The sequence below is a fragment of the Nannobrachium achirus genome (genome assembly GCF_963921795.1).
Source record: "Nannobrachium achirus genome assembly, chromosome: 16".
Classification (NCBI taxonomy): Eukaryota; Metazoa; Chordata; class Actinopteri; order Myctophiformes; family Myctophidae; genus Nannobrachium; species Nannobrachium achirus.
In genome coordinates, this window is record NC_137823.1 from 39,135,735 (window position 1) to 39,207,823 (window position 72,089).

The following is a 72,089-nucleotide window of genomic DNA, read 5'->3' on the forward strand; positions in this document are numbered from 1 at the left end:
ACATTAGAGATTACAGATGATCACATGCAGATGATTAAGGTCTACAGCAGTGGTTCTAAAAAGTGGGGTCTGGGGATCCCCTGCTAAATAGTTAATATAGTGTCACAATCATTTTAACCTGTTCAAAATATAGCAGATCCACTATTCTTTTTAACTATTTTTTGGAAAAATCGTGAAAGTTTGGACAAATAAAGTGATAGGCCTAATCTTTAACTAAAATCTTTGTTTTTGGGGGGTCCCTGGCTCAAACTATTTTTGAGGGCGTCTGCTTTGGTTTTAGGGGTCCTTGACATGAACAAGATTGAGCACCTCTGCCTTACAGTTACAGCAGGTGCACGGTGAAATTGAATAACCATTCTTCATGCATTTTTGTTAGTCCAGGACCAGTGTTGTTGGGATAAATGTTGGTATCTTTTCAGATGTGTGGGTTAGGAAGGTAGGTGCGTGCGCGCTTGTGCATGCGCCATATGCTATCAATACTGATCAAAAGGCTTTGTTTTCAACCTTTTTGACACTGCACTTTTTATTCGATTATTTGTTTATTCAATATTGATATATGCGTATTAAAGCTATAGAAGTGTATAAACCATGAACAAGCAGCTCTATACAAATGCATGTAGGTGTAGGCCCCATTATAATTTATGATAATAGTTGCATGCATGGCTATTGCATGCATGGAGAGAGGGGCGATTTGTCAGCCCAAATTGAGGGCTTTCTATTGACGCATAAATCGGGCCTAATTCCTAACAAATTGCGAGACCTTCCCTTATCGGTTGCATCACAAACCGTGACGCTAAACTGGTTTAAAGATTGGTTTTAAACAGCACCGATTGTCCATTGTTCCAATACTTATCTGAAAGACAGAGCTATACTAACCCCAGGGACAATGTAATCTCTTTTCCCTGTGACCCTTTAGTTAGGTGATAATGAAACGCAATTTAGCGCCTGCAATGCCCTGCAATGTAAACTGATCGTATCAAAACTATCTTTTATTGATCTTTTGTTTGCGATTCGTCCTGTTATATATGTCATGTTATGTCTTCACTTGAATGGGCCTGGCCCCTGAGTATGAAATAAAGTTTAAAATGGAATAGAACCCTAGAAATTAAATTACACAATAAATGTATGGTAATTAACCAAATGGAGTAACGGGCCCTTACACGTGCATATTAAAATAAAAGTATATATAACTAATTAGAACCAATGTTTTACTACATTTGACCATGTTCTCACAGCACTCGTTTTTACTTCGTTTGGCATGCGTACTGTATATACGGCCTATATGCATATTTGACTGAAAATAACGAAAACAAAAACGTGTCAGATATTAGAAAATACATCGAAATAACATTTTATTTTATATAAAGAAAGACTGTATCTGTTACACACAAGCTTGCCTACAACATTTAAGACATCTGGACACATTTCACAAATGTCTTTATTCCCTCATGGGTGAATGTTTCGTTTGGAAAAGATAAGCGAGGCCTGAAAGGAAGCCTTATCAAAAAAGAAAAAAGAGGGGAAAAAAACGCCACCGATTTCCGTGATGGAACGTCATCATTTAGTCACTGAATATAAAATCCACAACTGTACAAATGCTGTTGTTGTTTTTTCATTGTAGATAATTTCCCTTTTATTTTTATTCCGTTCCACTATGCCATGCATGTGGAATTATATTTATCTCACGAGGAGTTCATTATTGGTCTGGAATACACTCCTTGGTAGTAGGCCGAAACGTCCGTGGACGCCATGCCGTCAAACCCCGACTTGTGCGTGACTGAGCCCACGGACAGGTGCGGCCCGGGCACCGTGGAGCCGTACCCGTAGCCCATCATCACCTGTTCGTACGTTTTCAGGTCCATTTTGTTGTGGTGGTTCTGTTGCTCCAGCGACATGAGGTTGTTGATGGAGAAGGGGTGGTTGAACGGGTAGTGGGGGTTCTGGTGGTGGTGATGGTGGAAGTGGGCCTCCGACGTGGGACCGCCGCCGGGGACCACCAGCGGGTGGTGATAGTGGCCGTGGCGGGAGTGGAGGTGTTGTTGGACGGGAGAAGAGGAGGACGTCGGCTCGGTAGAACCACCGCCACCGCCACCGCTACCGCCAACAACAGCTCGCTTGGTGTTCTTAACCGCAGACGACGGCGTGGTGGAATGCGGAGATTCGGCGGTGCCTGTGCAGCTGTCCGAGCCGGTAACGGAGACGCCCCCGCCGGGCAACCCCCCGGTTTCGCCCGCCGGTGTTGGCGGCGCGACCGGCGGCGGTTTGCCCGACGAGGTCGCCTCCTCCCCGGCGCCGCCGTCCTCCACTTTCTTCTCGCACTTGAAGCGCTTCTGCCGCCGCAGGTAGCAGCCGTTCTCGAACATGTTGCCCGAGTCCGGGTGCAGCGTCCAGTAGGAGCCCTTGCCCGGCTTGTCCGGCGACCGCGACACCTTGATGAAGCAGTCGTTGAAGGACAGCGAGTGGCGGATGGAGTTCTGCCAGCGCTGCTGGTTCTGCCGGTAGAAGGGGAACAGGTCCTGGATCCACTGGTAGATCTCGTTGAGGGTCAGCATCTTGGACGGCACCTGCTCGATGGCCATGGTGATCAGGGAGATGTAGGAGTAGGGCGGCTTGGCGTGCGTGTAGCTCCGCCGGTACGTCTTGCTGGGCTCCCTCGACCTGAGATGGGAAAAGTATACTCATTTGTTACTCGAGTATATCAATGCTGCTTTAGAAATACTCTGAGTAAAAGTCTGGAATTCAAAATGTACTTAGTAAAAGTACAAAATTATTGGTATCAAAATGTAGGCCACTTAAAAAATACCGAAAGCAGTAGGCATAGGCTAATCTCGTTATGCAGAATGTCCTATTTGAAGTTTTCAAATACAAATACTATTTTAAATAGCAGATCTACAAGCTCACAATGTGCATTGCAATGCATTGTGAGTGAGCTTGTAGATCTGCTATTTCTGGTTAATGTAGGCTATGTTGTTTTGTAATAGGCCTAATAATCGAAATCTACTGGTTTCAAATAAATGTAGTGGAGTAAAAGTTTGGCCTACAATATTTGGATTCGAGATGTAGGCCTAGTGGAGTAGAAATAAAAGTATTGGAAATTGGAAATACTCCAGTAGGCCTAAAGTATAGGCCTACAAACCCTTTCCTGTCCCTATACTCAAGTACAGCACTTAATTAAGTAGGCCTAATGTACTTTAGTTACTTTCCACCACTGACCTGAGGGGCGACTGTCCGTGGTGGTACACCGGGCTCATCATGTTGGGGTAGGAGGAGGGCTGTGAGCCCATGATGGGGCTCAGGCTGGGCGGGTTGACGGCCCCCATGCACCCGGCCATCCCCGCTCCCATGCCGGCGTGGGGGTGGTGGTGCAGCGGCCCGCCGGGGCCGCCGGGGGTCGGCGACAGGCTCAAGCCCGACACGGAGTGGCTGACAGCCGGGTTGACGTAGGAGGCCATGTTCATGGAGCCAGGCGCCATGTAGGAGGACATGGAGCTCATGTTGCCCACGGAGGAATAGCACTGATGAGGAGGAGACAGAGACGGAGATATGATTAGGCTGTATGTTGTTGCTCGGGCATGAAAGCTGTTTTTAAATACATTTTGTAAATGCCCTAAATCAGTGTTTCTCAAACTTTCAAATGTTAAGGTCTCCACTTTAACGGGTCCATTTGTTTTCATGTTGTAGCCTACACTGTCGGAGTGTATGGGTCAATTTAGGAATTTAGAAATCCACTTTGAGAACTGGTGCCCATCACTGGACCCATTTTCCTATATACATTCCTACATTTGTTTTTTAATTATTATTATTTCAAAACATTTAAAAAAAAAAGAAAAAAGAAAAAAAAAAACATTCTTTCCATTCCAATTGAGCTGGGCTGTTTTCACTATTTAGATTTTTTTGTTTTTAAATTCTAAAAAGGAGAGTTTAGAGATTCAAGGTTTCCACACGACAACAACGATATCAGAGAGCTTTGTGATTGGACAATTGGCCAAATATTGTCAGCGTTTTCTTTTCTTTCTTCTTACTTTATTGTCAAGTAACCCTGATTTTTTAAATGCCATAAATTACAATTATCACAAATATCGAAAATAGACAGTATAATTATGCATCTTGATCACCGAGCGACACGGTAGGCCCTACAATGAAGTGAATATATAACATAGGGCTTGTGGTTTAAGCCATTATCTAAACAATCTGCAGGCTTATTAAATATTTGACTTGTCAAATGCTCAGTGCGTGCAGCAGACACATATCTAATTCCTAAATACAAATAAGGCAAATAAATTAATACATGTTACATTGGCCTATAACGTCTGTATAACGAACATATAGGCCTACATGTGCAAAACAGAGTATAGCCTAAATGTGACATTGTGTAGAGAATGACCATGGAATTGTGCACCCAACCTATACTGAAAATGATACATAACATGGTGATTTATAGGTCTATTTCAATAATGCATATAGGCCTAATTGTAGGCCAATAAAAAAAAATTCAACATGCTATTTATTGCTATAATGCCAATTTTTTCTCATAAACAATATGGACTTCAAAGTCGTATTTCGTATCATTACAGAAACTAAAATGGTAGGCTTATATATAATTATATATAATCTGAATTGATCATTTCTTCCATTTGCCAAATCGAGATATTTATTTTAAAAAGAAAAGAAAAAAGACTATACAACATAGAATAGAATAAACACCACCAATGTTTGTTCTTTCATGATGCATGCACTATAGTCAATATTTGATCTCCCTGCAAGTTAATATTAACTCAGGGCTAATATTGAGTTGGAATAGCACATGGGATGATAATCCTCCTATATGTTATACGGACCTCGGCTTCGCCGTAGTAGCTGCTTCCCCAGTCCGAATGATGCGTCTCCGGGTGACCTCCTTCCATTTTGACGGAACTCAACATCGTAGAATAAGGATAAGGTCCCCCAAAAAAGTTGTGACTCCTATAAGTTCCTCTTGCTTGCACGCCTGAACGAACGCGCTCCTATGGATGGATGGTGTTGAACCAGTAGAGGTGGCTTACATTATGTAGCCTACTGTAGCCAGCGTTGTCTGTCTGTGTGGCTGAGAGAGAGAGAGAGAGAGAGAGAGAGAGAGAGAGAGAGAGAGAGAGAGAGAGAGAGAGCGCGCACGCACGAACACCGAGGACTCTCTCTCTCTCTCTCTCTCTCTCTCTCTCTCTCTCTCTCTCTCTCACTCTCTCTCTGCGCGCGTGTCCACTTTGAATATAATCACACCTTGTTGTTGCCCCCCTCTCCGTTAACACCTTGTGATTGATAGATTTTCAGGTCATCGATCAAATAGAGAGAGCCCCCCCCCCCCCTTGTCGAATCAAGTGTTTGTTGAAAAGGGACAATGCTGGGGGTGAATCATGTGCACACAGCATTTTAATGATTTCTTTTAGCACCTCAGCATTTAACGCTTTAGTAATAATTTAGCACATATGACCTAAAGAAACAAGGCAGCACTCAACTGATCTATCTCCTGAATATCTATTAGGATTTTAAAGAGATAATTAATGTGCTTATTTGGATGTAAAGCAGAGTAGTCTCCTATGCAGGTGGAAATATGTTTAGAAGTGTTACGATTCAAAAAATAAATAAATAAATACAATAGTGCAACATTTGTATTTGTTATAGTCCTATATGCTTTTGTGTGATATATCTATATCAAGTATAGAGCACTGGTTTTCAAGCAATGGTCCCCTACGGGGGTTCCAGGTGGTCCCCAGCTAAACGATGCTATATAGGACCCTTTAGAATAGATCTTAAACTACTTAAATTATTGTCAAACACCTGCATTACTTTGAGAACCATTGCTGTAATGGAACAGTGAACCTTTCAACTATACTGTATATATTTGTACAAGAGGGTCCATGGGGTCCATCATCGATTGGATGGTTCAGTGAGGGGCCAGGTGTAGGACAATAACACAAATTTAGAACCTGGAGTCTGTCTGCATGGGGAATAAGTAAATAATACTTTATTTACTTCTTTAATAAAGTATAGAATTATTATGAGTTTGTCCCCTGTTCTCTAGTTAGTAAGCTAGCTAGCCTATATTCTGGAAGATCATTCTTAGATTTTTCTGATTAGTTAGTTTCCTTCATTAACTCAGCAGTAAATGTAATAGTAGTAGTAAATAACAGTAATAGTAATAGTAATAGAAATACAAATAATAATTAACAATTAACGATGAATAACTAATAACTAATAACTAATAACTAATAATGATAATGATATAAGGCCTCAGCATTCATAAAAATGTATATGAAAAAGAGGTTCGCCTTAAAATTGGTTGATGACAAAGATTTTAATTTTAGATGAGAGTTGTGAGATAGTTACACAGAGGCTGCGGGAAACATAATTTATTTACGGTATAGTTACATTTCAGATTACGGTAGGCCTATTACAAAATGTTTTATTTTATACATCAGCTTAATATTGAGTAGCCATACTTTTCCTTCGGTTCTAGTGAGTATGTCGATGCCAATACTTTTGAACTTTTAGGCCTACTCAAGTAACATTTTGAATACAGGTGTTTTAGTATATTGATACTTTTACTTGTGAGTGCGAAGGACTAAATTAATATGTATTTGGCCACGGACCCCCATCTGAAAATATTTAGAGACATGCAGGGATCCCCAAGATTTGTGTTGTTAACATGTTAATTATATATATATATATATATATATATATATATGTTACAGTATGTTCAAGAAACCAGTAAAAGTTGTCAAGGAGCACTCGTTTTGACGTTCACCACACACTAATCACCACCAGATGGCGACGTCAGCCACTGGATAAGAGAGTTACGTCACGCTTTGAACTCGCCGCAGACCGGAAGTGTTTACTCTTTATTTACTAGCCTAGCCTAGCCTAGCCTAGCCTAGCCTAGCCTAGCCATTAGCTCCATTGTAGTCACTTGGACAGGGCGTTTAACGTGCGCTTGCCCAGGCCTTACGGCCTGGGCATAAATATAACGATTGCATTCACCACGGCTTCGTAACTCGCGCGGCGCTCCGCCGGCCGCGCGGCCCTGGCCCGCTCTTCGCGGCCACTCGCGCCTGCGGCGCTCGGGGGCGAAGAGCAGGACCAAGGTCCGCTGGCCTTCGCGCCGCTTGGGGCTTCGTGGACCCAGGGGGGCCTCGTAACTCGTTTGGGCTTCGTGGATACAGGGGGGCTTCGGTAGCCGCTCGCAGTGTCGTGGACAATAGAGCGGCGCACCGCCTGGAGTACGTTGTATTGGCGACCGCTTGCTCCGCCCCGTGCCGCACCACGAGTGCTCCGCGTCTCGAATGTGCTGTTTCTCTAATATACTATGACATATATATATATATTCCACAGTTTCATATTCCAAATTTCTTTTTTGTAATAGTAGATGTACAAGCTCACAACACATCTCATTGCTTTGATGAGTTGTGACTTGTGAGCTTGTAGATCGTAGATTTCTTTATACAGATTTTGGGAGATGAGACCCCCATGGTTTAAAGGGGAATACCACTCATTTCAACATTGAACTATATGTGAGCAGGTTGGTGCCTTGGTTTCCTCTTAGCCTAGTAAACGACCAACTTACGTTCTCCAGGAGGAAATGAAATGGTTTCTGGAAGAGGGCGGGTACGAGGCTAGTTTCCTCTGCCATCGGTGTATGAATGTGTGTGTGAATGAGTGAATATAATGCACAATCTCTGTAAAGTGCCTTGGATAAAGGTGCTATATAAAAGCACCATTTACCTTATAGTTGTGTGGAAAAAAATAAGATAAAAAGTTCTGTGTTGCCTAGAGCTGTATTGATTGTGGGGTCATGTGATCATGAAAGTGTACTCTTGGCTTGCAGAGTACACCTAGATGTAGATGTAGACGTGTAGATGCCAGGGGACACTGTGGGTGTTCCTCCCTACGCGTCATCAACGCCCACATCCTAGGTGGGGTTGGCGATAGGGCCTTCCTGTTTGGAATTTGCATGTTCTCCCCGTGTCTCCTAGGGTTGATACCCTCACAAGAACATGCAGTAATCCCGGCCTCCCCCTGGCCAGCCGGGGCGCCTGATGGAGAGGGAAAGAACTGGTTGGAATAACGTGTTCCTTCCACGTGCTACGTCCATCCCAGGGAAATCCCCCCTGTCAGGTGAAAAGAAACAACTTGGACTAACCATGCATTGAAGGAAGCATGGGGTTTGTCCGTTGTTTTCCCAGGCGCGGCAGAGGGAGAGCAGAGCAATTACACAGGCAATTGGCACTGGGTGAAAATGGGTTACAAAATCGTGGGATAAAAATTATAAAAAAATAATAACCAGTCATTATACTTAAGTGAATATCTCTGTATGATTGCATGCACTGCCAACACCCCACCAACACCCCCCACAAAGGTTTAACACAATTGGAACTGGAACAATGGACGCGCACGCACGTGCACATGCACGCACGCACGCACGCACGCACGCACGCACACACACAAAGCTTGGTCACCCCAGCTGTGTGTGTCTAAGGTGAGCAAACACTGTCACGTATTAGTTAGACTTGTAAGGTCCTTGAAGTGAATGGATCTTTATTGTGTGTGTGTGGGGGGAGTGTAGGTGGTCCTAGTAACACGTTGCATGGACTAGGTATTTAAGGGGGGCAGGTGGCACTGACACTTTAACCACTTGAACCCACTAGACCTAAGGTAGGGCAAGTGATTTTCTTTGGCTAAAGTAAGTGTTAAATAGCTATATATTCTGACAGTACTCATTGCTATATGGAGTGTTTGTTCAGGAGTCTTTATTCAATTCAATTCAATCAGACTCAGGTACAAAATACTAGAAACAACCTGATCTTGAATAGTTTTCATGAATTCAAACCCTACTCCAACCTTTTTTTTATTGCCAATATTATGTCTCATGGACACACAAAAGTAGGTGTGGCCTATTTTATGGCCAAGGAGTCATATTAACTGAAAACGAATGGTTGGAATGGATTCAGCAGCCCAAAAATACCCAAATTACACACCTCATACGTTCATATTGGCAATTTTTTATTTTTCCCCCTTTTATCCCAGGCCCTCTGGATACCCAATAACTTTGATTGGCTCCCACAAAGTATGTCAAGGGAGTTGGGTTTGACAAGTTCAGAGGTGAATCAGGTGATAGTAGACACCTTTATGAACACATTTGTGAAGAAAGCTAGTGATTAGATTTAGTTCCCAGATTGGTCTAGCAATAGGCTAACTTTCCCTAACTATAGGCGGGTAATGCATAAAGCTTGTTGCTCTGCATTTTGTGCCAGTACTCCAGCAGCTGCCTGGGATAAACCTCATGGACCGTGACCATGTTGCTGTACCTGGAGCTGGAGTAGGAGTAGGACCATCCCCAGTGGTTGAACAGCCCGTTGGGTGACGGCGTGGGCTCGATCCCTAGCCTGCAGGCAGACTCCCGCGGACACTTCCTCAAAACGCAGGAGGCGACTGCTCAGAGATGCTCGGTACAGCTTCGTTGCCATGTCCCCGAACACATAACCCGGCCCTGACAAGTAGGTGGGGTACACTTTGCCTGGGTACTCTTCTCGGGGCATGTACCACTTGTTCCTTTTGTCTCGGATTGGCCTTGTGCCGCTGTTGATAAAGCCTGTAATGTGGTTTGTCTTGAGTTCCAGCTCAGGTCTCAGCAGCTTGTGGATGAGGTAATCGGTGTTGACAAGCACATCACTGTCAGCTTTCACGACATAGCTGGCCCGTGGGCAATGCACGGCCACCCAGTTCATCCCCATCACTGTCTTTATAGCAAACTTGTGATAAGTATCGGAAAAGTTCTGCTGAAGGATATCGTGGTGCATAAGGCTCTCGGACTCCAGGGTCTTCTGCTGTTGGCGTCCCAGCTCGCCCTTCTTCACCCCCAACAGGAAGAGCCGGATCACTCCTAGGCCTGGAGCCACGTCCTCGTTTCCCCACGTCTGCCGTATGGCATTCCGTGCCTCTAGTCTACATCATGAGCCTCGGTGGGTATCAGAAACACGAGGAACGGTGGTGGCTTTCCCTCTGGGCATTTGTTTGGCTAATGATGTAGGGGTTAGGGGACCAGGAGTTAGCACACCCCCGGGTGACCCCTGGCCCTGGTTTACCCCTGGGTGGCCGCTCTCTCCACTTGGGTTGTCTTTCTCTTCACCTGGGGTGTCTTTCTCTTCATCTGGGTTGTCTTTCTCTTCACCTGGGTTGACATTCTCTCTCCTCAAGGCCTTGTGGCTCAGAAATCCCAGAATCCCCAGGAACAAGAGGAGACACAGCAATCCAGCGATGATCTTATAGTAGTGGCATCTCTTCCGCTGCATGGCATCTGGTGGCTGCTGCCACTGGGACTGCAGTCAGGTTGGATGAGGGCTTCAAGCAGTCAAACTTGACGTATGGATCTGAATAACCTTGTACAGAGAAAACATTATAAGCCCTTGGTTTGAAACCATGTGACTTACATAGAAAATGATCCCCCTCCCCCCCTCATTTTCAAACGATATGGAGAAGATGTCTCACGCATATGTGTGATTGTGAGAAGATGTCTCACGCATATGTGTGATTGTGGCCCAACACCTCGTTCTGAGTGTGACACTACACTGCCTCGAGAAAAGCAGGTGTATGTCTGTTTGCCAACAGTGGTTCTCAACCTGTGGGAGATGATTAGCTTGTTTCTGTCGCAAAATCTGGCAACGCTGAACGCTTGCCAGCTTTTTTAAATCAGTCTAGTCTAGTATGTCCCTTTCAAGCATCCGTACTGCGGAAATACACCACGCTATCATGCTGTTGGCAAGTTCAAAACAACGGAATGGTTCTCTATAAATAATAAATGAAATATTTGTTCATTGTTTTGTTGCGTTTGTTGTGAACTGAACGGAAGGTAGGTTAAACGTTTAAAGAGCACGTTGTTTACCTCTGTGTGTGACTGCAGCTGTGTGTGCGCTGAGCTTTAAGCTTACATTATATGACCTTGTATTCTGACCCATTCTGAAGTTATTTTCAGTGTTTCTGCAATAATAAAATAATAGTGATAGTAATAATTATAATATTACACTTTACATACATGAATGCTTTTCAAAGTGCGTTACAATCAAATTAAAAAGATACATTTTAACATTGTGTAAGCCCCTTCTGTTTCTCAACAGATCTGGATATTTTAATCTCATCGCATTATTGTTAACAAAACCGATGGTTCTCAAATCGGGGTCCGGGTAGGGGACCCCCAGATTTCTCTCAGGGGGACCCCAGGACTATTATTATTTAATCAATTGGAAGTTAGCCCATGCAGCATAGCCATAGAATGAATGGCTGTGAATATGTGATATTACATACATTTCCATTTGTATAGCCTACTGTCAGAGTTAAGGGAAGACCTTGAAATGTAAAAGTTAGAGAACCACTGATGTTGAGCACTAGCCGCAAATTGCAACACTAGATTTTTTTTATAATCGGATGAATCTAGGGTTGCAATACCTCCCATAGGGATCCAATGCATGAAAACAGTTTTTTGCTAACTGCTTGTATTAAACGACTTCAAACTCACCAATATTGTAGCTCTATGGAAAGCTTGGAATTTACTCTTGCTAACTGCAAAGTGTTTGTTTCCGAAAAATCCACAGTATAATTGTTATGATTTATTTTCTGTCAAGAAATCCGAGCAGACATGGTTTATTTTCTAAGTGGTGAACTTCGGAAGCGCTCGTCTTCTATTTACGCAGCGTCCCGCTGCCTCCTGCATAATGTGACATTCAGAACCAGGTGGTCACAGGACCGCTGAGCGATTTTCCACGAGCGCTTCCAAACTCCAGGACTTATAAAAAAATATCACCTGAACCAAATTTCTTGGATAGAAAGTAGCTCCTAACATGTCTACTGTGGATTTTTCGGAAACAAACACTTTGCAGTTAGCAAGAGTAAATTCCAAGCTTTCCATAGAGCTACAATATTGGTGAGTTTGAAGTCGTTTAATACAATCAGTTAGCAAAAAACTGTTTTCATGCATTGGATCCCTATGGGAGGTATTGCAACCCTAGATTCATCCGATTATAAAAAAAATCTAGAGTTGCAATTTGCGGCTAGTTGAGCACTTGGTTGGTTATAATACATTTGACTTGACTTGATGTGTGTGTGTTTGTGTTCTCCTTCAGATGCCTCCCAAACCACTGGAGCCCTTGGCCAAGAAGCTGTTTAAAGGAGTGATTGTTGTGGAGCTGCTGGGGGTGTTTGGAGCCTACGGTCTGTTCCACATGATGAACACCAGTCGAGGTAGAACGTTACAATCTTTAACTAGAACTGCACTCTGTCGAGGTGCCAACTTGTTCCTTATGCACAAGTAAGGACTGCGCGCCAGCAGAGCGCACCTCTCATGGCGCGCTCTGACATCACAACTGGCGTCATCAGAAATGCTAGGGGGTCCGGGGTCCTCAGTTACTACAGGGGGTCCTCCAAATATTTGTGTGATAGAAAGACAAAAAGAAAATCTCTTCTTTAGCCAGATTCTTAACTAGATTCTGAGGACATTAGCCAAAAATAGCCGATCTACAAGCTCACAACGCCTCACGCTGCGAGGCGTTGTGAGCTTGTAGATCGTCTATTTTTGGCAAAGAGGTTTGGTGTAGAGGGGGAAAAAGAGCAGACTAAGTACAGAGTGAAAGGTCAAGTTTATTAAGTATTGACGGAAACTGAAAACACAAATTGACATGAATCCAAACACCGTCAATGTGTTTTTTTTTCTGATGATTGTGCTGGCAAACAATGAAACTATATATAATCTATGAGAAGGTTGTGGGGGTCCCTGCTTCATCTCTCTCTCAACTAAGGGGTCCTTGAGCTGAAAACGTTGAAGACCCCTGGCTTAAACAAAGAAGGACACCGACATACATACCTAGCCGATCGCCGTACTTGTCTTGCACGCTCTGCTTGCGCAAGTAACTAGAAAGATGCAATTGGAAATTGCAAGTGTGGTTGCCTTGACGCTAATTTCTCAAATTAATTTCGGCTTACCATTTGAATTTTCCCCATTCTAGTCAATGGGGAAAATGTATTCACTAATAAAGTATGACCATATGGACTATGATGTCAGACATCTACATATTTGGGAAGTTACATTTTTAAAGTCAATGGGGAAAATGTATTCACCAATTTATATAAATTAAACTCTTAGCAAAATGCACGCATGCGAGTCCCGATGAAGCTGGTCAATTTGACATATGGCCCAAGTGCGTGTTACCAAAAATCTGGGAGGAGTAGCGCGGCAAAACATTGTTTACTAGATGATGGAAGATGAAGTAACTAGTAGTAATTATCATTTTCAAATAATTGTAGTGGTGTAAAAAGTACAATATTTGCTTGAGATGTAATGGAGTAAAAGTATTGATAGTTGGAAGTAATTCGAATATATACATTGGAACCAACATGTCATGACTCAGACCTCCCTTTGGTCCGACCACCTAAACCTAACCTTAACCTCAGTAAAACCAACGCTGGTGAGTAGCTAACCTGCCGACGCCAAGTCGGACTATGGAGAGGTCGGAGTCATGAGCAGTCCCTGTTAAAATCTTAAAAGGATCCCAAGCCTAACTTTAATAGGCCTCATTGATAACACATGTACTGTACACTGAGAGCTGCCACTGTCTCCTTCTGCCACAGATTTCAGGAGCACCATGAACAGAAGGTTCCCATCCATTCTAGAAGGTGGGAAACATACATGCAGTTCTCCCCCTCATGTTTTTGTATTGTGTATACGTAATAATCAGTTTAAATCGCTTATGAAAAACAATAGTCGGGAAAAGAAAGATTTCACTTTGAGGACAAATAATGGAACATTATTATATTTTTACTTAGAACCTGCTTAAAAAGCCTTTCACATTCCTACTGGGGATTCAAACCTGGGTCCCTCTGCGCAAGTGCTGACATTAGAGCACATTCTGGGGAGAAATCTGATTTATTGACCTTCAGGCAGTACCACCTGTTGACCAGTAGAGGTCCCACCAGACTGCAGGATCTTCAAGTTCCTCATTAGAAGAGCAGAGACACCAAATACAATCACAGCAGTTTTCTTGTGATAGTTATATTGTATTACCATACAGATTGATCAAAATAACATTTTATTCAGACAAAATGCTAAGTAGTATAGCTTTAACTACGTATCCATTATTAATCTGACAAACGGAACATACACTTTAAATACACGCATGTATCAATGATGGTTGTGTTAACCATTTTAACCCTATACAATTCGTTGTACAATGAATAGTGGAAATAGACTATCTACAAGCTCAGAGTTGTAAGCTTGTAGATCTGATATTTTCAAAAGAAAAATAGAAAAAACATTTGGCTATTATAAACATGCCCAAAACAGGGACGCAAATTCTTTTGAAAGTGAAAAAGAATCTTGTGTCACAGAACAAATGTCCCCTAACCGTCCACTGTCTCTCCTCCAGTGTACTACAAGTCCAACGAGTGGGCGGGGGTCATCGGGGTCCGGGAGAGTGACTACGAGACGTGGGCCGCCAAAAAGGACTGAAGAAGAAGAGCGGTCGACGTGTGGGGACGAATGACGACAGCGAAACAAACGTGAAAATCTCCCCATATTTTATTTTTTCTTCTTGAAAGTCCTTCCTTTGGCCTTGGCCTTGCCAAACGTGGTGGTCATCTTCCTCTTGTTGAAGGAGGCTTTTTTGCGCCGCAGGGTCTTGACGTCTCTGCCGCGGACCCAGTCGTCCCTCTGAGCCTCCCACTTCAGCTGCTTCACCCCTGCGGGAAAGAATCAACAACAAGACATGTTGGAGAGTTGAGGTCGAGGTTTTCGCAAAAGGTTTTCAAACCTTTTTGTATTTGGCTGCAGAACCCCATCTTTGTATTCCCCAGAAGCAAAGATTTTAGTTATATGTTCGCTTAAAATATAGCAGATCTACAAGCTCATAGCATGTCACTTTGTGTCACGCTATGAGTTTGTAGATCTACTATTTTTGAATATCCAACCAATGTGTGAATATTTATTTATGAAATCCCAGTTTTAATGTCTTAAGTGGCAGTGGTTCTTGACGTTGGGGTCCAGGGACCCCTGCCCCCCCACAATGGATCTGGTTCCATTTGGGCACACTCCAGACTTATGGGGGGTCCTTGCAATAATAAATACAGTTTGAGAGCCAATGCTTTAACAAGAGGAAGGATGGACCCAGCATAATGGGTTCTCTCTGTTGAGAAGATTGTGTACCTGGCTAGCATCTAGCTCAATGAATAAAAACATTACAGCGGATTGTGTTATTTATTTTGTTATTTCTCTTCTTTCAGTAATCAGTCGTAATTAATTAATTAATGGTCAGCCAGTGACAAAACCAACAAACATGCAGAGAGAATGGTTCAAAGTGTTGGGGTCTTACCTGCTTTGTCTTTGTTGGCCATGGCGTTCATACCGGTGCTGTCAAAGCCAGCGTTCTCATCCAGCATGGAACCAAACTGGAACGAACAGGTTTCAATGTATTGATTATTGTTTTGATAGTATACTGTTTAGACTGACACTTGGTTTACCTAGTATGATCCTAATTTACTACACTGTATGTGTTTACCTTGCTTATTGTAAGTCTCTTTAGATGACATATTCTGACACCAGCAAGGCCGTGTTCAGACTGCAGGCAAATCTGATTTGTTCCTCAAATCTGATCTTTAGGACTGACTGTCCACACTGTTATCTTCTGGTTGCAGTCGGACACCATTTTTATTTTTTGTCGTAAAGTCATCAGATTGGATTTGTGTATTCTGACGGCTATTCCTGGCAAGTGACACCGTAATAACACGTTATAAGATGAAGTGAAAATCAGGCTGTGGTGTCACACAGATTTGAATCACAGTTCCAACGACCCAGGAATGTGGTTCACATCTGATTAGCACACATCTGTGTCCATATTGGTTTCTTGCTGTTCAGACTAATCAGACTGCAATCTGGATAGGCCAAAAATGTAATTTGTACTGACAGTGTGAATATACACTACAGTATATAATGTCTTCATCATAATAATCATAATAATCTTACCTCCTCAGCAGAAGCAAACATCGAGCGGTCCTCCTTCTTTGCTTTCTTCAATGTATTTTTCTTCCCTGGTTTAGAACCTAAAGTGTAGGAGGGAGTGTTACTCATCCATTAGCTACAAACGTTATATAACCCATAGTTTTACAAAGTGCTCAATACATAAATATCAGTAAATAATACAGCAATAAGCGTGTATTTAATTTAAGTTCCAACAACTGGTTCTTAACATCTTTGCAGGTATGTTTCTCTTGAGAGTGTACAAATGGAACCAAATGGACCTGATGTCCTTTGGGGAAAAAAAGATTGAGCATCACTGAACCAACCTAGTATGGATCCAGAGAAGTCCAGTTCTTCTGTCATCTTCCTCTTGGTCTTCTTTGAGCGGGACGGCAGCTCAGGTTCCAACTCCACGTCAGAGTCTGAAGGACAACGACATATATTTATATATTCTAATACTTCTATTAATGTGTGCAGAGTAGGGTTGTTCGATATGGCCAAAAAATAAAATCTCGATTATTTTCTCTGAAATCCCGATTTTTTGTTAAAAGAATAATACATTGTTTCAACTATTTTGTTTTCATTTAAAAAATGCAAGGAAATGATTTTTTTTTTCATTATTGTTTCATTTTTTGATTTTTTTTATATAGCCAAATAGCAAAATGCAATAAAACAATAAGGGTATTAATAATAATAACTTTAGTTGTGCAACAATCACATACAACTTAGCGTCCTAAGTGTTTCATTATCAATAGTGAGTGACAAAACAGCCAAAACAAGCCAGCTCTTGGAGGCTGGTGAGGCATTTTGGTAGGCATTTCGCCTACCAAAATGTAATTCCTGGCTACGCCCCTGCCCTGCACCACTCATGCACGGAGATGTTGACTGATTGTAAACGGAGGCGAAGCGCTCCGCTTCCCGACGCAAAATTAACACAGTGACAGGGACAGTAGGAGACTACAGTCAGTAGGTGGGTAACACAGAATTAATAAGCTTCTTTCAAACTACAACAAGTAAGTAAGTTTACCAGCTCAGCAGCGTTTTGTTCTGTTTGCTGCTTGAACCATCGCGAGTGAGCGCAGTGCATTGGTGAACTCTGCTCAGTCTGACGTGCGCTAAACGCGCATACAAAGAAATTACACATCAGATAGAAAGTAGTATTAATTTGGTGTCGGACCTTCTCGTCCTGCTTTAGGAGGACGGGGCTGTGTACTTTTTGCGCGTGCAAGGCTCCAATGAGTAAGAATTTCCCTAATTAAAGTGAAAATACTTTTTTCCATTTTTTTAAATCGTCCAAAGGAAAAAAACCGGGTTACGATTAAAAATCGATTAATCGAACAACCCTAGTGCAGAGGTAATACATGTGATGAATGTACAATATGAACTGGGTATAAACCAGCAGTTTGTTTTTAACAAATTACATTACATTTGATAAACCAAGTGTATAATGTACAACTCCTTACCATCAAAACCACCATCATCATCTTCATCAAGCTCTGGTACTGAGAGGAGAGAACACAAAAGCAAACAAACCAATCAGTATGCAGATTTCACATGATCCCCCTTAACTCATTAACTGCCAAAAACGTGAATCCCTTAAAAATCCCGTTGTACCACCCTGCCACGCCCGTGAATCCCGTGAATAAAAATAAAAAAATGTTTTTTTTTTTTTTTCAAATTTTTTTTTTTGGACCCCAAAAACGTTAGTAGGCATGATAGCGATCGCGAAATTGCTTGTTTAACCCCCATACAACCCCCATACAACTCAGGTAGCAGACCTCCAAGCTCACAACAGTGTAAAACATAATGGCTGCTATCTCATGAATGCCTGAACGGATTTCCATTCGGATTTTTTTGTTTGAAAGCTGTGAGCAATGTGGACACACGTGGTGCATTATCTAGGCATGGGTGTGCATGATCCGTGCACTATGAATTACATGGAAGTCTATGGAGACGAATGGCAGTTAAAGAGTACGAAGGTATTGTTAAATGGCAGCATATGAGTTAACATAATAACCAAAAACAATGCATAGTTATGTTTTCCAGGACCTTCCAAGACACTTGATCAATTCACCGCACGTAAGCAATAATGGAGTTCCCAAATCACTTCCTGGCTGTTTTCTGTGGATCTGATCTAGAAAAAGCATTTCTATGCTCTGAATGGATGGCAAGCGGAGTGGCCCAATTCACATTAATTCTTGCATAAGGCTGCCCTCTGCCGCCAGCTTGGCTAAAGTACACATATGAGCGTCCATTGTAAAAATAATTAGTTTGGAAATAATCAATAGATCATTTTCTATAACATCGCAAAGGTAAGCTGCTTTTTGCTGGCACCAGCCCCAATAGAACTGGGGCTGGGACTGGAACTGTTAAAACCACTGATCTGAACAACATCACCTCTAACTAAGAATATAGTACTAGTATCAGAGTAGAGTAGTTGATGATCCATAGTTCCATACTCCCATCATCGTCGTCGTCATCATCGCCTCCCTCGGGGTCCATGAACGTTCCTCCTCTTCCTCCAGCTCGTCTCCAAAGTCCTCCTCGTCCATGCTGCCCAGAGACACCTCCTCATCGTCCAGGTCCTCCATGTCCATGTCAGAGTCTGAGGAGTCCTCCTCCGCTCCCCTCCTGCTTCTTCCCTTTAGCAGCTCTTCACATTACTGACCACAACGTCACATAGAGAGCACGTTAACAATGTTAACTTTATAATACCATATCAAGTAAACCAGTGGTCCTCAACCTTTTCAGGCTGGGACCCCCAGAATAATCATATTTAAAACTGGGGACCCCCCCCCCCCCCCCCCCCCCCCCCCCCATCAACCTGACGAGCACTAAGAGTTGAGGCATTACATTTTGTAAAACACGGTTTCTATTGTGAAAATAGCCGATCTACATGCTCACAACGCCGTTGTTTCACGCAGTCACTGCACTCCCTGCTGCGGCGGGGAACGTGTGTGCCGAATTTGAAGCCGGTGGGGACGAACGGTTCTCCAGATACGCGGATTACATACTAAGACAGACACGCACGCAGACACGCACGCAGAGACTTCTCACATTTATAGATAGATTAAATGTAAGTGTCAGAGTTGGGAATCAGTTCTTACCCAGCAAAGTCCAGGTCATCTCCAGGTAGATCAATGAACAAGTCATCTCCTTCAGCAGAGTCTGGGTGCAAAGACAAAAGAAAGACGTGTTTATTTCACACACCCTCATAACATAAACATTGTAGTCCGTAGCATGATAGTGCTCCACTGGACAAAGTTACATGCTATGCCTTTACTTAACAGTACCCACCCAGTATTCTCTCAAACTCGTCATCATCCACCTCTTCAATGCTCTCCTCGTCATCCTCTCTCTTGGGTCGTCGCTTCTGCTTCTCCTTCTGCTGCTTAAGGAAGAACCTGCCAGAGGTCAGAGGTACAAAAGTACGATTAACACTAATGCGAGCCACTTAATATGAAGGGTTACATTTTCTTTGCTGGACCGGAGCGACATACTGTAAGTAATAATACTTTTACTGTAAATAAAGTAAGATTGACGGTGCTCACCGTCAACGGCACCATGACTTTAACCCTTTAAATGCCGGTGAGGATCGTCAACGGCAGCAGAACTGTTAAGCAAGTGTCCCTTTATTTTCGAGCAGAGCCGAAAAAGCATTTCGGCATGCTCGCAGAGCGTGCGTGATCCGTGAACCGTTGTGCACGATGGACACTGCTTTTTAATAGCAGTAAATGTGTTAACTCAGTTACTGCCAATTAAATATGCCCTCGAGTGGCATTATTGCCAGAAAATCTCCATAGACTCCCATGTAATTTATAGTGCACAGATCATGCACGCCCATGCACAGATCATGCACCATGTTTGTGCAGGCTGTTCACAGCTTTCAAACAAAAAAATCAGATTGGAAATCCGTTCAGGCATTCTTGAGATAATAGCCATTATGTTTTCTTCAGATGTAAACAAACATGGCTGCCATGTTTGAAAGATGGGGTTGTATGGGGGGTGGAACATGCAAAATCGCGATTGAAATCATGTTTACTAGATTTAATGGGGTCCAAAAAATTCTTTTCAAAAAAAAAAAAAAAGATATTAAAAAAAAAACATTTTTTTTTTGGGGTTCTTTTCTAAGTAAAAGTTGCCCAAAGTCGCTTGGCAGGGAAGTCCATAGTGAGAAAGTTGATCTAAAAGTCGTTTGGCACTGTATGAGTTAATGTCATAGTCAACCAGTAAAAGTGTCCTACCCGACACCCGGGTCTTATGTCTCAGTGGAAGAGTAGGGTGTGTGCTCTGTAATATGAAGTGTGTGTGTGTGTGTGTGTGTGTGTGGTCTCACCGGTGGAAAAAGATCTCGTCCACAGGGATCTGGCTCTCGTCTTTTGACAGAAATGCCTCACAGTTCACTGGAAATTGGAAACAGACACAGACAGCCTTTAACCACATGAACCCTAGTATCCCTATTCTGGGCATGTAATAATATGCCAAAATGTGGTGAAGACTTTCCGGTCTACAAGCTCACAACGCATCACATAGTGTGCTTGTAGATGGGAGACTTTCGGTAAAGAGAGAGATTGTTGTAGAAGGAAAAAAGAAGGGGACCGAGTACAGAGCCCTTGGGAGACTACGGTCAACAAAGTATGTGGGTTTAATTGGTTATATCTCATCAAAATGCTAAACCAGCTTTTGAATGTGATTCTAAAATTATATTTTATCACATTTTCTTGTGCATCTTTCTATATAAGAATGAGTGTGATCTCTGGTTATTTTAAATACAGCCAAGACTTGAACTGATTTTCTCATAGATTAAACACAAACAAACATCACAGCTAAAGATATTGTTGCATATTCTAACTTCAATAAATTAACTCCCTATTTCATCATACTACAGCGTCACACAAAAGCATCAAAAGTAGATCTGCAAGCTCAAAATGCAGCGTGAAGCTATGTGTTTTGAGCTTGTAGGTCTGCTTCTTTTTGCGTTTTTTGAATTTGAATCCTGAAAAGTAACAGTTTTGGACATAATGAGACGGCAGAGACGATATCACACATCTGTACACATTCACAACCAACACATGGGTAGGTCTGATGCCAGGCTCTGTGTCCATGATGCGACACAAGCAGGAGAAAAGAACTCACCTGCCAGAGAGCGCACGTTGTTCATGGTTAACTTCTGTTTGGGCTGCATCACTGTGGTGTCTGTGTTTTCTGAGGAGGTAAATGCAACAAGCTCCACTATTAACGCCACTCTCAACCCGCTGTCACAATAATAATAATAATCATCACTAGGGCTGTCACGATATGACATTTCACAAGACGATTAATTGTCTCTCAAATAATTGCGATTAACGATTGAATTGTGTTTTTGTCGTTGACAATTACATTTCTGTTTGGCTTGTAGGCTTTGAAATTGCACATGGCAGATATGATGCGTAACCTAAATATACAAAGAAATTAAGGACATATTTCGCAGCTTTACACTTTAAAAAAGAACATTGATAGTGGAAATAGCCGATCTACAAGCTCACAACGCGTCGCAATGGAGCTTGTAGATCTGCTATTTCAACTATTTTTTTAAATGATTGAACATAAACATCTTTCAACATGTAAACGATTATGACAATTATCACAAAATAATTGTGATTATGTCAAATAATTGCGATTAGACGATTATGTCATAATTGTGACAGCTCTAATCATCACTGTCCGACAGAAGCCTTGTATCTCCAAGTTTCAAATTTGTACCTTTTTTCACGAAGTAAATTCCTGCTTCATCATACTGTACAAGGCTATTATCGCACAAGACTAGTGACAATAGCAGATCTACAAGCATGTGTGCTTGTAGATCAGCTATGTTCACTATTTAAAATAATTTTTAAAATGATAAATACAAAACGAACGGTTTTGGACATCAAGGTACATGGCATACAAAATCAAGAAAAGAGATGCATGCAAATGTAAAAACAATTAAATTAATACAATTCCAAACTTGGCTTGAGATCCCTCCCAATTTATTACACACAAAAAAGAAAAAAGAAAAGAAGAAGTTGGAAGTCTAATTACGTTTTCCTTTGATTTGTTTGGGGTTCCTGAAGACAAACCGGTCCAGGAAGCGGATCAGAGTGAAATCCTGCAGTGGATCTCCAGAGTACTGGATCAGTTCTCCCTGGACAACACAAAACACACACATCCAGGTCTATGAGAACAATGTGACTGTCACCGACAAACACATTCCTTAACTTGATGGCCTGCCTTCACTGCCAAAACTACAATAGACCAGTAGATGCTGTTGTTCCATACCTGTAATATGGTCTTGGCAAACAGAGACACTGAGGGGTGGTAATGTGCTGAGAGCTGGAAGACGTGCACGTGCACGTGCACACACACACACACACACACACACACACACACACACACACACACACACACACACACACACACACACACACACACACACACACACACACACACACACACAGGAAAAACGATAAAATGTGCAGTTTCATGTGAAGAACAAGGTACAACATCACACTAGTAGATGATTTGTCATATTCAAATGAAAATATAACCAAATGATGTCAATCAGGGGTACAGCATGTTAAACTATACGTACCCGCTGTAACTCCCAGAGTGTGGCGCGGTCAGCACCACAGTACAGAGGGTTTCTGTGCAGAGGGTCGTACGTCTCCAAGTTCTTCCCTGGTAAAGAAACAATGGACACAGTAGACAATATGAGAAGATACAACAACATGTCAATGTAGAAGAGGACATGACTCATATTTCACTGCTTTCTCAGTCATATTACTAGTATCAGAATTAACTAGAGCTACTGAAACCAGTAAGACTCCCAAATCGGGAGATGTTTACACGCAGCCTCATGGTGGCACTAGAACAGGGCCATGTGCAGGTAGATGTGAAGATTTTAAGTGGCATGTATGCCTATGTGTTGAGGGAATGTGTGTGGCTAATTGCAAAGAAAAGGCATGTGGCGTTCATGATTTGCGGATTTATTTTGAAAAGGGAGCAAAAATCAAGCCTATCATGCAGGAGGGGATATGGGAAATGGGACAGATGCATGTTGATGACATGAGTTGCGAGATACTGTGTCCCGCTGTGCGTAATCTTTAGGCAACATCAGTAGGAGTAGTGTCCATTAATGTTGTCTGCAAAAAGCAACCTCATGGTGGCGCTAGAAGAGGGGCATGTGAGAAATCAGGGGCGGAGGTTGTGGTTTGCCAGCCAAGGAGTGTGTGCAAAGTTTGGCATGGATAGGGGCAACGGTGCCGGAGATAAGAGTAGGGCCAAAAGTGTGACGTGACGTGACGTGACATGACGTAGGTACAGAGGGACTGACTGTCAGACAGCCGGTGGAGGTTTTCATAGAAGACAAGTAAACTTGTAGATGCATAGCATCCTTCCAAATGACAGAAATCTTCATCCATTAACAGCACACCTACCCTCCAGGTTCTGGTGATGTACCCAGGATGCCGCGGGTCTGGGCGGTTGGGCGGTCTGTTCTGCACTCTGTCCTTCCTCCACTTTGTCGGCGTCCACAAAGCGCTCCTCTCCGTCATCGTCTTCGTCGTCAGCGGCATCTTTGAACACCTCCTCCTCGCCGTCCTACAACATAAATGAAATAATAACTAGAAAGATGCAATTCTGGGAAATTGGAAAGCGTGATTTCCTTTTTTTTTGCATGTTCCCTATCAAGTAAAAAAACAGGCATTGATGAGATATTACAGAGTTTAAAATAAGATTTTAATTAGGGCTGGGACTGATTCATTTCGATTAATTAACTGCAGAAAATGCGATTAAAACAATTAGCGCATTTTAATCGTGCTTAGTTTTGGCACCATAGAACCTTTCTCACTGGACAAGTTTCAGGCATACGGATCATACCAGTGCACCAACCAACAGTCAACAAACCCCAGTGCACGCAATGGGAGAAGTCGCCGATCAGACCGCTTATTTGTTCAGCCCAGTGGATGGGGAATTTTGATTTAAAAAACGTGTATACCAAAATGCGTTTTAACTCATTTACTGCATTTACGCATTCACTTCCTCGTTACGCCATACACGAGGCATGCAGACACGATTGCTATGGACTATGGAGGGCTGCTGGTTTCGCAGCGTCTCCTCACCTGGTTGTTGTCCTGCAGCAGGTGGCGGAGCGCCGGCTTGTTCCTCATGACCTCTGACACCAGGAAGAGGGCGCCGCAGGCGAAGGTGGCGTTCTGCTCCTGGCTGGCCTGCAGCAGCCTCTTGACGAAGGCCTTGACCCTCCTCAGCACAATGTCCGCCTTCATGGACTTGTAGAGCAGGTTGAGGAACATGCTCTGTCTGGAGCTCACGCTCAGACCCGGGTCCTGAAGCTTCCTGAACAAACCCACAGATAGGGCCGTTAGGATTATGACATTTTACATGACGATTAATTGTCACTCAGATAATTAGTGATTAACGATTTAATTGTGTTTTTGTCGTTGACAATGACATTTCTGTTTGGCTTTTAGGCTTTGATGTTGTACATGGAAATTACTGACATATTTGACAACTTTATACTTAAAAAAGAACATTGATAGTGGAAATAGCCGATCTACAAGCTCACAACGCGTCGCATCGCGTTGTGAGCTTGTAGATCTGCTATTTCCACTATTTAACATTTTTGAAAATATATGAACATGTTTCAACATGGTAACGATTATGACGCTTAAATAATTGCGATTATGTCAGATAATTGCGATTAGACAATTATGTAATAATAATTGTGACGGGCCTATCCACAGAGAGACAAAAACAACCGCTTCGGTTTTACACAATGTTTTGTGTATCACCAAACGTTATTTTTCTTTTTGTTGTGGCACGTTGTGAGAGTTAAATGTGTGCAGGAGGGTCAGTTTGGGCCATGTTGAGAACTCTAATTAAGACAATCCAGGATGGTTTATACTTATTTCAATGTACAAATATCAGAAGTAGCTGATCTACAAGCTTACAACTTGTCACAGCTTGTAGAAATAATAATACAAAATAATAATTCAACTAACTAAATGAATTGTGATTATCTCAAATAATTATGATTAGGTGATCATATTGAAATAATGACTAACAGACAACAGCAGCATACCTATAGAGGGCCACATAGTAGCGGTCTGAGATGGTCTGCTGAGAGTCCATGGCCTGGAACAGCAGCATGAGAGCCTGCACCGCCGTGTTGAAGCTGACCATGTGAACCACCTTGAACAGCGTGTCCAACTGCTCCTTCACCTACACAACAACAACAAAATGACGGAGGACGATATCACGATTGTCATTTTAGAGGTATTAAAAAGTGCTTAAATTGTCACTTTAGAAATGTGCAGATACCCTCTATATATACACTTAAACTTTATGTTGGTTTGTTTACTGTTGAGTGAGAAAACAATGTTGCACATTATCTCATTCACTGCTAGGCCCGATAGTCCCGAGAATATGCTAATGACCCTCTCTGCCAGGCCCGATAATCCAGAGAATTTCCCGTTTCTTTAAAAAATAAATGTAGTAGGCATGATAGCAATCGCGAAATTGCATGTTTAACCCCCATAGCAACCCCATCTTTCAAACATGGCAGCCATGTTTGTTTACATTTTAAGAAAACATAATGGCTGCTAGTTCACGAATGCCTGAACGGATTTCCATTCGGATTTTTTTGTTTGAGAGCTGTGAGCAATGTGCACACACGTGGTGCATGATCTAGGCATGGACATGACATGATCAGTGCACTATGAATTACATGGAAGTCTATGGAGAGGGAGGCACCTGGAACTTGGAAGGTATTTTCAAATGGCACGGTATGAGTTAAGTTCATCATCTGGGGACCCCCTAAAATAATTTGGGGACCCCTCTGGGGGTCCTGACCCACAGGTTGAGAACCACTGACTTAGACAACAACAACAACAACAGTTAATACAGCTGCTCCTTCACCTAAACCAGTGGTTCTCAACCTTTTCTGCTATTCTCACAATTTCTGCCACTAATATTTGACAATTTTGCCATTGTTTAACCAGAGGTACTAAAAAAGGTACTAAAAAAAGGTCTTAAAAGTCCTTAAATTATGACTATAAATGTGTAGACACCCCAAAAATAATTTGGGGACCCCTGGAGGTTTACCTTGTCATCCCCTGACTTGGTGTAGGGAAAGGCGCGGTTGACGCCGGTGAGCAGTGCTCCCAGCATCTTGTGGTTGATGTCCTTGTTCTTGACGCAGGCGCGGAAGAAGGTGAAGTACATGGAGAGGAGCTTGGTGGCCAGCTCCGCCTCCTCGTGGCTGAGCAGCACCTGATTAGGGATGGGACGATAAGAACATTTTATATCACGATTATTGTAACCAAAGAAATTGCGATTTACGATATTATCGCGATAACCAAACTATCCCCAACATCCATTATCCTGGGGCAGAACATTTTCCCAAAAGAATAGCAGATCTACAAGCTCACAATGCATCGATGCATTGTGAGCTTGTAGATCGGCTATTTTTTGGGAAAGAGATTTGGTAGAGAGTGGAAAGAAGACTATCAAGTACGTATGTTTTACCAATAGAGGGTTTCAATGGTACTGCATATGCAGCTTGGCAAAAAAAACGTGAATTGATCCCAGTACATGACGGAGGACGATAGCACGATAAGTTAAATCTCCACAATACACTTATCGTGAGTGATTATTATCACGATAAACGATAAGAATGATAAGAAAATATAGGCCAAAAATGCTAAAATATATAAATAATAATATTTAGTCATATAATACATTATAATAATACAATAATAATATCAGAAGTGGATGAGGAGGTGGTTGGGACCTGGTTGAGGAAGCAGATGGCGTAGTACTGGGCCTTGGGGCTGATGTTGGGCCTGAACATGAGGCGCTCCACCTCGTTGCACACCACGCCCTTCATGTTGGGGTGCTCTTTGAGCAGGGTCTCCAGGAGGTACGACGCCTTGGCCGCCGTCTGAGACTCGGGGTCCCCCACTTTGTTCACCACCTTTTCACAGGGGAAGAGATATGTTTTATTTTGTTGCTGTCGGGCAGAAACCTCCATAACGTTTCGTGTTTTCTCGTAAATTAATCCCCTACTTCAGGGTTCCCCAATAGGCGGCCCGCGGGCCGCACCAACCCCAGTAATAATGGTGGTATAAGAGCAGCAACAACACTAGTATATCGTCGTTGTCGGGTGGAAATCTCGTATCTCCAAATTTGTATGTTCTTTCGCAAATCATACAAGGCCGTCGCACAGCAGTGAAAACAGCAGATCTACAAGCACACAACGCCTCGCACCGCGAGGCGTTGTGTGCTTGTAGATCGAACGGTTTTGGACAAAGATTTTCACCCGAGAAAAGGTTTGAAAATGCCTGTATGAGCAGCTCCCTCTCCTGTTCAATGGCCTACTCTCACCTGTATGAGCAGGGCCCTCTCCTGTTCAATGGCCTACTCTCACCTGTATGAGCAGGGCCCTCTCCTGTTCAATGGCCTACTCTCACCTGTATGAGCAGGGCCCTCTCCTGTTCAATGGCCTACTCTCACCTGTATGAGCAGGGCCCTCTCCTGCTCGGGGCGGCTGCACAGCAGCCTGTGAGCGGTGACCAGGGCCTTGGCCTTGTTGGCGGCCACGGTGTCGCGGCCCACCCCGTCCAGCGCCGTCACGAACTCGGCCATGTGGCGCTTCAGCCGGTCCTCGAAGTACCAGAGGACGAGCCGCCGGTCGCGGGAGTCCCGGTTGCCGCTGGCCATCTCCTCCAGCCGGTGGAAGGGCCGCTGGGCGAAGGGCCGCAGCTTGCGGCTCTCCGGCAGCAGGTCAGACAGGAGCAGCTCCTGCAGCGTGTCCAGGGCCATCATACCTACGGTAGAGGGACGGGTGTCTGGGGTTAGGGTCCAAGTAGGAGCCGGAGCCAAGCTGACAGCTACCAGGCTGAGGCATTAGGGCTGTCGCGATTACAAAATTGAAGTTGACGATTGATTGAAATAATTGGGATTTTAGGCAGTGATCTTTGGAACATATGAATCAAAATGGAATTTCTGTTTGCCTTTTGGGCCTTGTAATCAAAAATTCCACAGCGCAGATATGACAAATACATTACAAGTAACTTAAATAGACAAAGAAATTACCGCCTTTTTTTTAATAGCGAAAATAGCTGATATACAAGCTTACAACGCGTCACAAAAAAATCTGGAATAGCAAATCTATGAGCTTACTCGTCACAAAGTCACACGTTCTAAGCTTGTAGATCTACTTTTAAAGTATTTTCAGAACAAAAATGTTTCAGCATTGGCTCTATTTCAGGTACAAATGATATACACAGCTAGTAGCAAATATAATGTACTTCAGTCAACACCAAAAAGATACTGTAGGTAAAAACATTTTATCGATTTTTTTTTACCATTATGGAACCGAAACTGGGAATAGATAAGAACCGTAATAAGATCAGCAGAATCCTCAAATGATCCTACCCATGCGCCGGCTGCCCTTCTTGGTCACCATGCCGACGAGGCTCTCCACGTGATCCAGCGTGTGCACGGGGGCGTCCTGGATCAGCACCGTCATGGCCGCCATGCGGTCGGGCAGCGTTCCGGTGGAGACCACCGACTTCATCCAGGCCGTGTTGGCGCCCTTCTGCATGTTCTTGCGGGTCTTGTACAGCTCGGCCTCGGCCTCAAACAGCTGCTGGGCCAGAGCCTTGTACTGGTTGACCACGGAGGCGTCCTGAGGTGGTGCAGAGGAGTCTGGGATCTCCGCCGTGTACTCCAAATCGTACCATTTGCCACCGGGCTTCACCAACAGGAACTGTGTCCAAGGGATTGTCAAATGTATCGATTAGCAATTGTGAACAATTATTTTACGGAAAACCTTTACGGCCAGTCCAGTGCATCACATGAGCAGGGACAACAGTTGCAGAGGAGAATGACGCTGGAGCAGCTCGGACAATAGGTGCTAGTACAAAAAATAACTAGTATTAGCTAGTAATAATGTCTGGGAATGTATCATTCATTTCTGAAACTCTTAAGCGCCATTTACAAGAGTTGGACGATGAAAACAATAGATCTGTATGCTCACAGCGCGCCTCGAAAGAGACAGAGAGAGAACCTAGTTGCATGTATATACAAGCTGTACACAACACACAAGGCCTGTGCCCATGGCATCTCGGGTCTTAAACTATGCAAAATGTCAGAACATATAAGACAGAAGCTTAGTTCTATTAATAACAATATACGGTATAATTGTACCACATTTTTGCTCACCTGTCTGGGCTGGAACTCGAACACGTTGGCGATCTGCTTGGCGTTCTTCTTGGCATTCTTCTTTGTCTTTTTGTCCTTGGCTTCTTGCGCTTGTCCTTTGTCTTTACTGGCCTCTGGCTCTTTCTTGGCCTTGGTCTTCTTGCTCTCCTTCTGTTCAGCGTCCTTGGATGATTGGCCTTCGGTCTGAGCAGTGTCCTGGGGACAGTAGGACCGTCACAGTTAGTACACAATCACCTGGTCACTGTTATTTGAGCTAATCGCAATTATTACGCATTTATCCTTCCTTAGCATCGTCTCTTTTCATCTGTATAAAACAATGTCGTCCACGTTTAAATTGGCCTCCCCTTTTGGGGCACAAGGACTTGCGACTAGTTGCATTAGTGCGGACTGGCCTTGACAAAAGAAAAACAGAAATGTAATTAAATAATGAAATCACAATTGTTTGCATGACAATGAAATCATCATCTCAAATTTCACATTAATGACGACTTGCTCTAACCTGGGAAGCTTCGTCCCCTGGTTCTTCCGGTAGGTCGGGTATGATCTGCTCTGCGGCGTACGCACGGATGCCGATCTGGGCGATGAACTTCTCCAGCTCACCGTTCTCCAGGTCGTCGATGGCTCCTTTCTTTCCTCCGTCCACGAGCTCGTTGTCCTCGTTGTCATCGTCCATAGAGGCCAACATCACGTAGTCGGCCTGTGGAAAAAGCTCTGTCATGTTTCACACATCCAACTTAAAAGTTCCCAACCTTGGATCCTCGGGTCAGGGCCCACTTAATCTTGACCCACCCGTCTGACCACCTAAAGAAAACAAAATCTCACAACTGAAAAGTCTTGTTAGTTCAAGTCCTAATCTAATCTTTGACAATCAACACTTTCTGTAATAGTACAGTTAGTAGAAGCTAGCTGCAACAGTCAGTTATGATGCATAATTTGCTAATTTACTAATAACATTACATTCACATTAACCTAAGTCCAAATAAAAAGCAGCAGTGAAAGTGACCATATTAATAACGTTGTGATAGAACTCTCTATATGGAGGTGTTGGGTTCATGTGTGTGAAATGTATATTACATACATAAAACATGTGTATAATAATAATAATTATAATAAGTGAGGTCATCGCTGTACAGTAAACGCCACACAGAACACTTTCCACTGATGACTAACAGCATTGACACTAGCCATAATAGTGTCATGAAAATGTAGGCATAATAAAGCAGACGCTCTTCAGAGCGATTTACAGAAAGCAAGTAAAACACAAGGTAATACATGATGAAATCAATGTTAATTATAGTGATATTTCGTCCACTAAGACTAGACAATTTCAGAATACTAAAATAGGACTAAAACTATCATCTGTCATCAGCAGATTATCAAAAAATAAATAATAGATAAATACTGTACATAGAAACTATCGGATGCCAGGTCTACTAATAAATGACCTGGCATCTCTGGGTCTACATGACATGCTATCCAAATTCATTTTAACCTTTGCATAATTACAATGTAATAAGAGTTATAGATTATTGTATTAATTGGTCATGTAATAATAATAAGTGATGACAGGTCATCTCTGTACAGTAAACAACAAATAGGACACATTCCACTGATGACATTAGCAATAATAATAGTGTCATTGACAGTGCGTTGTATTGTTATATGAATTGGTATTGTTAGTTTTAAAGCAGTGTTTCTCAAAGTGGATTCCAGGGACTCTGTGGGTTCCTTTATGGGGGTCTAAATTGACCCAAACAAGTCTGTAACTCTGACAGTGTACAAATGGAACCAAATGAACCCAAATGAACCCTAACGGGTTCATTTGGTTCCATTTTGTACACTGTCAGAGTCAAGGGGAGACCTTTACATTTGAAAGTTTGAGAACCACTGGTTTAAAGTGACTTACTTTCGTTCCACCCCATCTCAACACATCCTCTAGCCGCAACTCGTTGTCTTTTTTCTGCGTCGGCTCTTCTCTTTCAGCCGCTGATCCTCCACCACCAGCCTCCTCATCCTCCTCTTCCTCCTCATCCTCCTCTTCTGCAGGCCGCACTTCAAGCTCTTTAAATTTATCTTTTTTAGTCATTTTGTTAAAACCTCCTCCCTTCTGCTTCTTGTTTTTGGGAGCCATGCTAGAGAGAAAAGCAGCATGGATTGATGTGGGACGAATGACCCGGACGTGAAACACCAAACCCCCCTCAGCACTGGAACAAAATAAAAATGAAAATGAAATAGAATGACTCAGGTTATTGTAATAATATTTGAATTTTATGGTATGTTTATATTTTAAATAATTGTTACAATTTTATACATATAAATATATATATATTTACATTTTCACTGTTTTATTTCTATCACCGATTCGACGGTGTCGCGTGACGGCTGACGGGAAATAACCAATCTACAAGCCCACAACTTGTTGCGATCGCGACGCCTTGTGGGCTTGCAGATCTGCTATTTTCATCGATCGGAATCCATTTCCGTGAACGTCACCGCCCTTTTTAGCCAATCGGGGGGTTTGTTGTGCTGTACGTCACATCCTCCTCGGGGTTACTTGAAGATGACATGAAGAGGGAAAGCACACACACTATCATGTAAACCTGTCCAACACATTTCTACAGCATTTTGACTGTTTGTTTGATAGGTTGTAAATAGTATTATTAGTTTATGTAAACCAGCAGAATGAGAACTCTGCGAACTATGCACAGAGTCGCTGTTTCCCATCTTCCATTGGCATCAGGTAAGGAAGGTTACATGTGTTCTGTTGATGATACAACATGACCATTTGAAAATAGACCATTTTCTAAAGATTATATACATTTGAAAACTTCAAATTGGACATTCTGCATCTTTCAATGCTATATGAGATATATAAAGTGGTTCCTTCCTTTTAGTTTACCTTGTACCAGTGGTTTGTACTGTCGTGGAACTAAACTTCCAATACATTCTTCAATCAGTTCAATCAATCAAACGAGTACCTTTTACTTTTGGTACTTTAAGTACATTATAGATACCAATACTTTTGTACTTTTACTCAAGTACATTTTTAAATCCAGACTTTTACTTGTAATAGAGTATTTCTACATTGCAGTATTGATACTTTTTACACTACTGAATGGATACAATAAGACTATGTTGCATCCAATGCCTATACAAATACTTTATTTTACACAAGTGAGTGACATCTTCTCGCCATCTAGAGCCCAAAAATGTTCACTAAGTAAATCCTGTTTTGACTTGGTACATGAATGTTTATCTTGGCTTCATCTTATAAAGCCAATGTTGGTGTCTTTCTGCATGGAACATCATTTATGGCTCCTGCTTTGCCAGTTCATACCAAATGACAAACTATGGCAAAAGTATAAAAGCCACAGTGCACACAACTTTAAAAAATGAAGATGCTTTTAGGTGCACAGCTAATCAATAATAAAACACAGTGTCCAAAACAAATGGATCGGCAGTAAAGAAAACCTTTGGCGACCATTCTGAGGTCGCCGGATTTGACCCCGAGAGTGAGCATTCTTGTACTCTTGAGAACCACTGGCCTAATGCATATCAAACTGGGGGGTCCTTGTAATTCTAAAAGGTAGAGAATCAGTGAAATAATGACCTGTATTATATTCAGGGGTTGACACTAAGGTCTCAGAGGCACTTGCCCATCGGGCAAGTACAAGTCATGTTCTACTTGCTCAAAGGTCATGCCCACTTGCCCGAAAAGTAAATCGTCAGTTTAAAAATTATTGGTAAGATTTTAAAACGCTCAATTTAACACATATTTCTTTACTTTCTGGGTCTGTGCGATAAAAATAAGTCATACTGTACCTCAATACTTCCAAACAGTATCAACAGTAAAAACAGCACATTATAGGTAAACAGTGCTATTATTTTACATTCCACAGACCAGAAGACAGAGCGCTCTGGCCACGTTCAGGTGTTTAGACAGATATCTGGCGTTGTGTTTATAGACTGTTGTGTCCGCTCTCAAATGAGCACTTGTCCGGTCGGGCAACCTGAAAGCAAACTTCACGTGCCCGAAAGTTTTATTTACCTGCCGGGGGCAGGTGGGCAAGCCTTAGTGTCATTCCCTGTATATTCCAACATGTTTCAGTGAGATGGAGAGTGGCAGCCAGCAGACAGTGTTCCTCCAACTCCAGCTCAGAGGAGCAGCAGCAGAGACACGGTGCCTCCATGCTGAGACACCTGACCAGCAAGATAAAAGCAACCGGTCCCATTTCAGTGGCCGAGTACATGAGGGAAGTGCTCACCAACCCAGTGACGGTACTGTAACTTTAAACTGCATATGGGTGCAACAGTTAATCTAACTCAATGGTTGTTCGCTGTGAGCTTGTACATCTGCTATTTTGAATGAATAATGGATGTGGTTGAAATGATTGTGATGCTTTAAATACAGTACTTTAGCTGGGGATCCCCTGGACCCCCCCCCCCCCCCCCCCAACTTTGAGAACCAATGTTCTAGCTAATCATTGCTATGGAGTGTTTTTTTTTCTCCCCACCTCTCCAGATTTTTAGTTAACAGAAAATAAATGTTATCTTATTGATCAACAGGGTTATTATGTGCGCAACGACATGCTGGGTCCAGAGGGAGACTTCATCACATCACCAGAAATCAGTCAGATCTTTGGAGAGGTTAGTTTCTCTTTTATGATTCCATTTGAAGTTCTTCTGCCATCTTCAGCATATCACACACTTCTCCTTTTCATCTCTGCCGGGTGGAAACCCGAAAAAAATTGTTAAAAACTGTTACTTTTCAAGAGCAGATCTACAAGCTCGAAACATGTTTCGAGCATGCGGATCTGCTACTTTTGATGCTTTTGTATGACGTTGTAGTATGATCAAGTAGGGCGTTAATTTACAAAAAAAAACATGGGGATAAGAGGTTTCTGCCTGACAGAAGCGATTTGTAACTAGTACATTTGTGTAACATCAGCTGTTTACTTTTAAACTAGACAGGTACCACATAACACCAATAATGAACAGATTGTACAGTGCATGTACTGTGTTCTTCCTGTTGTCCTTGTCTGGCAGCTGCTAGGTGTTTGGTGTGTGAGTGAGTGGATGGGAGCAGGCAGCCCCAAGCAGCTGCAGCTGGTGGAGTTTGGCCCAGGGCGAGGCTCCTTGGCCAGTGACGTCCTCCGAGTACGTAGCCTCCTGTCACACACACACTCCATGGCTCAGGCTCATTACAGTGTATCCGTAATATGATGGTATCAATAACACATTTCTGTTAGCCTCTATCTTGAAAGTCAGTTCTCATCTATATAGAGTAATAATTTTAGTCATATTATGATACAGATTTTTATTCCCACCTAGTTTTTGTTATTTTGTTAGTTTTAAATAACTAAAGTAAAAGTAACCCTGGTATAAATTAAACCCGAATTCAGCCTGTGTGGTTACAGTATATTGCCAGTAGAGGGAGGTATTTCCTTGTCTGTGTGTGTTCCTGTGTGGCCAACAAATTTACTTACAGTATTTTACGAGAAAAACGATATCATAAATGTAAATACTGTATAAGGACAGGCTTTTGATAAATAGCAATTACAATTGGTACGTATACAATTATTAAATATGTCAGTAATTTCTCTGTATATTTAAGTTATTTGTCATATCTGCACCTTTTTTGGAGCGGTGAAAGCGCTCCCAATAGACAGGTATGTATGTGGCTGGCTATGTGGCTATGTGGCTGGCTATGTGGCTATGTGGCTGGCTATGTCCGTAGCCTGGCAATACCTTGAGTGGCCACACATGTTAAAGGAGGGGCGCTGTTGTGCAGGCACACACACACACACACACACACACACACACACACACACACACACACACAGTATAGCTGCTCAGATTCACCGCTCCACTTCGAACCGAGGTTTGATTTTTTTATGAAGCCTAAAAGGCCAAACAGAAACATATGTTTTTATTCCAATGCCAAAAACACAATTAATCGTCAACTCTGTGTGTGTGTGTGTGTGTGTGTGTGTGTGCGTGGGTGCGTGCATGCAGGTGTTTGGTCAGCTGCACTCGGTTCTGGGTCAGACGTCGGTGTCTGTCCACCTGGTGGAGGTCAGTCCGGTTCTGAGCCAGATCCAGGCCAGCTGTCTGACCGGGGAGCAGAACCAGGCGTCTGCCAGCGAGGACGAGCCATACTACAGACACGGTACCACCGCCACAGGCCTGCCCTGCTCCTGGTACAGAAGCCTGGAACATGTCCCACAAGGTACACTGGACTGCTGCTGCTATAGACCAGTGGTTCTCAACCTTTTACATTTCAAGGTCTCCCCTTAACTCTGACAGTTTGGGGTTCTTGTCTTCCAGGTTTCAGCATCTTTCTCGCTCACGAGTTCTTTGACGCGCTGCCAATCCACAAGTTCCAGGTCTGTTGAGAACACATTATCATATAACCATACAGTGGATATCCTGGGGTTTCCTTTCATATCCCTATTCTTGTGTACATAACAGTGGCGTATCCAGGAATTAGATTTAGTTTTTTTCCTTCAAGATCACACTTGGGTAGGCGGCCGCCTCCACGCTGGCTACGCCACTGTAACATAATGCTTTTTTATGAAAATCACCCATTAGTATCCATGGTGCAAAAGCACTACTTTCATTCATTGATAATTTGTGATGATCACTTCAAAGTGACTCGCAGTACTCAAGCACATCTTCAGAGTACTAGCAATTGCCAATTGGTGTGATAGGTGGCTAGTACTGAAATTAAATCCAGACAAATGTAAACAATTGCACATTGGGAAAATAAGTGCCAACTTGGCTAACTATAGAGATTATATTATATATTATATTGGAGATTGGGTGATCCATCAAGTAGAGGAAGAAAAGGATATAGGAGTTGTGGTTGACCATTCATTAGAATGTCAAATACACATCTCTGAAAAAGCAAACTCCATGTTGACGATAATTAGAACTTTAAAAAATGTACATAAAGAACGTACAATGTGAATTGTGAATAAGAATATCGTAATTTAAAAGAAACTAACTATTTATATTGTGTTGAGTCTGAGAGGATAGCATCCTGTGCCAGAAAAGCCTAAATTGGAATTGGTGAATTGTAAATCATCGCTAAAGGGGCTAAACTGTGGTGGCTGCGTGGTTGCGTTGCCAGCTGATACTGTGGTGTGTTTGTGGCTGTGTGCAGAGGACAGAGAGAGGCTGGAGGGAAGTGATGGTGGACATAGACCCAGAGAGACCTGGCCAGCTGAGGTTTGTCATCATCCCCAACCCCACCCTGGCCTGCACCCTCGTACAGGTGAGAAGAACCAGCTACTGATGACCTACACCAGCTTCTCAAACCTTTTCAAGTCAAGGACCCCCCCTCTCCCCCAAATTGATATGTATTTGGCCACGTATGGCCAGTGTGCTATATACTACACATATGGTATATCATTGTGATGTTAAAGTGTAGGTGATGTAACACTCTAGGTTCTCTCTCACAGCCCTGTTCAACGTGGCCTTTTATTATCATGAGTTTTATGTCATCTACAGTATATATTAACACACTATTCTCTGGCACACACACAACACATACATTCAAGCACTTAACACCTGTACAGTATTGTTATGTTACGCCCCAGGCTAGGGGTCCCTAGGTGTAATGTAACAAAAATGGACTCCCTCCTTCCCAGTCCCCAAACAGCCAGGCCACACAGGTTTGAAATCCCCCAAACTTAAGGATTTATTTACTTTAAGATAAAAGTCAAGGACTACCTCAGGGTGGGATCATAAAATCCTGATACGAAAACCTTTCCTAATAACAAGGGGTCACCCACCCCTACACACATAACTCTAACACAACACAATTCTAAAAGACAGTAGGCTGGTGCTTGGAGGCTGGTTAGGAGAAAGACCTTGGTGTGCTGTTGGCAGCCATCTTTATAGTTGAGCCCATCATCACCGGAGCCAATCACCATTCTGGTTCCACCTACTAGTTAGCCACACAGCCAGGCACCACTCAGTCACAATTCACACCACCTGGTTGTCAATCAGCCACTCACAATCAGCACCACTCAGTCACATACATCAATGAGGGGAAAAATACATGTGAACACAAAATATACCAATAATGAGTAATGACCCTATAGGGTCATAACAAGTATACACACATTCACACTGCACACATTGCACGTTTATACACACAGCACATACTGTACTGTACGCATATACACACAGCACATACTGTACTGTACACATGGTACTACATACAGTGTACACAGCACATGAAACCCATGTACACACACACACACACACACAAAACACACACAGCACATGAAACACACACACACACACACACACACACACACACACACACACACACACACACACACACACACAAAGCACAGTGCATAGAGCCAGAGGCTTACGTCATCATCACTCAGTTTAAAGTACCTGACAGCATATTTAAATCCTGCTTAATGCACTCAGTCTGAACTGTAGCTCCTCTCTCCCTCTCTCTCAAACACACACACACACACACACACGCGCGCACACACAATCCTCACAACCACTAAACTGGCTCACTCAAAGTTAGGCCTGTCACATTTATTACGTAACGCCTAATCGCAATAATTTTAGATTGTTTGAGATAATCGCAATAGTTTTGTGTGTGTGTGTGTGTGTGCGTGCGTGCGTGCGTGCGTGCGTGGAACGAAACCCCTCCAGAGACAGGACACACACACCACACCTGGCACCGGTGGGGTGGGCGGTGGGGGTCACTAATGGCCAGGACCACCAGAGGTCTATGTGACACTAGCCAGCCAGGACAGGCCAGACAGCCCGATGACTCATGCGCTGATGTGTGTGTGTGTGTGTGTGTGTGTGTGTGTGTGTGTGTGTGTGTGTGTGTGTGTGTGTGTGTGTGTGTGTGTGTGTGTGTGTGTGTGTGTGTGTGTGTGTGTGTGTGTGTGTGTGTGTGTGTGTGTGTGTGTGTGTGTGTGTGTGTGTGTGTGTGTCCAGCCAGATGAGAAGAGACAACATGTGGAAGTGTGTCCAGAAGCCGGGATTATCATCCAGCAACTGGCCAATCGAATTGCAGAAGATGGGGGCGCGGCTCTCATCGCAGACTACGGCCATGACGGAACCAAGATGGACACCTTTAGAGTACGTTGGAGCAGTTACACACTGTGTGTGTCTATGCGTGGCATTAAGATCTGAGGCCGATTCTAAAAATGTCTAAATTGACACATCACTGTCAACTGGACACCAATGAACTGCAACAGCGAAGTATCTAGCTTTTTATATCTAAGTGGGGACCCTCCTGGGGTTCCTGTCCTGACCAACAGGTTGAGAACCACTGATCTACAGTATGGTGTCTGGTGTCTGCTGTGCTCTCTCTCTCTCCCCCTCCAGGGGTTCAAAGGCCACCGGCTGCATGACGTGCTGTCCTCTCCAGGCTATGCGGACCTCACAGCTGACGTGGACTTCAGCTACCTGAGGAGGCTGGCAGGAGAGGGGGGTGTGGCCTGTCTGGGACCCGTCACTCAGACATCTTTCCTGAAGAACATGGGCATCGACACCCGGCTGCAGGTGAGTGACTGGTCACAGTGGGGTGAATTAACTAAGGTGCCTTCTACACAAAGACAATTCACTGAGTTGTTTTCAAAACGTTTGCCATGTCGTCTCAAGAAATGCGTGTGTCCACATGAAAACACTGAGAACGGCAAGACAGTCTACAGAACGCACCAAAATCACTGTAGTATATATGCCAGGCCTGTGAGTGGCACAAAAAGCACCAAAAAGAGAGAAGAAGAGAGCGACACGCTATGAGCTTGTATATCTGCAACAATGAACTGCAACAGCGAAAGTATCTAGCTTTTTATATCTAAGTGGGGACCCTCCTGGGGGTCCTGACCAACAGGTTGAGAACCACTGATCTACAGTATGGTGTCAAATGGTTAAAGCGGCTAAAATCTGAAAGGCGACACAGATGCGTTCCGGCTCTAAATGGGTCAACCCTGTGTTTTTACCTCTCACCTGGCCCAGGTTCTGTTGAGGAACTGCACCGAGCCGTCCACCAAGCAGCAGCTGATCCAGGGCTACGACATGCTGACCAACCCCAGCAGGATGGGAGAGCGCTTCCATTTCTTCAGCATGCTGGCCCCCAGCAGGCTGCTGCAACCACAGCCAGCACAGGGCCTGAAGCTGGAGAAGAAGGACCCGGCCCCACTCCCTGTGGCCGGCTTCACTGAATTGAATTTATGATGATGTCAGGACTTGTAGGGAGCCACTGGTTCTCAAACGACAGAAAGTGATGCCCACCTTTCACGCAAAGGCTCATGGGACATACGTTGAAAGAATTGCCCTCTCTGTGTAGAAATCCATTGCTGTTACGCCACATCTCCAGTATTGACTTGATTATGCTTAGTTCAGTGTGGTATCGAGCACCGAAAATATCCTACCTAGGTCGGCTATTTTCGATATTTTCGCCAAAAGGCCATTTTAGAGATGTCAGTCAGCCCTTCTCTGCACGTCCCTGGTGATTAATGATGAATTCCAAATATAAGTATTCTGCGTCACCCCTGGACTTGCGTCACAGCACCCTAGGGTGCCACGGAGAAACCCTGAGATGAACAACATTTCAGATTTGTACTGAAGGGACAGTGGCCCCTTGAGATGCAGCATCTCATTTTCAAGGCAGCCTGGAACAGTTGTTCAAGTGCAGCTAAATGTGGCATGTTAGTAAATGTGCCACAATTAACAATAATGCATTGCACCTGTGCAGCTGACCTGCGGAACCTGGGAATATACCATTTTGTCAAGATGGGGAGAAGTGTGGAGAATATAATTATAATGCCTTGTTAAAGTGACCAGTTTGTTACATTTTGCATTTGTAGTTATTTTCCTGTAATTTAACAACATAATAACCAGCACAGATAGACAAAGAGACATTCATGGATTTATATTTAAAAGTAACTTTAATTTTCCCCACTGGGACCCACCCAGGGTATGGCAGCTGCATATCCCTGCCATACCCAATTGACGCCCCTGCCCTGTTACAACATGTCCTTGCCATCACATTCTGCCTCTCCTCACCACTATTCCCATCCTCTGCGGCCCATTCAATCTCACCTTCATCGCCCACTCCCTATCCTACCCTTCCCATCCCCTCCTCAGCAACACCCCCATTCTCTTCCATCCATGCATAACCTCATCCTGACAGGTTCCATCTCTTCTAAATAAAGAATGTTTAACAATGTTTGGTTTGAAGGCGTGGTCTGTACTAGTGAAACAGCTGTCATAGTACACAGTGCTGTTATTTATTATTACAAACCTAAACATGTGGCAAAAATCATTCAGAAATAGGCCTACTGTACACAGCTACTTAAAGACATGTTATAGGCTATGCACGTTATTAGAGGAAGATTGTGTTGTAGCCTGTGTTTTTAATGCAGTTATAATGACCAATACAACAATAATAACAACTCCATTGCAATTAAAAAAATATTGCATAATTATTATTTGGGTGCAGTTACCTGTTGTAAGTGGTGATGACAGCCCTCGGCCTCATACAGATAGATGGTTAAATCCAGTGGTGTATAGAGGAACTAATTGCATGTACTTAAGTAGCCTACTGTAGGCCTACTTAAGTACACTTTTGGGGGATTTGTAGACCTACTTTACTTGAGTATTTCCAATTGTCAGTGATATTACTTCTACTGGACTTTTTATGCATTTGAAAACTTGAAATGGCACATTCTGCACACTCTTGGTACTTTAAGTACATTTTGATGCCAATACTTTGGTACTTTTACTCGAGTAGCCTATATTTTGAACACAGGTCAGGACTACCGTCCTAGAGTAGGCGTAGGCGTCTACATCGCAGGATTGATAGTTTTACTTAGCATGTGCGTACTTTTCCCACCACTGGTTAAAATCATCTTGTAAAGTTTCTCTCTCCTGTTTACGCACATTACGCATTACGCACAAGTACGCGGGGAATACCCATGGGAATACCCAATACCCATAATACCTGACGTTGGGGCGTCATGTCCGCCTGCAAAATTGTGGGAGAAAGGTGCTGTGAATGAATGAGCCATCCTGCATGTTGACCCGCACTAAGTCAGCAAAGACCCGTTCAGAACCACGGCAAGAGGTAAACGAAATAGCATGGGCACAAAGTATCGTCTCGACCTGTTTATAATATGGCACATGGACCTAGTCTACCATACTGAATGAATTTGTATTGATTTTAAGATCTTTTCCTCAGTTACATGTTTACGTCTTGTTTTGTGTTGTTTGTTTTCAATGCATAGGCCCAAATGCATGCAAAGAGTTGAGTTAAAATATCTTGCTCGGTATTGCGTTGTTAGAATGCACAAGTAAAAAACATAAACCGTGTTTTGCGCGTAAACGATCACGTTAAATGTTGTCTTTCCTTCTTTTCAAGCCTTCTGTAGGCCTTGCATACATTACGCATGGCACAGTGTTTCTCAAACGTTTACATTTCAAGGTCTTATCCTTAACTCTGACAGTGTACACATGGAACAAAATGGACCCTCACAAAATAGGTCCATTTGGTTCCATGTGTTACTGTCAGAGTTACAGACTTGTATGGATCCATTGAGAGAACCTCCTAAAGGACCCACAGAGTCCCTGGAATCCATTTTGAGAAACTAATCCAACTTGTATGTGTTACTGTTACGTTTTGCATATTATCAGTGGTGGAAAACTTTGGAAATAGGCTACTCTGTTACAAGTAAAAGTCCAGAATATGACATTTACCTAAAGGGGCACTCCACCACTTTTCAACCTATCTTCATATAATAGGTCCTCACTAATGTTCATGATAAAATATCACAATTTTTTTCTACTCAGTATGGGGCTCATAGGAGAGCTGTGGGTGGGTCAAATCCTTCTACCGGTGACATCATCAATGGGAAATGCAAGCTAATAGAAACGGCAGGCTTTCTATTCCTGAAAAAGTTGCAATGTTAAAGTGGAAGCCATTCTTCTTGTGATAATAAAAATCTAAATATTTTTTTTCAAAAATATTATTTAATTTTTTTTTGTCAAACGATGATGTCACCGGTTGACCGGTAGAAGGATTTGACAGCTCTCCTATGAGACCCAGACTGAATAGAAAAAAATTGTGCTATTTTATTATGAACATTAGTGAGGACCTATTATATGAAGACAGGTTGAAAAGTGGTGACCTACTCCTTTAAGTAAAAGTACCAAATTATTTGAAGCTAGTTACTAGTTACTTTGTAAACTCATTATTATCACAACATAAAAACTTCAGCCCTGTATACATTTCAACCATTTGAAAACAGCAGATCTACAAGCTCACAATGCGAGGCATTGTGAGCTTGTAGATCTGCTACTGTCAAAATATTTTGTTTACATTTGAAAAACTATGGGAAATATGGGACATTCTGCGTAAAGAGTACGTTTACGTTTGGTACATTTTGATACCAACACTTTTGTGCTTTTACTCATTTAGAATTCCACACCGTTAAATGTAACAGAGTGTTTCTACATGTCCATGAATTAAATACAGAGGGCTTCCAAGGTAAAAAAAAAAAAAAAGTCTTATTTGGGATGTTCATTTTAGGCAGGGTGTTTAACTGTACTTGTACTGTACTAAATTTCAATTGTATTGACTATACTTGTACTGTTCTCCATTTTTGTCTAATAAAATAATCAATCAATCAATCAATCAATCAGTATTGATCCAATGCCGTATTGAGTACTTTTTCCCAACCACTGGTATAGCCCCATATAGAACCTCACCCTCCACTGCATACTGTTGTGCTCCGAGATGAGGTCCTACTGTGGTATCCCCGGGCTGCGGTAGAATGCCTCCATGGCGAGGTAGATTAGCCTTTTCCCGAAATTGTATCCAAAAAGTAAAGGTAGTTCTACTCTCCTCGACTATGGTTTTCCATCCCACGGTACATAAAACATGCACCAGGGCATGAAACAACCACTTAAATCGCTAGTTTTGTAATGTTTTCCCATTCAACCGGAACTCCCCCGGCGGCAGTTGCCAGTACTGCTCCTTATTCTGCTACAATGGGAAGGTTGCAGTACTTGCACCTGCCGCGGGGGGATTTTCCGGATTTAAGCGATTTAAACCGTTTTGCCAACGCCGTAGTTCATGTGCAGCGAAGGGTGAGGTTCTATATGGGGCTAGTATTATTATTATGCTATTATATGCTGTGTCCATGCTTTGAATTTCCCATCTTTTGCCCTCACTGCTCGCTATCAGGCCATCATGAATAAGCCCAACACAGATGGGGATGAGGATCCACGGCAGCATTACGCCTTCCTGTCACAGATAGGCAATGGTTCTTATGGACAAGTGTTCAAGGCCCGAGAGCAGTGGGGTGAACAGCGCTTGGTGGCCGTGAAGAAGGTGACCTTGATGGCAGACCCAGATGGAGGTAAAAAAAATCAAACCTCGGTTCGAAGTGGAGCGGTGAATTTGAGCAGCTGTACCCTATGTGAGTGAGTGAGTGAGTGTAAACTGTGCCTGTGAGTGAGTGGTGAGTGTGCCTGGCCTGCACAAAACAGCGCCCCTCCTTTAACTAGTGTGTTGTGTGTGGCCACTCAAGGTATTGCCAGGCTACGGACATGGCCAGCCAGCCACCCAGCCACCCACCCAGCCAGCCAGCCACCCACCCACCCACATACCCACGGACTAGAGGTCTTCGGACCTGCCCGAGATCCGAAATTACCCGGGGTCCGACCCGCCCCGAGCCGGGTAACGGGGCCGTTTATGCGCAGTGAGGTCGGGGCCGGGACGGAGCCGCCGCTGTATGTCACGGGTCCTGGGTATTTGATAGTGAAATCGCCGGTTCCTGATACCCGAGGGGAACCGAGTCAGCCGAGATTGAAAAAAGATGCATACAAGTGCACTACAACGATTTCGCCACAAGATGGCCCTAAATGATACAGCAGGTAATCTTAAGCCTAGATAGTGAAATAAAGTTGTTTAGAAACTCAGCCTCAGGAGGAGGACACTGTCTGCCGTGTCTGGGGCAGTTATATTATTATTATCAAAGATATTAACGTAACGTGTTGGTTTGTGGTTCACAATCACAATGGAGTTGTCATCGCGTTTTGTCATGCTCTGCAAAGCATAATGGAAACTTCAAAGCAGACTATTATCAACAACATGCGACAGAAAATGATAGCATTAGCATCATTGGCTAGCCAAAGAAGAAGGAATAAAGAAGACATGGATTTATTTGTATTTACAAACTGTCCACATTGATTGACTTACTGGTCTGGGAAAAGATCATGTTGTGACGAGACGCAGCGCCGCGCTGACAGCAGCAGCAGCAGCTGCTGCAACCATTACCATGGCGACGTTTAGGTAAGAAAGAAGTCTCATACAACTCTTAATAATAACGTTGGTATTCCCTCATTTCGGGGCCACAGGTTCGGGTCTCGGACCTCTCGTTCTGCGCGGGTATCGGATCTAATTTGCCTATTAATAGTACGGGGCCGTCGGACCGGGTCCGTCACGTTTCGGGGCGAGACGGGTAACGGTTCTGAAATTCCAAATTATAGACGGGTCCAAATGGGTCCGGCTCCATTTTCCCCGGGTCCTTTTGGGTTCGGGTAGTTACAATTGGACCCGTGAAGACCTCTACCACGGACATACCTGTCTATTGGGAGCGCTTTCACCGCTCCAAAAAGGGAGTGTTTCGATATTTCGACTAGTGTGGTGGAATTCGAGTTCTGTCAACAAGACTTAAATAAAGAAGTAGGGTTGGGCGATATGGTGATAATTATCGTTGAGATGATACAATGTCTCCACGATACAATGTCTCCACGATATGCCTTTTCAGAGGTATCGTATATATTCGTGATACAATTGAGGGAGTCTTGTAAAAAATCAAACCTCGGTTCGAAGTGGAGTGGTGAATCTGAGCAGCGTGCGTGCGTACGTGCGTGCGTGCGTGCGTGCGTGCGTGTATGTGTGTGTGTGTTGAGTGTGCCTGGCCTGCACAAAACAGCGCCCCTCTTTTAACTAGTGTGTTGTGTGTGGCCACTCAAGGTATTGCCAGGCTACGGACACGGCCAGCCAGCCACCCACCCACCCACCCACGGACATACCCACGGACATACATACCTGTCTATTGGGAGTGCTTTCACCACTCCAAAAATCCTGTTTAATCGTTAATACAGAGATTCATTGCAGAATTCAATTGAAACCTGCATTTTGGTCTAAATCAGTAGTTCTCAAACTTTAAAAATCAAACCTCGGTTCGAAGTGGAGCGGTGAATTTGAGCAGCTGTACCCTATGTGAGTGAGTGAGTGAGTGAGTAAACTGTGCCTGTGAGTGAGTGGTGAGTGTGCCTGGCCTGCACAAAACAGCGCCCCTCCTTTAACTAGTGTGTTGTGTGTGGCCACTCAAGGTATTGCCAGGCTACGGACAGGGCCAGCCACCCAGCCAGCCAGCCAGCCACCCACCCACATACCCACGGACATACCTGTCTATTGGGAGCGCTTTCACCGCTCCAAAAATGTCAAGGTCTCCACTTAACTCTGACAGTATACAAATGAAACCAAATGGACCCGTAAGGGTCCATTTGGTTTCATTTGTATACTGTCAGAGTTATATACTTGTAAAGTTCAATTTAGACCTCCCAAAAGGCACCCAGAAAAATAATCATAAAAACCAACGTGAAAAAAAGAATTGTGATAAAATTGTGTATCGTGATTTGATACAGCTTGGGAAAATATCCTGATATTGTAATTTTCCATATCGCCCACCCCTATAAAGAAGTTATACTGGAAGGACAAGCTTCACGGAAGGACAAGCTGTGACATAAACAATATCTATCAGACTTAGGAAAGACATCTTGACTCTTAGTACATCATGTAATCTGTAATGTATGATACAGCATAATCTACTGTTACTAACGTCACTCATAATCTTCATGATAATATAATATCTACTACTGTTATTAACGTCACATAATCAATCATGATAACATAAACTCTACTACACTACACTAGGGATGGGCCGATATGAACATTTCACGTCACGATTATTGTGACCAAAGAAATCGCGATTTACGATATCTCGATATCAATCATTAGGCACGTGCACACATTGACATCAAAGGGGGCTTGAGCCCCTGCCCTTTTATCTGTCTGTAAAAAGTGCCCTCTCCAGACCATGAATGCAGTTTTTACTATGGTGAAAGTATAATGCAAATGCCCTCTTTCCATGCCATACCTGAAGGCAGCATTCAAGAGAATTGCCTTGTCCAAACTCTCCTGAACTTGAATGCAGCATCTTATGTTGAATGATGTTGAACTATGTGTAGAAATCCATGCCGTTATGCCAAATCTCCAGTATTGACTTGATTAATATGCTTATGTGGTATCAACCCCCGAAAATAGGCGACCTGTGAGCTTGGAGGTCTGCTATTTTCAAAAGGCCCTTTTAGAAATGTCATCCCCTGCCTCTCTAACATTCTCTGAAAGGTATTCCTGCTTTGATGATCCGCGAAGTGGCTCTGTTGCGTAGACTCGAGCGCTTCGACCACCCCAACATCGTGAAGTAAGTGTATTTTCAGCATTAGGCTGTTATTGTTATGTATTGTCCAACTCAGAAAGGATGTTGATATTTGCATTGATTTGCATTGTTGTTTGTTTGTTTGTTAGGGCAGTGGTTCTCAACCTGTGGGGCGGTACATATGGTTTTGAGGGGGGTCCCCAAGATGACAGTGAAGTGACAAATTAAGGACTTAAAGGAAGCACCCATTTTTAAATTTTTTAAAAACACATTTTTGGACACTGCTCCTACAGATTTTGCCCTAAAATCATGCAAAGTGGTACACAGTATCTTCAAAGTCATGTCATCAACATGGATCTGTCCCATTTCCCATATTCCCTCCTGGCTACCATTGCCTTCTAAAGTTTGTGTATGCGACCTAACGGTCGCTTATCTCCTGATTTGGGAGTCTTACTGGTTAACCCATACAGGGCCAGATTTCCAGAATATGAATATGAATGTGCGCTTATAACGCCAGGAAATAGCTATTTTGTATCCCCCCAGACCACCTTAACCAGACCACCTTAACGAATGCACGTTCAGCATACCATACCACCAGATGACCACTAGAGACCACCATACACCATACACTGACATGGTCCCGTGTTAAGCCTGTTTAAATCCACATAACAGGATGAGACGCTGACTTGGTCCTCATTGACTTAACATGGACGGGCCGCCGGTCACCATTTCAGCTCAATACTGTTCAATTCGTGCTTGATCGTCTCAAACCACCATTGGTATGGGCATCGGGACGTATATAGATGCCACACAGAAAGTTTCAGAATCAAAATCCGACCTAGTGAAGCTACGTGAGGGTCGGATGGTTGCATTGAGGCTAACGCTAGCAGAGGCCTGTTGTCAACAGGAAGCCCTGGTTTAAAGGTGACGTCATAATCGTATCCTTTTTTTTCACGGTTTACGTGTGGACATTAGCTGAGGTAAGCTAACCATTTCGCTCCGTCTATAAACACATATTAAAAGCTTAAACAATGCTTTTATATAAAAGTCGCTCCGAGTCGCTCGGCACCAAACGCCATAGTGAACTAGTCGCTCGTAAAGTCGCCCGGCGCTAACTGAGTTAATATACCTTTGAGCTGTTATGTGGAAATAAGAAAAAAAATCCCCCCCCCCCCCCCTGTAATGATGTCAGCACGGTGTACTTTACAACACTTTTGAAAATAGTCGATCTACAAGCTCACAAAGCTTTGCGCTGAGAAGCATTGTGAGCATGTAGATCGGCTATTTTTGCCATATTTCAAACTAAATTGAATGCCCCAACTCATTAAATAAATAATTGACTTTGATCTCACAAAGGACTATTCGAATATTTGTTTACATCCCTAGTCACCAGTTCATATAGGATTATATGTAGATTGGCTATTTTTACAATTTCTGCCTCTAATATTTAACAATTTGGCCACTGTTTAATTTGTCATTTTAAAAAGTCCTTAACCCTCAATACACTTGGTTTGTTTACTGTTGAGTGAGAAAACAATGTTGCACATTAAGTTAATCATCTGGGGACCCCCCCAAGGTTGGGAACCACTGTGTTGTGGCATGAACTTTGTTTTGCTCTGCTGCAGATTGCTTGCTGTAGATGCTGGATACGAAGGACGGAGCCTGGAAATTAAAATGGTGTTCGAATACATCGACCAGGACCTAGCTGCGTACATCAACAAGGTTCCCAAGGCTGTTGGTCTTGGCCTTGACAAAATCAAGGTGCTAACTTGACACTTATCACTTATCTCATGTCCTTGCAAAAGCACTTAACACATTGGACGCCATCTAACCACAATTATTTGGCTATAGAGTGCCACCATTCACCTACGCTTTATTTTGAAGAGCCCAAAAGAGCCCCGGTGCATGTTGTGTAATCTGAAAATCTAAAATGGAGGTCAGTTTGTTTTCTTTCGGTCGCGTCACAGCCCAGTGTCGCCGTGAAATGCTATCATCTTACTAAATGTATTTATTACTATAATCATATTTTTGTCTTAGGAATGTGACAAATACATATTATTGAACTCAAGTCTCCATGGCGTGAGTCATTTTGGGGGTGAACTACTGCTTTAAGGAAGTAGGGAAACCAGCTTAGGTCTTAAGGTCACTGTGTGATGGTCGCAGTCTCAGCTACAATTTGCCATCCATCCATCCAAAGGTGGGCAGGTCTTCTCTGACTGGGAGACAAAAATCATTGGAACCTCTTAATTTTTATAGCCCTGGTTGGAAAATGACCACCATACATCTCATCCATGTTTAGGTCAGATTAGAACCCTAGACAAGTAGTCATGTTCTATCTCACTCAGGGATCTTCAATGAGGGTCTCCCTCAATGATTGATCTCTCAGAGAATATTAGATAAAGATTAGTCTCGCATAGCCAGACAACTATTCCACAATCTCCGAATGCTATATAGAGTCTGGAACTACACCTCCTGAACTGCGTAGGGCTGTCACGATATGACATTTTACATGACGATTAATTGTCGCTCAAATAATTGCGATTAACGTTTTAATTGTGTTTTTGTCGTTGACAATTACATTTCTGTTTGGCTTTTAGGCTTTGAAGTTGCACACGGTAGATATGACACATAACCTAAATATACAAATTACAGCCATATTTGACAACTTTATACTTGAAAATGAACATTGATAGTGGAAATAGCCGATCTACAAGCTCACAACGTGTCGCGATGCGACGCGTTGTGAGCTTGTAGATCTGCTATTTCCACTATTTTGACTGGAAACGATTATGACGATTATGAAAAATAATCACGATTATGTCAAATAATCATGATTAGACGATTATGTAATAATTGTGACAGCCCTAGATTGAATGAACGAATGCTACTTCCTGTCTGTACAGGAACTGATGGAGCAACTGCTTCGTGGGGTGGACTTCCTGCACACCAACAACGTGATCCACCGTGACCTGAAACCACAAAACATCCTGGTCAGCAGCCAAGGACAGGTCAAGATCACTGACTTTGGATTGGCACGCGTCCTTGACTTCCATGCTGCACTGACTCCAGAGGTAAACCAAACACCTCATGTCACTTATTATTCAGTTCACTTCTGCTCGCTGTCACCTAAAGCGGTGGATCTCAACCCCATTGGGGCCCCCAAATTATTTTGGGGGGGTCCCCCAGATGATTAACTTAATGGTGCAACATTGTTTTCTCTCTCAACAGTAAACAAACCAACATAGAGTTTTAAGTGTATAGAGGGTATCTGCACATTTCTAAAGTGACAATTTATGGACTTTTTTAATACCTCTAAAATGACAAATTAAACATTGGCCAAACTGTCAAATATTAGAGGCAGAAATTGAGCAAAATAGCCGATCTACATGCTCAAAATGCTGCGCAACGCGAGGCGTTGTGGGCTAATAGATCTGCTATTTTTCAAAAGCTAAAGTATAAAATCACTTGGTTCGTCCCTCCCACACATTCCTGATCTCTGTGACTGTGTGTGCAGGTGCAGACTCTGTGGTACAGGTCTCCCGAGGTGCTGCTCTGTGCTGCTTATCATTTCTCCGTTGACGTGTGGAGCGCTGGCTGCATCCTCGCCGAGCTATTCCTCTTGAGGTATGAGCAGTTTTAATTGTAGTACAGGGGTCTTCAACGTTTTCAGGCCAAGGACCCCTTAGTTGAGAGAGAGAGAGATGAAGCAGGGCCAGGGACCCCCCACAACCTGTTCATAGATTCCATATAGTTTCATCGTTTGACAGTACAATCATCAGTGTATTTTGGATTCATTTCAATTTGTGTTATCAGATATGTAACCACTTTAACCGTCAATACTTAATAAACATGAACATTTTGCTGTAGATGAGCAGTAAATACAGATAGAGCTGTGTGTGTGTGTGTGTGTGTGTGTCAGAGATTGCGTTAGACCGGAAATTGCCGGATTTGACCGATTTATAATGACAAAGACCGGAAAATATAAACCTCATCGGACATAAGGACCGATTGAAAATGACACGGCAGTTCACCGCAAATCTCTCTCTCTCTCTCTCTCTCTCTCTCTCTCTTTCTCAATGTCTCTCTCTCTCTCTCTCTCTCTCTCTCTCCCTCATCACTCTCTCTCACATGCACGTCTGGTTGCACAAACACACACGGGTTAAGTTACACTTTTTCCTGTTAATAATAACCTGTGTGAAATAAGCTGCATTGGGAGGTAAACGGGAGACACTTTATTGTGAAGGTAAGACAGGAAATGATAGTTGTTGCTGGGTAGACCTAGTTGTCGGTTTGTTATGTTGTCGCTATGCTCTCTATGAGCTGCCTTGGTTTTGGAATATGAGCGCGCAGTTTAAGTTATAGTACATGAATGGACAGTCAAAAATAAGTTGTATTATCAGAACTGTTTAGCCTAAACATTAATTTGCGAACGGGGCGCTGGGGGAGAGAGAAGACAGCAGTTCATATCAGCGTCATTTTGCAATGCGCACTGTGAACCCATGGGAATTATTGAAGGCACGCAGGACAACTACAACCCATATAAAACAAACTTTATACACTCGATTGAAGTTCTTTATGAGGAGATGTTATGGAAACTGTACAAGATCACCACCAAAGCCTTTTCAACCTTCCCAAAGTTGCATAACAGAGATGCAGGATGATCGTGACCACTCGACCATACTAGTGAGTAGTCTATAATTGATTCCTTTCTGGCCAGATTAATCTATCAACCTATGAAACATTGCGCAGACCACACTTTCAGACTATTTCTCATTATTCTGTACATTATTGTGTGTTGGCCTGAAATATGATGCAGAACAGAAACAACTTGTTATGGAACCATGCAGTATCTGTGCAAACACACAGCCTGCGTGAGTAGTCCAATATAATTAATTTCCTTATGCAAGATGATCGATCATCATCAAAACATACAGCTTCGGAAGCTGTATGTTTTTTGTACAGCCTACTACTCCTTTACATTCAATTAGTTCAGTCCCAACTATACAGCAGGACTTAAACTGTTGTTATTGGCTATGTTTTTGCACCTGCTTGTCATCCATGCATTAAAATTATTATGTCCGGTATTTTTATCAGATGTCCGATAAATTTTAATCATGCCGGTCACGGTGACCGGCTGTTAAAAATCCTAGCGCAACCTCTGGTGTGTGTGTGTGTGTGTGTGTGTGTGTGTGTGTGTGTGTGTGTGTGTGTGTGTGTGTGTGTGTGTGTGTGTGTGTGTGTGTGTGTGTGTCGAGCCTTGTTCTAGAAGTCTTATAAGCTGAATTTCTATTGTTCTAGAAGTGTTATAAGCTGAATTTCCCACATGAGCAATTCTTCCATTCAATTCTTCCATTCCACAGCCCACTGTTCCATGGATTCTCGGAGGCTCAGCAGCTCCAAAGGATCTTTGAGTGAGTTTTGTTTTGTTTGTGCTCCTGGCATCATATCTGGCTGTTTAGACAATCTATTATGATCCAGGTCTTATGCCTTATGCCTTAATTTACAATTTTAAAAAACATTTTTAAATACTTCAAATGCTGATCTACATCTGCACGTTGTGAGCTTGCAGATCAGCTATTTGAAATATTTATAAAAATATGTCTATATAGTAAAAAAAAAGGCAAAGAAGTTAAGGCATAAGGCATAAGACCTGGATCATAATAGAGCCCAAATTTGTTGGTTACCTACTAGTTGGCTCAAAATGGGACGATATGGGATGGGGTATGACTATATGAACATTTCATGTCACGATTATTGTGACCAAAGAAATTGCGATTGACGATATTACCAGTATAATCGAAAGATCCCCAACATCCATTATCCTTGGGTTGAACATTTGCAGATCTACAAGCTCACAACGTGTTGTGAACTGTGGTGTCTGTGGACCGTTGTGATCGGCTATTTTTTGGCATATGTTCCTACTTTATTTGGCATAGAGATTTTGTAGAGAGTGGAAAAAAGACTGTATCAAGTACATACAGTGCATGACGGAGGATAATTTCACGCTAAACTTAAATCTCCACGATCGGATGATAGCGATTATCGTCCCATCCCTAATGAGGATATGGGAGAAGTTTTAGTTGATGGCTGGCTTGTGTTTCACAGGAAGACTGGCTTGCCCAGTGCAGAGGACTGGCCATGGGACAGCTCCATCCCCTACTCTCCTGAATGGGGACCGCAGCTGCCCGCTGCTGGGATGCTGCCCGACCTCGGCCCTGATGGGAATGACCTTCTACAGGTAACTAGCTTTTAACAGCGGGCAACAGCCGGCGACGCTGGTCGATAAAGATCTCCTAGTGGGCGTTCCTGCTGTCATTAATAGAACGGGTACACATTATTGTGTATCATTATTTTATGCTTTAACTATTGAAAAATAGCAGATATACAAGAAAATTATAATTTTGACCCGATTCTATAATTGTCTTTTGAATCCTTCTAAGGTTTTTTGAAAAACCTATGTTTCTATGTCAGCAATCTGGCCAGCCATCCCCCCCCCAGAAGCAAAATTTGAGTTACAAACGTTCGCTTTGAAAATACATATATTCAAAGATTTGCACACATTTTCATGACTTTTCCAAAAATAGCAGATCAGACTACAAGCTCGCAGCGTGGCTGTGAGCTTGTATATCTGCTATTTTTAGTTAAAGCATTCCATAATCCCAGGCCTAAATGGGTTAAAACGTGTAGTCTTGAACTGATCACTATATATTTTCTTTATTTGTAGCAATGTCTGGCATTCAAACCAACCGACCGCATCTCTGCCTTGGGAGCCCTGGTACATCCCTTCTTCAACAAGAGCCCCGGGTCGTCCGCACCACCCCAGGGACCCCCTGGATGGCCCGCACCACCCCAGGGACCCTCTGGATCCCCCGCACCACCCCAGGGACCCCCTGGATCGCCCGCACCACCCCAGGGACCCTCTGGATCGCCCGCACAGGGACCCCCGGGATCGCCTGCACCACCACAACAGGCACGTGCACACATAGACATCAAAGGGGGCTTTTATCCACAGATATAAAAAGCTAGATACCTCCTCCGCCGCTGCAGTTCATTGGCGCGACTGGTCAAACACCTCTGGCGGAAGTGTGTAACTCTGGAACTGCGGAAGGCACTCTGCCCCCTCCAATGGGAAAGAGGGAGTCCTGCCAGTCCTGCATCTGATTGGCCTACCGAGCTTCCCATTCTGTGACGCACAAGGAAGCGTCCTTCAGAATTCCCAAGAGCCCTGCCTCAGAATACTGGAGGCTTGCATAGAGTTATTGGGAGGCCTGCCAGCTCTCTTTGACCAACCCCTCCCACCGGAGGGAGGTATCTATCTTTTTATATCTGTGCTTTTATCCGTCTGTAAAAAAGAAAAAGGAAAAGGGAATGCAGTTTTTACTATATGGTGCCATTGCCTTGTCCAAACTCTCCTGAACATGAATGCAGCATCTTATGTCAAAAGAATTGCCCTGTCTGTGTAGAAATCCATGCTGTTAGGCCACATCGCCAGTATTGACTTGATTAAGTTACTATGAAAAGCTCCACCGGCTGTCTGTCAGTCTGTCCCGTCACATCACACTTTTGCCCTACTCTTATCTCCGGCACCATTGCTCCTATCCAGTTTACAGTTTAGGCATTTAGCAGACGCTTTTAATCCAAAGCGATTTACAATAAGATCCATGCCAAACTTTGCGTACAAACTCCTTGGATGGCAACTCACAACCTCCACCCGTCATTTCTCACATGGCCCTCTTCTAGAGCCACCATCAGGCCGATTTTTGCAAAACACATTTTTGGACACTGCTCCTACAGATTTTGGCCTAAAATCACGCAAAGCGGTACACACCTAAAGTCATTGTCATCAACATGGATCTGTCCCATTTCCCATAGTCCCTCCTGATTGGCTACGATTGCTTCTAAAGTTTGTGTATGCGACCTGACGGTCGCTTATCTCCCGATTAGGGAGTCTCAATGGTTATGTTTAGTTCAGTGTGATGTCACGTACCGAAAATAGCCGACCTCCAAGCTCACAACGTGTCGCAGCGTGACGCGCTGTGAGCTTGGAGGTCTGCTATTTTCGATATTTTCACCAAAAGGCCCCTTTTAGAAATGTCAGCCCCTGCCTCTCTTAACAATCTCTGCACGTCCCTGCACCACAGGAGCCTGCTGGATCTCCTGCGCCACCGCAGGAAGTACCACTGGAAGTGGAACCCCTTGGATCACCCCCCGGACCACCATAGGAACCCTAGCGCCGCTATCCCTGGACAGACGTTCTGTGTAAGATAGCCGATCTACAAGCTCACAACATGTCGCAAATTATGTGACATGTTGTGAGCTTGTTTTGGTGTTTAAGAGAGTGAAAAAGGAGCAAGCCTAGAATTGAAGTGGAGTCACTGCAGGTTAACGACAGTGCTGCTATGTATGTGCAAGGTCTGTTTGTTGTTTTACCGATGCACTTTTGGTCAGTTGCACTTTTGCTTCTGTTTATTCGTAATGTTCTGCACTTTTTTTTTCTTTTTTTAATTCATTGATTTGCAACTTGTTCTAAATGTTCTCATCCTTTTGACTTTTGAAAAAGTTTATTTTTATTTTTGTAAATATAAGAACAATGTTTACATTTTGTTTACCAGTTTGAGTGTGCATATTTGAGTTTACATGTTGTACAGTTTTGTACTTTTGTACTTTGGGTTGCAAGTGCGACTATAAAATACAACATATTTTCCTTATTCTATTAGCGTCTGTTTCTTCATTTCAAGATGTTGCATCTGTAGAATAATCTATTCTGACTTAAGCCATTTGGTTGATATTTAGGACGCAGATTTGTTATTTTTTCATTTGCTTTGATGAGCTGAATTCCTGGCTTTGTCACCAGTCGTGTAAGTGTAACTACGTGTAATAGACATGTTATTTTTGTAAAACTCGATCTATTCCTTGGTCGCATCAAGTGGAACTGCCAGCATCCCTTGACTTGTTGCTAATTTGTGCAGGGGAATCTGCTGCAAGGTGCATTTATATATAGCGCCTTTATCCAAGGCGCTTTACATTGTGCATTACATTCACTCATTCACACACACACACACACACACACACACACACACTCATACACCGATGGCAGTGGAAACCATGCAAGGCACCAACCTGCTCACCGGGAGCAACTAGTGGTTCAGTGTCTTGCCCAAGGACACTTCGACATGTTGACAGGAGGAGCCGGGATTTTAACCGCTGACCCACAGATCATTGGCCAACCTGCTCTACCTCCTGAGCTACAACCTACTGTAATGTAAGTACTGTAAGTGTAACATAATGCCTATGCCTGGCAACTTACCTCTTGCAAATTCATCATGTGAACAGAGGGTGGCAGTGTTGCTCTAATTATGTATCCCACCTGTTTAATAAAGACAGCCCAGTGAATAACGGTGTGTATATAGGATAGTGTGGCGCAAAAACTGTGGGCGGTGAAACGCGCCGAAAGAAAAGTTTATCTAGTAAAAGGAAAAAAGAAGGTTTCCCCATAACTATAGTGTGTTGCCCGTTGGGCAACCACACTAATAATGAAGATAACATACAAGTTTTTGTGCACTCTGAGTTAAATTAACAGACTGAGGATTCTTTAAACTGAACTTCTCATCATGTTAGACTGTAAGATGTTTAGCTGTTTAGGGACCTCAGGGACTAAGGGTTCTGTCCTATGATTGCTGTGTACAGTTTCTGTTTGTTTATTTATTTACAAACACCATTATGAGTTAGAGGTTTTTGCATATCTGCTATTTTCAATGACAATTGGGACAATGTTTGACAATTTTATTTTAGTATAGTTTTGATGCAGTAATGGTCTTTTCATTTGGTCTTTCTCATCATGAGAACCACTGCTGTAGAAGAGTGAAGCAGCTCTGTTCTCACATGCTCCAGCGCTACTAATTAAAAGCTACAGTTAAATAGCTCATTAATGGCACCCAGGGTGAAGGCTGTTGTGTTAATTAAATATTGTTTTCAGACATAACAGGCTTGCATCTTCAACACATCTCCATGTGGTCTCTCTCTCTCTCTCCCCCTCTCTATCTCTCCTTGTAACAGAGTATTTCTACATTGCAGTATTGATACATGTAAGTACAACTAATTATAACTTTCCACCACTGGTGCGTAGACAGGAAAACCAGGGTTAACCGCTTAGAGTCTAGGTGGTTAAAAACTTTAAGAGAAGGTCTAAGACTTAGACCCTCTCAAAGTTTTTAACCACCTAGACAGCACTAAAAATCCCAGCAGAATCTGTTGCTGACTCCTAGTGTAATTTCTAAATGTATTCTCAGTTCATTCTAGTGGTTGCACTTCTGTTTCACATTCCTCTCTCTGTCTCAGATCTAATCTGTAATCTACAAGCTCTCCGTTGTGTTGCTTACAGCCTGCCACTTTCAGCAACGCTATAAAAACATTAGAAGTCATGAGGCCACCCATGTTTGAAGAGGTACAGTAGCCTACTCACATGTTTTACTTAAGGACTTTGGTTTTTACATAAAGGGTTCATATTTGAGACACAATAAGCCCATTCCCAAGATGCACCGCAATCTTTCTTGGGCAGATGTGACGTATGGGGACTGGTGTAAATAGTAACAAAGAAATGTCCAGCTTATTGTGTCTAAAAAGACATATTTAGCCAAGGGTGGGCCTGGATAGGCATAGGCCCACCCAAAAAGAACTAAAAAATGTGCGGCACGATGCGATGCGGTCATGCACGGCTATCTAGTAAGCAGAGAAAGACACCACAGTTTGATTTGATCATAGCTCTTGTTGTAAAAAAACAAAGTTGTCCTTTAAGTAAAATTGTAGCAATACCACAATGTGCAAATACTTAGACATAAAAGGCTTTATAGGCTGAAAGTAAATATTAGGACCAAATGGTACCTAAAAGTTAAATTACAATAAAAGAAAAATCTTTTCTTTTTAATAGATCTACAAGCTTGCGGCGCATTTGATTAGCTTTACTACTTTTGAAATGAAAATCTCTCAATATAAAAAGTAAAACTACCTCAAAATACACCCATAGCAACCCATGGTCAATATTTACTCTGAAATGTTCAGCAGCTCTACTGCACAATAGATGCAGATAAAGCCTTAGAACAATAATTTCTATGAACCGCAGAGGTGGAGGAAATGGTTCCTGTAGAAAGAAGAATTAAGTTACCCACCAGGGCTGTATACTTGGTCCTCTCCTTTTTTCCCTCTACCACTTAAATCTCTTTGCCTAAAATAGCCAATCTACAGCTATCCATCCATCCATCCATCTTCAGCGGCTTATACGGAATCGGGTCACGGGGGTAATAGTTCCAACTGAGACTTCCAGATTTCCTTATCCCGAGCAACTCCCAAGCCAGTCTGGAGATGTAATTCTTCCACCTGGTCTTCGGTCTGCCACAGGGTCTCCTCCCAGTGGGACGTGCATCGAGGGGCATCCGTACTAGATGCCCGAACCACCTAAGCTGACTCCTTTCCAAGTGTAGGAGCAGCGGCTCTACTCCAAGTCTCTCTCGGGTGACTGAACTTCTCACCCTATCTCTAAGGGAGATACCAGCCACCCTTCTGAGGAAACACATTTCGGCCTCTTGCACCCGCGAGTCGCCGCGACCTTATACTTTCGGTCATGACCCACACTTCATGACCATAGGTGAGAGTAGGAACGAAGATTGCTCGGTAGACAGAGAGCTTTGCCTTCCGGCTCAAATCTTTTTTTTTTTTTTTTTTTTTTCACAACAGTGCGATTTAGAGACTGCAAAACCGCTCCTGCTGCTCCAATTCTCCGGCTGATCTCCTTCTCCGTTTCAGCTAATAGATCGGTTATTTTAAACAAATGTTTTCCCTGGGGTTCACACTAACCTTTTTTTAATGAGGAGTCTTTATTTACAGATCTGACTGTAGAAAGAGTTTATTGCCTTCTATTTTGACAATACATCATACACTTAACAAGTAGACCTAATATCTTCAAGTATAAAAAGTAAAAAATAAATTAGAAAATAATAAATCTACAAATACAAATAAAGCTAAAAAAAGGCCAACCTTGAGGTATACATGAAAAGAGTACAAAGGACCCCAATGTAAACAAGCCATAGTGCTTTCTTGGGTTTAAATTGTATTAGTAAACCTTGTATCTGAACTGTACTTTTCCTATGCAACCCGCTAGTAAAGTATTCAATCAATCACAACATACAGTCATCGAGCCTTGACATGCCAAACTTTGAGATCAAGATTAGATGCCTGGGTCAGTTTGGAAATTGTTGCGATTACCTCTCACTGCCAGGAGAGGGAGACAACAGCCATAGAACAATGATTGTAGCTTAAATTAATAATTGACCTTCAAGTTCTTAACTTTTACATTTGACCAAAGAGTTGAAAGTCAGATATGGATTATAAGATCTGATATCATCTGATAGTGTTGTGTTATTCAATGTAGAGAGTGACACACACGCGCACACACACACAGCCTCATTACAATGGTTTCCCACTTTCCCAGTCACTTCACGGCTCAACTAATAAATACAATAATATCTATATAAGTAGTTCTCAAAGTGCGGTAGAGGGGCCCCTCAGGGTCCAAATGGACCCTTACGGGGCTGTAACTAACCCTCATAAGTCTTTAGTTTGGACTTTATTAGAGTTTGAGGACCACTGGCCCATATGTAACATTTGGATAAAGTAAATGTGGAGACCTGAGAAGTCTGGGTACCTCAGTGTGAAATTGGCTATTTCTTTTTTCCAATAAAAAAAAAAGTAAGGAATAAAAGTATGCTCTGGGAAATGGTCTGAAATAATGATCTGAACATGAGCACGGCACATCATAACTGTCAGACCTAAATTCAATATATTGTTTTATGTCCATAATGACTGACATTCTAGGTTTTGTAGCAATTCTTAGCAAATGTTGAAATATTGAGCCTTCGATGTCAAGTGCTCAAACATGTTAAAGGAGTAGTTCTATGGAAGGAAAACGGGGCCAAATGTTTTCATCATTAATCAAAAAAAAATTGTGAAAAAATAAAAAATGAAGTGAAAAAATAAGATTTGAACCCGAAAAAAATAAAATTTGAACCTGAAAGTCTTGAATTTCGATATTGGTGCAACAGGAAGTGCCCTTCGCCAAACAGGAAGTGCCTCTATATCTCATGAACCGTTTGTCGTACAGACGCGTGGGTGGCCTCATATTACTTGATTAGGAGTCCTTGACCTTAATTGGTGCAACAGGAAGTGCCCTTTGCAAAACAGGAAGTACCTCTATATCTCACTCTTAATCAAGTCATATGACACCACCCAAACGTGTATGACAAACGGTTCATGAGATATAGAGGCACTTCCTGTTTGGCGAAGGGCACTTCCTGTTGCACCAATTAAGGTCAAGGACTCCTAATCAAGTAATATGAGGCCACCCACGCATCTGTACGACAAACGGTTCATGAGATATAGAGGCACTTCCTGTTTGGCAAAGGGCACTTCCTGTTGCACCAATTAAGGTCAAGGACTCCTAATCAAGTAATATGAGGCCACCCACGCGTCTGTACGACAAACGGTTCATGAGATATAGAGGCACTTCCTGTTTGGCGAAGGGCACTTCCTGTTGCACCCATCTTCCTGTTGCACCCATCTTTAAACCAATCCAGTGACTTTGATTGGTGCAGGCCTGAGCATGGATCAGATTTTAAATACAATCATTTATCTATTTCACTGCAGATTAGGTTAGATTCAACAAATTCTTTCAATGGACAAACATCTTTTTCATTTGATGACCTTCCCTGCCCTGGCATTTGGCATTTGTGCCCTCAAAAAATGGACAACACCAAATCAATGCCAAGTGGCCTTGCCCCCTAAAATGATGAAATTCCAGGCCTGGTGCCCAGACTTCACTCTCCCAGGTTACCTAGTATATAACATTCTCTACTGCAGCACGCAGGCATTGGGGCCGCCATGTGCTGCGTTGTTGCTGCAGATCTGGGCCTGGCAGATGGCCACCATCCAGCTGGTCTGCTCGGCCTCGCTGCAGGCCCTCAGGTAGAAGGTCCTGGTGCTGTCCTTAGGGGTGATGCTCCACCCGAACGTCCCATCAGCAGCAGCAGCACCTTCCAATGTCTGCACCGACGCCCCCAACAGCTCTATAGCCTTCTGGGGCTTCTAGATCACAATTGATTGATTGATTGAAGACAATTATTAGAAGTTTGCATAGGAAAAGGTACAGTTTCATGACGGTACAGTGTCTACTAAAAGGAGATCCTAGAAAAGACTACGCTTATTTCCACAGGAAACCATTAAAGTATCTCATATAACATTGAATGACAGACAAATAGAACACAGTACTATGCAGTAGATATAGCAGAGTACAAACAAAAGCATACAAACAACAAAGCATAGCAGAGTGGTTAAAACTATCTATAGCTGTCCAATCCATGTGGGGGGAATAAGTCATTGATGCACTGTCCATTTAGAATGGAGAAAATTGCAGAATGGAGAGGTCTGTAATTTTCCCTTTTCTGAATAGGATTCGAGGATTGGTCAAGTTTCACCTGACACAATATATACCAGTAAGACTCCCTAATCGGGAGATAAGCGACCGTTGGTCGCTTATCTCCACAAATATCACAGCCTCCACCTCAGTCTCACGTCATACGGGCAGCCATAGTTACACCTGGAATGTTGAATCTCCATATATGGAGATAACCTACCCATCACACAAAGTCTGACCTCACCAGCCCATACCTGGGCATGGACGACTTATATCTCCATATACGGAGATGGCCATATATGGAGATACGATGACATCACAGAGTCCACAGCTGATGATGTGGCGTGATGTCATACAATACACAAACAAGCCCTATATAAAGGGGCAATTCTCACCAGGGAAGAGAGCATTCCCCACTAGCTGAGTATCTTAAGATGGTTGGATGTGATGATAAGCCACAAATAGGCCAAAAGTTTGTTTTAGCAATTATCAAGACATACGGGCAGTTGACAGTTTGCCATTGTTACTCATTGAAGTTGAATCTCCATCTGAATCCCTTTTATGCCCATATATGGAGATCCCTGCTCTGAGTATCTGACATCACTAATCCCTTTTATGCCCATATATGGAGATCCCTGCTCTGAGTATCTGACATCACTAATCCCTTTTATGCCCATATACAGTATGGAGATCCCTAACAGAATCCATTTTATGCCCATATATGGAGATACCTGCTCTGAGTATCTGACATCACTGTGATGTCACCTGTTTATGCCTAAATATGGAGATCCCTGCTCTGAGTATCTGACATCACTGCGATCTCACCTGTGATGTCACAGTGACACATCACCTCAGTATCTGTGATGTCACAGTGACACATCACCTCAGTATCAGGCGTTACACGTATACATTGAGCAGGGCAAAGGTGTGACGTGTGTGACGGACGGACGGACGGACGGACGGCCGGTGGAGGTTTTCATACTAAACTGCGACCTTACGGTCGCAATAATATAAATAGGTAAGACAGAATTCTGCAGGAATAGTATTTCTGTGTGATATGTAAAATAATGAGCACAGCTCAATTCACACAGGTGTGATTTTTTTGTGTGTGTATTGTCAAGATGTGATCCTCAACTTTTTATTTATTTATTTCAAGGACCTCTAGTTTGATGCCAGCTTAGTGGCATTATTGGCCTATTTGGATGCTGACCCCGCATCTGAAAATGTCTCGACCCCAAGAATAGAAGAATTGTGTTAAAAGAATATATATGTATATATATATATAGGCCTATTAAGTAATGTGAAACACTTTCAAGATGTTTCAAAAATGTTAAAAAATAGCAGATGTACAGTACAAGGCTCACAGCACAGCACAAAGTGATGCGCTGTGAGCTTGTAGATCTACTATTTTTAAATAGCCACGGTATAAAATATGGATGAAGGGTTTTACATGATTGTGACACTGTGCATAAAGAAGAATCTGGGCCTACCACGAGGCTACAAATTTGACTTGATTTTCACTTGTAGTTGTAGGCCTAGATAGTAGTGGAGTCACATTTGATCAGGAGTCCTATAGGTTATCTATCATTTGACTCAAGAACATGGAGTTGACTGAGTATAGCCTACTTTGTTTTTCTAGTCAAAACTTCGCATAAACAGTGCAGCTTTGGTGACCTAACTTCAACCTGGTTCTCTTGTTGTTACCATAGTAACCACACACAACAACAATTGTCGGGGAGGGGACAGTCAGCTAAAAGTTACAATGTCACTCCTTTTAACGCGACAGCGTCGAGCGACAGACAACTATGGTGTGGTGGTGGTGGTTGTTGTCCTATTTTAATTTATCTCTCCCATAAGTAGTGTATTCTCACCTCTTCGTGTGCACCGTACACCAGTTGAGTGTCTTTCAACTGAAACCACGCAGGTTTCCAGCGGTGAGTGAACTGAGTTCGTTTGGTCAACCATCCTTTCTTGTCGTCTTGTTGTTTCATCCCGCAACAGTTTTCACCGTTAGGGGTCGCAGGTTCTACCGTCATCATAACGTTTATTTTTTATTTTATTCTTTTGCGCAAGTCTAAATACATAAATAAAATAACGGGACAGAATATTGCTCAGAATAATGCCCTGTATTAAAAAAGAAAAACACGCATGCGTGTTATGGAGTTGTGTACGCTGGTTGTTGTAGTTTTTCTTGCTGTAGGCCTCTCCATGTCTACGGATGGATATCAGTAACCTCGCCTCACCAGGCTTTCCGAAGAGGGATATCAGCAAAAGGGACAGAACATTCCGAACTACTATTCCCATAAGGCCCTTGTGCGTCGTTGTAGCCTACGTGCAGGGACACTGACTTTTGTGACCTAACGAATTCGGACACTTTTTTTGTGTCTGTTTAATATTAGAAAATAGCAAGTAGGCCTCAAGCCAGCTCAAAAACGTTGTTAGAGATTGAAAAATAGTTGTTTTTCAGTTTATATCAGAATGTAGCCTATATATTTATATTTATGCTTAATAGATCTGAGAATCAGATAGGCCTATTTATTTTTCAATCAATCATTTTGGCATGCATGGTCTATGTTGACAGTTTAACTTTAACAGAACACTGGCATGGACCTGTGGTTCTCAAAGGGGCCTTATCCACCAAAAGAACCTTGGTTCCAGAACCAGTGCCGGTTCAACTTTTTTGGAACCTTGGTTCGTTCTTGCGAACCGGCTTGCGTTTCCACCAGATTGAACCAGAGCCATTGTCCCCCAGTTCAGCTGGTGGTTCACTGGAAAAACCAAGGATTTTGTGGTTCCGGTTCCGAACCAACTTTTACGGTTCGGAACCAACTCCGGTTCTCGGTGGAAAAGCACACCTCTGGTTCATCCCATAGGCGGGAGAAAGAACCGGAACCGGTTCTTTGCCGGTGGAAAAGACCCCTTTAGTGGGGTCCGAGGACCCCGCGGATCCTTGAGGGGGTTCCAAATGGACTATTATGATTTGATTGAAAGATTGATTGATTGATTGATTGAAGACTTTATTAGATGTTTGCAAAGGGAAAGGTACAGGACAAACACCTCAAGAAAGCTTTTGGGCTTGTTTCAATTGGGGTACTTTTTTAACTCATAACATTGAATGACAGCACAGACAGTACTAGGCAGAAATTGTACTATGCTTATGGTTCCGTTCTCTAGCCCTTTAGTCTCAGTCCGAGTCTGACTCCTCTGAGAGTGTACAAATGGATGGTTACGGGGGGTTATGGGGGGTCGGTCCGTACTCCGTAGCATAGCCTTATTTCCAAAACGGGGAATTTTGAATTTGAAACGTTTTTAAATGAGGCTAGCTCACCCCTAAATTGTACTTATTTTCTATCAAACGCATAAAGCCTTGAATTCATGGAGATTCTTGTTTTGTTTTAAGCTGGCCTTACATTAAGAAGACGCATTCTGCCAAGACTTTCGCATTGTGACGTTGGGGCGACGGCAGAAGCGTCTTACCGATTTGTCAGACACGGTCGGCAAAACTGCAATAGCGGCTCTACACATGCACAAATGCGAAATATAGCACACCGCCAAAGTTCTGCAAGATGTATGCGACTTCGTAGGAAGCCTTGTTTAATGTATTAGTCCGTATTTTTAAATAAAATTTGTTTTTACCAAGTGTAGGCCTACTGCTTTTCCTCATTTGCTACAATCTTAGTTGCAACAGCGCCCTTAGTGGCTGGGAAGCATTATTGTGCATTCTTTCGTATACACATACCAGTACGTCATACGTCATGTCCTTGTATGAGCGAATGGGGGAATGGATGAACGTCACGTGATTATTTAAAAATACGGACCATTACATTAAACAAGGCTTCCTACGAAGTCGCATACATCTTGCAGAACTTCGGCGGTGTGCTATATTTCGCATTTGTGCATGTGTAGAGCCGCAAAGCATTTGTGTATTTGCCAAAGCAAATTCCTATGTGTATTACACAATGGTTAATAAAGAAATCTGAATCTGAAGCAATTGCAGTTTTGCCGATCATGCCCCCGACCTGTCTGACAAATCGGTAAGACGCTTCTGCCGTTGCCCCAACGTCACAATGCGAAAGTCTCGGCAGAATGCGTCTTAATGTAAGGCTAGTTTTAAGCCAATAATTTGATGACCGCCCAGCAGAGTCTTTTCCCCGGTTATCAAATTATTGGCTCAGGAATGTGACAAAATAGATCTCCATGAAATCAAGGCTTCATGGGATGTGCATGTGCAATTATTGATAGAAAATACGTTATTTATGGGGGGGTCAAGAAGGTGAACTACTCCTTTAAACGTGGAGGCCAAACAACAGCGACCTCTAGAGTCACAGAATTCGATGGTTCACCTTCTTCTTTGTAAACGGCCGACTTGTTGGTGTGTGAGAGAGAGAGAGAGAGAGAGAGAGAGAGACTGAGAGATAGAGAGAGAGGGGGGAGAGAGACGCTGAGAGATAGAGAGAGAGGGGAGAGAGACGCTGAGAGGCAGCACTGGCAGCAGCAGCAGCGATAATAGGATACGCATGAACTGGAACGCTTCATGGGAAAAGTAGTAGGTGAGGAGGAGAGGAAAGTTTCTGAAAGAAAACAACTTTACTAAAAACAGCCCGACTTGACTCGTCTGCATTCTCTAAATCAAGGGAATCTTGTATGCTTGTGTGTTATTTTTTACTAAAACTTTAATCAATGCGAAAACTCACAGCACGGAACCCGGAGTTGTTTCGGTCGGATCGGAATTAACACACACTTTCCTTCCTTTTTCATCATCAGCACACACGGGAGGAGGGGGAAAACCGCCCCTGTGTGTGTGGAAGAGGTAATGTAATGTAATGTTGACTTTGCATTTTCTCTCTTTCTCTGTGAATAGGCTTAAGCTTTACGGCATTGTATTTTTTTAATTTGAGGTTTTGTTGTTCACCAAGCAAGCGGTTATGGACGAAAGAAAGAAAGACAAAAAGAACAAGATTCGTCGCAGGTTTGCGTTATCTCTCATCTTTCCCCAATAAAGCGAAAATCCAGATGTTCACTGGAGTTCACACCACCACACTGGCGGGGATTGGCTCCAGATGTGAAGGCTGAAAGTGCGCAAAAAAACACGTTTGTTCAAATCTGATCACGCATATTGTTGTTGTTATTATTAGTCTATTATTAGTAGTAGTAGTCAGTCAGTGGTGTAAAAAGTATTCTTAACTTGAGTACAAGGAGCCTTGGGTAGAAGTCCTGTATTCAATCTTTACTTGGGTAAATGTAGGCCTACAGAAGTAGCTTATTGGCATCAAAATGTAGGCCTACTTAGGCTACCAAAAGTAAAAGTACAGTAGCCTACTCATTAAGCAGAATGTCCCATTTCAAGTTTTCAAATGTATAACAATCTTTTGGAAATAGCAGATCTACAAGCTCCGCATTATAACGCATTGTGAGCTTGTAGATTGGCTATTTTCAAATGGCCGAAATCATCTGAAGTAGTTAATGTAGGCTTATGTTTTGTAATAATAAACATCTTCATCTTCAAAGTAGCTAGTCACTAAAGTTTTCAAATAAATGTAGTGGAGTAGGCCTAAAAGTAGCAACAATATTTGGATCCAAGTTGTAGTGGAGTACGGAGTAGAAGTAAAAAATTGGAAATACTCAAATAAGGTATACGTAAAATCTACTTTTTACTTTCCACCACTGCTTATTGTTGTTTTTGTTATAGTATTATTATTATTAGTAGGCTAATGAAGAGGAAATAATGTATGGGCTAATCAGTCATGAATATACCAACATAAAACTCTATGGAATTATGTGCAAATCCATCATCATCATCATCATCATCATCATCATCAGAAGTGGTGGAAAAAGTATAACAATTTTGACTTAAGTAAAAGCATCAATACTGCAATGTAGAATCAAAGTAAAAGTACAGCATTCAATATGTACTTGAGTAAAAGTACAACAGTATTGGTATCAAAATGTACTTGATGTAGAATGTATAAATTGTTGAAAGATCTTTTGAAAAAAGATGATGCGACACATTGTAATCTTCTAGATCGGCTATTTTCAAATGACCGAAATGTATCAAGGTTTGGATTGGTTAATGTATGTTTTGTAATATAATCTAAAATCTACAACAAATTAACCAGTAACTAAATAGCCTAATTGTAGAGGCATAAAAGTACAATATTTTCCTCTGAGATGTTGTGGAGTAGAAGTGAAAGTACTGAAAACTGGTAATACTCCAGCAAAGTAAAAAAAAATAAAGAAAACTCAAAATTGTACTTAAGTACAGTACATGTAAATGTTACTTTACACCACTGATGATCATCAGTACCAACTTTGTTGGTCTTCCAGTAAAGTATAATTTGTAACGTGATCCTGTTTTTGTAATACTGCCTTTAAGGAAGGGGTCTTCAAGGTCAAGGACCCCTTAGCTGAGAGAGAGAGATGAAGCAGAGACAGCCACTACCTAGTGCAGGGGTTCCCAAACTTTTTTTGTCTCAGGGCACCCCATAAATATTATTATCGCAAGGCGTTGTGTGCTTGTAGATCGGCTGTTTTCACTAGCTGTTTTCAATACTTGTAGTCAGGGAATTTTAATAAAACCTTGGGAATAAATTCCTTACCAAACAATTTCTTCACCAATGTGTTCATAAAGGTGTCTAGTTACTCCCAAAAAATATGCTTTAGGTGGGATGTGAGGGGTCTAACTAGGTGTTTTTAATTATTCTGAATCCATTGCAAGCATTTGTTTAGCAGGAAAAACATTCATTGGGCCAAAAACAGATGCAAAAAAACGATGGTTTAGTGATGAGTCATGTTGTATGGGGTCCATTTTTGGCCCAAGGAATGTTTTTCATGCAAAACAAATGCTTCCAATGGATTCAGAATAATTAAAAACACATAGTTAGACCCCTCACATCCCACTTAAAGCATATTTTTGGGAGTGATTTTTTCCCCCCTTATAGTACAGTGTATAGTAAGTGAATGAGACCCAGAATTACCCTTGCTGTCAAACATTTTGCTAGGGATGTTGAATTTCAATCTTTGTTAGATATGTTACTAGACACCTTTACGAACACATTGGTGAAGAAATTGTTTGGTAAGGAATTTATTCCCAGATTTGACAGGTATTCTGCTAATTTTCCCTGACTATTGGTAAACTTGACCTTTGGCTCTGCACTTGGTCTGCTCTTGTTTTTCCCTCCCTCTACACCAAACCACTTTGCTGAAAATGGACGATCTACAAGCTAGCACGAGGCGTTGTGAGTTTGTAGATCTGCTATATATTTTTGCTTAAAGAGTAGACTCGCAGTTTAGTATGAGAAACGGCACATCATATATCCGCCCGGCCGGCCGTGTACGCTTTTTTACGGTCTATGGGTTTGCCGCTCTGATGTCAGGGGAACCACACTAACAGAATCCCTTATATGCCCACATGGAGCTCCCTGATGTCATCAATATTAAGCCCATATCTAACAGGACTTCATATGGGAATGCCCATGTATTGAGCCCATATCTGTGTGGCTGGTTCTACAGACAGGGATCTCTATATATGGGCATAACATGGATTGTATGTATGATGTCAGAAGCAGACATCATAGGACTTTCACTTAACGAATAACTGAGCTAGCATGTTTGGGGTCTCACAGCATATCTCCATATACAGTACATGGATCTCCATATATGGGTACCAGGGGTCTCCATATATGGGTAACTGGTCGTATATACATCACTGGCCAGATAGCCAAGACATGACGCGACCTCACCCTTTAGGGCCAGGTCGCTTGTCGCCCTTGGGCGTCTTTCTGGTTGTAATGTAAAAATAATATATCCTATCACACAAAGATTTAGCGCCCCCTGTAGTAACTCTGAGGACCCCCTAGTGGTCCCTGACCCCCTGTTGAAGACCCCTGCTTTTGGGACTATGGATGTAAATTTGCATCTTTGCTAATTGTTTACATTGTTTATACATTCTTATTCATGGGTTGCATTTGTAGTCCTATGGCATTGTTGAGGACCAACACAGGTGTTCTGATTGGCTTAGAACACTAATTCTGTGTCAGTCAGACACCTTAGAAACAACTGTGATGGTCCTCAACAAGCAGGCCATTTAGGACTACACATGCAACCCATGAATAAGAATATATAAAGTAAACAATTAGCAAAGATGCCAATTTACATCCATATAGTCCCAAAAGCAGGGGTCTTCAACAGGGGGTCAGGGACCACTAGGGGGTCCTCAGAGTTACTACAGGGGTAGCCTCGCTTAGCCAGGCTTACTCATCTGCAAAGAGAAAAGCCTGGTGACAATATGAGGCAGAGACAGTTCTAGGAGGTGGGTCTGAAGTTGTCTTTTTCACAGTGCAGTGTTCCTGCAAACGTATTCCCCGCTGGAAAAAAAACTGGTCTCCTGCTCCGTCGGTTGCGCTCCCAATAAACAATATACAAACAAAAACATTGATTCGGGCGATGTTATACCTATTAAATTCCCCAGCGAAAAAACAAAAACATATTGCAGCTCTTGCCGCTGACATTCCAGAGTTTTGACGAACAACATCTCACTTTTTCATGGAAGCTATTCCTCACAAAAACATAAGTAAAATGCCTGTACTATTTCTTTTGGTGATCATTAGAATGTCTAGAACATGTACATATGTTATTATTGTGAAAAATATCCCCCATATGTAAATTACAGCATGATTTATGATTTATGGCTATAAAACCTTACAAAAACATTTCTTTGAAAAAAACATTACATTTTCCTCTGATTAGGACTCCTACAACACCATCTGATTTTTTTCAATTTTTTATTTCAAGTATTTCTATATTTGGGCCTTAGAGGGTTAAACAGACCTGCACCGCTTGACGTAACTTCCGTTAAACACAGCATTGCCGCTAGAAATCTTGGAACCAACCGGAAGACATTGGCCAGGGTGCTACAGAGGGGGAGCTAAATCTTTGTGTGATTGATAGAATATATTATTGAGCGGTGCAAACCGCTCCTATAAGTGGCTGTGCGTGTCTCCGTAGCCTTTTTCCTCAGCGTTTTGCCATAGTAAAATGCGTGTGCGTAGCATCATGTTTGTCTAGTGATGTCATATGTCGTATGTCTGTAGCCTTTTTCCTCAGCGTTTTGCCATAGCAAAATCTGTGTGTGTAGCATAGCCTGTACATCCTAGACTTAAATCCTAGTCTGAAGATGTTATGCAAGCACGACCACCGCTCACTTCACATTGGGTGTGATTTTTATTTTTACATTACAATAACTACTTGAACCCTAGCATCCCTACTCTTTAAGCAAAAATACATAGCAGATCTACAAGCTCACAACGTTCACAATGTTCATCAATGTGATCATTTTCTTACTGATTAATCTATCTATTAGTTTTTCGATGAATTAAATAATTGAAAATCCTTTTTTAAATGCATTTATATCAATGAATCTATGAACCACTTATACTTATACACATACACTTTTCACCTAAATTGATTATTATTGACATGCCCAAAATAGGGATCGATAATCAATTATTATTGTTTTAAATTATTTATCATCAATTAAAAAAAAATATATAGGCAATAATTCTCAAGCCTTTTTGTGTCAAGGACCACCAAATTTGTATATATTTGGCCTTGGACCCCCCCCCCCCCCCCATCTGAAAATGTTCCCCAGAAGAAAAGATTTGTCAAGGACCCCTGGGGGTCCCCGGACCCCACTTTGAGAACCACTGCATTAAGGTGCTTTGGCCCTATCAAACAAACAAATAAATTAAACGTAGTAAATAAAGGTTAATGTCAGTGCATTGGGTTAGAACACGCTGGGGGCTGTGGGACCAATCAATGCTCATATATCCCACATGCTGAATAGGCAGCCTTTTGTTGCCTTCTTTCATAATTAAACCGAACACATTGGCTATAACTGAAGGGTTTTTGTTGTTGCTAAAATAAGTTGTCCCTACATGTGAAAAATGGTGAAGTTCTCTGAAATAATTGTTGTAGCAACGTGAAAACAAAGCGGTTTTGAAAGAATAGTAGGTCACTGTACTCACTGCATATCCTGAGGTGATAAAACGATTACACTTGTACAATATGAAGACACACACCTTTGTTTTACTATACTCGTGAGAACGTCAACACTTTTACAGTTTTAACCCTAACCCTAATGCCTAAAAATAGCCAATCTACAAGCTCACAACACATCGCACTGCGTAACTTTGTGAGCTTTTAGATCGGCTATTTTCGGTGCACGCATGACACAGGTGTGCATCTAATAACACCTACCCTAACTGCTAAGCGAAACCTACGAATGCTTAATGCTATTAACCATAACCCCAACCTGAATCTTATCCTAATTTGAGCATACATCCTGTTTTTGAGCGGTGCAACTGGAAGGAGCTAAGCTCCAACATCTGTCTTTGTCCAGGCTCTGAAGCATGGCCTACATCTGGCCTACATCTTGATCTTGGCACATAGCGCTCAAAGTTTGTTGTACGCCCAGGCACAATGGCCAAGCTTCGCGGGACACTTAATGAAATCAACTCATAGCACCGCTCACTTCACACTACGTGTGATTTCTTTTAACCATTCAACAACAATTTATCTTGTGTGGACCAGGAAAATTGTCCTCACAAATGTCTCTTTCTTGAATTCTACATACATACTGTACAATATACTTGTAGGGACATTTGGCCCTCACAAGTATAGCAATACAAGTATGCACGCACGCACGCACATGGACAGGACACGCGCACACACGCGCACGCACACACACACACACACACACACACTCTCATCATGGGCATTTTGATACTGTCTTCAAATGCGCTTTGTTTGTTTGTCTTCAACAGATGCTGTCGGTGAAAGC

General features: G+C 42.6%; 5 protein-coding genes across 5 annotated transcripts; 3 read left to right on the forward strand and 2 right to left on the reverse strand.

Moving 5' to 3' along the window:
- Positions 1-1,335: 1,335 nt before the first annotated feature.
- LOC308301373 (hepatocyte nuclear factor 3-beta-like) lies at positions 1,336-5,071 on the reverse strand. Its single transcript, XM_080745341.1, has 3 exons — positions 4,839-5,071; positions 3,214-3,515; positions 1,336-2,658 (listed from the first exon to the last, which is right to left on the reverse strand). The coding sequence occupies exons 1-3, from the start codon at positions 4,920-4,922 to the stop codon at positions 1,683-1,685; spliced, it is 1,362 nt and encodes a 453-aa protein (XP_080601467.1). The 5' UTR covers positions 4,923-5,071; the 3' UTR covers positions 1,336-1,682.
- Positions 5,072-10,763: 5,692 nt separating this feature from the next.
- Positions 10,764-14,580, forward strand: LOC308300195 (protein CEBPZOS-like). Its single transcript, XM_080744000.1, has 4 exons — positions 10,764-10,879; positions 12,147-12,264; positions 13,648-13,692; positions 14,442-14,580. Exons 2-4 carry the CDS (start codon positions 12,147-12,149, stop codon positions 14,522-14,524), a joined length of 246 nt encoding a protein of 81 aa, XP_080600126.1. The 5' UTR covers positions 10,764-10,879; the 3' UTR covers positions 14,525-14,580.
- A 13-nt stretch (positions 14,581-14,593) lies between these two features.
- cebpz (CCAAT enhancer binding protein zeta) lies at positions 14,594-31,328 on the reverse strand (the record flags this gene model as incomplete). Its single annotated transcript, XM_080744908.1, is given in 24 exon segments — positions 14,594-14,754; positions 15,384-15,459; positions 16,034-16,110; positions 16,354-16,449; positions 17,491-17,529; positions 18,487-18,543; positions 18,546-18,658; positions 19,135-19,195; positions 19,325-19,431; positions 20,364-20,430; positions 21,164-21,232; positions 22,088-22,190; positions 22,325-22,378; positions 22,638-22,723; positions 23,482-23,644; positions 24,166-24,400; positions 25,146-25,285; positions 26,168-26,335; positions 26,856-27,038; positions 27,578-27,891; positions 28,502-28,835; positions 29,291-29,485; positions 29,790-29,987; positions 31,197-31,328. Coding segments are annotated over 23 exon segments (3,084 nt in total). The 5' UTR covers positions 29,976-29,987; positions 31,197-31,328.
- Positions 31,329-31,920: 592 nt separating this feature from the next.
- On the forward strand, positions 31,921-39,826 carry ndufaf7 (NADH:ubiquinone oxidoreductase complex assembly factor 7). The gene is made up of 10 exons (XM_080745195.1): positions 31,921-32,030; positions 33,399-33,568; positions 33,857-33,937; positions 34,337-34,447; positions 35,306-35,519; positions 35,618-35,676; positions 36,456-36,566; positions 38,270-38,413; positions 38,663-38,839; positions 39,296-39,826. The coding sequence occupies exons 1-10, from the start codon at positions 31,973-31,975 to the stop codon at positions 39,512-39,514; spliced, it is 1,344 nt and encodes a 447-aa protein (XP_080601321.1). The 5' UTR covers positions 31,921-31,972; the 3' UTR covers positions 39,515-39,826.
- Positions 39,827-43,529: 3,703 nt separating this feature from the next.
- Positions 43,530-55,054, forward strand: LOC308301013 (cyclin-dependent kinase 4-like; the record flags this gene model as incomplete). Its single annotated transcript, XM_080744909.1, has 9 exons — positions 43,530-43,698; positions 46,761-46,836; positions 48,417-48,552; positions 49,695-49,862; positions 50,306-50,415; positions 52,152-52,202; positions 52,897-53,029; positions 53,516-53,765; positions 54,933-55,054. The coding sequence occupies 9 exons, from the start codon at positions 43,530-43,532 to the stop codon at positions 55,052-55,054; spliced, it is 1,215 nt and encodes a 404-aa protein (XP_080601035.1).
- Positions 55,055-72,089: the final 17,035 nt, after the last annotated feature.

Bases quoted from the DNA above. Each gene is read 5' to 3' on its own strand.
- LOC308301373 (XM_080745341.1), bottom strand. From the start codon at position 4,922: ATGTTGAGTTCCGTCAAAATGGAAGGAGGTCACCCGGAGACGCATCAT. The intron at 3,516-4,838 runs GTCCGTATAACA...CCTCCTCATCAG, and splicing joins GCTACTACGGCGAAGCCGAG to TGCTATTCCTCCGTGGGCAA. The intron at 2,659-3,213 runs GTCAGTGGTGGA...TTCCCATCTCAG, and splicing joins CACGGACAGTCGCCCCTCAG to GTCGAGGGAGCCCAGCAAGA.
- LOC308300195 (XM_080744000.1), top strand. From the start codon at position 12,147: ATGCCTCCCAAACCACTGGAGCCCTTGGCCAAGAAGCTGTTTAAAGGA. The intron at 12,265-13,647 runs GTAGAACGTTAC...CTTCTGCCACAG, and splicing joins CATGATGAACACCAGTCGAG to ATTTCAGGAGCACCATGAAC. The intron at 13,693-14,441 runs GTGGGAAACATA...TCTCTCCTCCAG, and splicing joins GTTCCCATCCATTCTAGAAG to TGTACTACAAGTCCAACGAG.
- ndufaf7 (XM_080745195.1), top strand. From the start codon at position 31,973: ATGAGAACTCTGCGAACTATGCACAGAGTCGCTGTTTCCCATCTTCCA. The intron at 33,569-33,856 runs GTACTGTAACTT...ATTGATCAACAG, and splicing joins TGCTCACCAACCCAGTGACG to GGTTATTATGTGCGCAACGA. The intron at 38,840-39,295 runs GTGAGTGACTGG...CACCTGGCCCAG, and splicing joins GCATCGACACCCGGCTGCAG to GTTCTGTTGAGGAACTGCAC.